Genomic DNA, 72,089 nt, shown 5'->3' on the forward strand with positions numbered 1-72,089 from the left:
GAGAGCTTTAACTGTATTCTTGTGTATGTGTGTGTGCAAAAAAGCATTATTACTACAATCAACAAGAGTTTTAGCTTCAAGCCATGGCTGTGTATGGCAACTTCTCTGAGACTAGATTTCAGTGCAACGGTCTACACACCGTCCATTGAGCAGGACTTCTAGAGTAAGGTACTGCCAAAGCTTAGTCATGAGATCAGAAACTCTTCCTGCTCTTGTACCGCTGAAAAGATTTTGGGGAATAGAATGTGTATTCATATACGATTTTTGCTTTCCCCTGAACCTCCTGACGCTGTGTATATTAATCTTAATGGGTGACTGCAGTAACGATGATGTTACAATAGAACAGATTTTGAAAAACTTACTTGTGCTGCTTAATATTGTACCAGAGAACAAAGTACTATTGGCCCCAAGGGTGCCAGCTGACCCCTTCAGTTTTCTTTGTTGTTTCCCATTGTTGCTACTATTTTACATAAATGGAAATGCAGCTGCATCAGCAAATCAGTATTATGAAATCTTTAGAAATAATGAGACTTAGATATTTAATAATATTTTAAATTTAAATAATTCAGACTTTCAAAACTATTTTTTAAATGCGTACAAAAATCTAACTATAGTGGTACAAAGTATAACCAAGGTAATCAAAACAAATTCTACTATTTGATCTGCTATACCGCCTGGCATATACACTTTGAACATAATGGTATGAGGTGCTACACATGAGAGGCTTAGAATGTTTGAGTGCTGCTGTTTCCTGGCTAATTCTTGGACCTGATGTGCGTTCATGAAATAGAAAGTTATCGTAATGCATTACCTACCTTGTGCAGCAGAAGCTCCAGACTGTGGAATAAGCTTTAGCCTGTGTTGGCATTATGATGTACAGGCTCTTCATTAGGGGCTGTAGTGACAGGACAAAGGGTAATGGGTTCAAACTTAAACAAGGGAAGTTTAGGTTAGATATAAGGAAGAAGTTCTTTACACTGTGAGGGTGGTGAGGCCCTGGCACAGGTTGCCCAAGGAAGTTGTGAATGCTCCATCTCTGACAGTGTTCGAAGCCAGGTTGGATGGAGCCTTGGGTGACATGGTTTAGTGTGTGATGTCCCTGCCCATGGCAGAGGGGTTGGAACTAGATGATCTTAAGGTCCTTTCCAACTCTAACTATTCTGTGATTATATGATTCTATGATTCTGTGTTACAAGATGTTACTACACAATAACGCGGTCTGACTAGAAAAGAAGCAATGTTTGACCTGATATTCATGTCACTAGGGTGTATGGATTATGCCAGTAAGAGCTGTGGGCCCTGCCCTTTTTTTAGGAATTAGCCCAATTGTTGATTTCTACAAGAAGCTCAGAGAAAGTTTAGCACAGTTTTGCAGATGACTGGAGCCAAAGGCATAGTTCACAGTTCTGACCATTTATTCAAAATGCACTTCCAAACTCTTAGTTTCATCAAGGCAAGTGAAAAGTTAAGGCTGCCATTCAAATAGTTATGCCTTGTAGAACAGTCCATACAAAATTATCCACTGTTTTGACACCCGTGCAATGTTTAATGTCAGAGGGTTAAACCACAATTCCATTTTGGTATAATCATTTTAACAAAGCATTTTTCTTCATTGGTATGTGATGTTGCCATGATGGTCTCAGAAAGGGAAGTCAAGGGCTGCTATTAAAGTGGTTGTGCTTTAAGACAACATTTCAAGTTTCCCATGAAAATTTAATAGATTTTGATGTTTCAAAGTAACATCTGACTTAACAAGTGCTTGTGCCATTACTCACATGTATTTAACTGTGTGATGTTGTAATTTCTTCTGTTTCCACCCCCTGGAGAACATAACAGAACAGAAACATTCCAAAAAATGTCTTCTAAGCCTTCTGGGCTGAGGACAAAACAAAGATCAACATTAGTATTTGCTTCAGTTGTATGGAGATGTTCTATCTTGTTCTATGAATACACTTCAAGGCACGAAGTCATTCAAGAAACCTGTAGTTCAAACTTCCTTCTATCTCTTGCTAGCACAGTTGTAACGCAACAGACCAAGATCAGAAGCAAAGCAAATGGGAGACAGACCCTAAGTCACTCCATATGTGTGGGTTTGAGTCCAAAAGCAGGTAAACTCCTCAGATCTAAATAATGTTCCCCCACAAAAAAAACTTGACACCCCAGAAAATGCTCAGGGAACAAAGAAGCAGATAATAGGATTGTTCTGTAGTTCTGTCAGTAGCCTTTTCTCACAGGATATAAGAAATAAGCTTTTCTAGCAGATGGAGGGAAAGGAGGGGCACACTATATTCTCTTTTTAAGGAACCTTCTCCTAGAAAAGTAGTTTGACAGGTAGGTATAAGTTAACATAATTTACACATTTCTATAGCTTGGGTAGGTGTAGCCTATTAATACAGGATGATGTAACCCATGTGAGAAGAGGCTTAAAACTGAGGAAAGATGAAAGAAGATGCAGGATGAAAGCTACAGTATGTGATGTGCAATTTACACTATTATTCTATCACTTGTATCCCCCAGCTGTCATAGATCAAGAGTAAAACATTACCTGCGTCTACGTAGAAATATACATAAAGAGCCATAGGCAGCAACCAGGGGAGCAAAGAAATAAGACAAGTATTTGAAGGACACTTCAAAGAGTTTTACCATAGAGAAGAAAAATTGGTGATTTTTTTAATTTGATTTTTTTTTTTACTCCTATGGTGCCTTTGCACTATACGAAAAAACTATTTCACCCTCCCTCTGTCCAGTGAGGAACAAAACAAGCAAATTTGGGAGATCAGCTACTATATCTTGGGTTTTATTAATAAAATATTTCAGTATTTCATCCCAATTTCCAACAGAAGTCATTACTACATTCTATTTTATTTCCAACTCTCTCAGAATTACTAAACCATTCCGTTGGCCTGGCTGGCTTTTTTATTTTCGACCTTTAATACACTTCTAGTTAGAAGCCTGCCTTTCCAAATCTATATTTAGATCTGTATATTCATCAGATATAAAACAATGTAAGCAAAATAACATTTCCTCATTGCATTTAAATGGCATTAACCATATGAAGCTGCGTAACCTTGCAGTATCATATGTTACAGAAGTTCAGTAAAAATTCTGACCAAAACCCTGTGTCTGTAACTTCCTTCCCACTACTTCCTGCCTCCAGCAGGTGAATAAATTTCACATGAAAATACCTTTTTTCCTGGAAAAATTTTTGGAGCCTTCTACTGCACTATTCAGCACACTGCAATAGAATTTCTGCCATGGAATGAGCTAAAAAAAGCAACTATGTATGTGCTCCATCCCTGGCAGTGTTCAAGGCCAGGCTGGGCGGGGCTTGGAGCAACCTGCTCTAGTGGAAGGTGTCCCTGCCTGTGGCAGGGGGTTGGAACTAGGTGATCTTATGGTCCTTTCCAATCCTAACTGTTCTATGATTCAATGATCCTGGAGATCTGTAAAAATATTTAGAAGGCCCCGTCCAACCTGGCCTTGAATACTTCCAGGGATGGGGGTCACAACTTCTCTGAGCAAGCTGTGCCAGTGTCTCAACACCCTCACACTAGAGAATTTCTTCCTAATATCTAACCTAAATCTACCTTCTGTCAGTTTAAAACCAATCCCCCTTGCCCTGTCACTACAGGCCCTTGTGAAAAGTCCTCCTCCAGTATTCATGTAGGCCCCCTTTAGGCACTGGAAGCTGCTCTAAGGTCACCCCTTCAGGAGCCTTCTCTTCTCCACGCTGAACAAGCCCAACTCTCTCAGCCCGGCTCCAGAGCAGAGCTGCTCCAGCCCTTGGGGCATTTCTGTGGCCTCCTCTGGACTTGCTCCAGCAGCTCCATGTCCCTCTTGTGTTGTTGCCCCAGAGCTGGATCAGGACTGCAGGGGGGGTCTCCCCAGAGCGCAGCAGAGGGGGAGAATCCCCTCCCTCGACCTGCTGCTCACGCTCTGGGGTTGCAGCCCAGCACACAGGGGGGGTTTTGGGCTCAAGCGCATGCTGCCAGCTCACGTTAGGCTTCTCATCACCGAACACCCCCAAGTCCTTCTCCTCAGGGCTGCTCCATCCAGTCTCCCCCAGGCCTGTGTTTGTGCATGGGATTGCCCCAACCCAGGTGCAGGGCCTTGCACTTGGCCTTGTTGAACTCCATGATGTTCGTATGGTCCCACCTCTCCAGACCGTCCAGGTCCCTCTGGATCTCATCCCTTCCCTCCAGCATGTCAACCACACCACACAGCTTGGTGTCGTCAGCAAACTTGTTGAGGTTACTCCATCCCACTGCCCATGCTGCTGCACAGATGTTAAACAGCACCAGTCCCACTACTGACCCCTAAGGAACACCACTCGTCAGTGGTTTCCACTTCGACATCAAGCTGTTGACTGTAATTCTCTAAGTGTGACCATCCAGCCAATTCCTTATCCACCGAGTGGTCCATCTGTTAAATCCCTCCAGTCTAGAGACAAGGACATCATGTGGGCCAGTGTTCAAAAGCTTTGCACAAGTCCAGATAGATGATGTCAGTTGCTCTTCCCCTATCCACCAATGCTGTAACACCATCGCTGATCTCGTCACTGAAGAGCTTAGGCAATCACAAAAACAGCTAGAGACAAAATTAGGGCCAACATCTTGTGATCACCCATGCCTCTATAGGAATCACTAAGCTAAGGCATTTGAAAATGTTAATTTGTTTGGAGCAACACATTTTTAATTCTTTTGTTAGGTTGTTCTGATTTTCTTTTCCCCCACATGCTACAATATTTAAAAGACATTAAAACTTTTATAACAGTTGGTATTTCATATCAAGGCAAAAATAATATACTTTCAGCTGTCTTACTCTGTGTGAAGCTTTTAAAGAACCTGTATTATCTGCAAAACAGTAATTGACAACCTAAGACAGAATTACTATGTGTGATTTTTTTTTTTCCAAAGGATAAACAGATCTCTTTGTTTTGTTATTCTTTTTTCTTTCAGTATACTTTGTCCTTCTCACTTGAGTAGCCTCCAAAGCTCTGACTTCACATTCCCTATGTACATACTAAGAAACCCACAGCTGAAATAAATAACATAATTCAGATTGGAAGGGATCTCTGGAAGTTATCCCATCCAGTACCACTCACAACAAGGTCAACTTCAAAGTTAGATCAGATTGGTCAGGGCCTTGCTTGATTATCTCTCCGGATGGATTCTACAGTGTATCTGGGCAACCTGTGCCATGAAAAATCTTTTTCATTATATCTAGTTAGAGTTGTCCTTGCTGCATCTTGTGGCTGTTGGCCTTAGTCCTTTTGCTGTGCACCTCTAGAATACTCTGGCTCTGCCTCCTCTATAACCTCCCATTAGGCAATTGAAGTCAGAAATTAGATCCACCTCACTGTGGCTTCTTTAAGACACGCAGTCTCCTGCTACGTTGTCCTTTAGCTTCCTAATCATGCTCATGGTTCTCAGCCAGACTGGCTCCAGTATGTCAGTGTCTGTCTTGTACAGGGCATCAGAAAAGACACAGTATTCCAGATGTGAAAGTTTTTTGCCTCTGTTTCTTATTATTCAGCTATATTTGGAGTAAGCCAGGTATTTCACTTCCAGTTTGCTCTCAGTATCTGGAAGCCACAAGGAATTCTTGCCAGTTGTGCAGCTAGATAGTATTTTAGGGAAAGGCCTTAAACAAGATGAGCTTCATTTGCATTTGGAGTAAGAGTAGCAGTAGTTTTCCACAACTATCTCAACAATAAAATAATCTTCTCCCATCTGGGATGCATACATATCTCATGCCTCCTGGGGTGCATGTAAAAATAATCCTAGTCCAAATCTAACAAAAGTAGTATATTTAAAGCAGTATATAAAGTTTAAAAAAAATATAGTAAGTTAATGAAGGAAATAACTCTCTCTGTAAAGGTGAGGTATGTTAGCAATTTATCCTCTCCTTTGTCTCTGTTTCTATCATATGTTAAAGGGCCTGTCAGCAAGGTAGCTCATCTATATCCTCAGCAGGCATTCTGTAAAGCGTGTGTTACACATAGGAAGGTGCTTGTGAGGTTTGACAACTGTAACTGGTTCAGAGCTGAGAGGATATTCCTAGTTTGTATTTTGTTTATAAATTGTTCTTTGAGTACAGATTGATTTTAAAGAAACAAGGAAACGACCAAATGAAAAGTAGTAATGATTTCAAGTCTGGTGAATTGAAAGTAAAGGTTGAAAATTCCTTTACCAGTCTGTTCACATATTTGTTCTCTGACACAGCTCTCAAAGGAAAGCGCCTAATAAATAACATTCAATCATAGATTCAGGGCTGCTATACAGAAAAGCATAAGAACTAGAAACAGAAACAGAAATGTTGGTCACAGGGAGACAAAGGCATCCCTGTTCAAATTCTGCCGGAACCTATAATCTTGAATTAGATCTACAGAATACAATCTTGAACAGATATTTCAGTAATAATTCAGCGTAAGACTTTATAAAAGGATATTTATTCAATAAACATCAAGTGCAAGTGATAACAACAAGGTTCAAACTGCCTCAAAAGTTCTCTGAAATAAATAAAACTAAGTTGAGTCCCTGTTCAGATGTATACTCCCATATCTAGCTTTGGGAAATGAAAATCTAACCTTTCTCATTAGCCTTCTAAGTAGCTTTTCACACTTGCAGATTCTCAGGAGCCTTTGTAACATGGAATTGTCTGTCCCTTTAGAAGCTAACCTGCAAAACAATTACATGAGCATAGCCTGGATCAATTAATTTGGTGTTTTGTAGTGCCTTCAGCTTCAAACACTAATTGTTCAATGTTCCGTTCCCCGGAATATATTCACAAGCAATTCCCATGAGCCTGAAAGTCTTTGCTAATTACCCCAGTGATATCCATTCCTGCTCTCCTATCATCTAGTTGTGTGATTCACCTCTATTACTCCTACATGGCCAGTCTTTGCTGAAGATTGCCACCCTCTTGACCTACACCAGCCCTTCCCCTCTCCTTCCTCAAGAGACTGAGTCCAAATCACCATAGTCTTCATTATAGAAAATAGTAAGTCTGATGGAGGAAAAAAACCACTTCCCTGCAACGGAATTGTAGGCTGCCAAAGTCCTCCTGACAGAACGTATATATCCTGTCCCACAGGACACAGGTTTAAAGGCAAGGTGACCCACTTACTCCAAGGGTGTATTTTGCCCAGTTTCTGGGGCTTTCATAGGTGCAATCACAGCATCAAACATTTATATAATCAAAACACAACCCTTCAACCCAAATAATGTGTTATGTTGTGGAACAATAACAGGAGAGTTATCATCTGCCCTAAAGGTGAAATAAAGCAAGTGTAAAGCTCATACTCTGGCTGATTTGTACATCTGATCTGGAGGTGATTCTTGATCCAGGTGAACCTATAACACTGCGAAAAGTTATGAATGATCACCTGATAAAGTGTAGCTTAACTTTCAGGAAAGATGTATTGATAATTTTGTGATGCCCTTGCAAGAGGCAAGCATGACTGTTTGCGTAACTATAGCAAGCTCTTAAGGCACAGTGCCTTCTAGAAAAGCACTGCTGATGTTAGGCTGGTATATTTAAAACCAAGATTGACTGCAGGCTATTTATAAGTACTTCTGCTTGTGCACACTAAAACTGAAACAGTTTAAACTCAGAAAATGCACTGTCTTCATGTCATTTGTTTCTCCTTCAACAGAAAACCGACCACCCCCCACCCCCCCCATACAATTCCCACTAGCTGGGCAGAGTGTAAAGAAAAGCAAAAGAATGACATGAAAATCTAGCTAAAAGAAAATAATATTTTTTCAAAATTGCTTTCTATCTTGGAGAGATTTTAAGATGAGCAAATTTGCTTTCTGATTAACAGATTCCTTATATTATGCCTGGATCTCTTGCCTGGTCCTCATAAATATGCAAGTGGAAAAAGTGAAACTCAAGAATACAAAAACCTATTGATATATTAGATAGTTGAAAATGGTGTGGCAATACTTTCTTTCTATCCTGACTTGAAGCTTTATTTATTGCTGATGCACTTAAGTGACAGTGGTCTTAAAAATCCCTACTTCATGGGAAGAAATAAAAGTACAAAACTTGTTTTTCTCACAGTGAACAATAAAGTCATGTTCAAAAGAGTGATGGCAAATGCACAAGATTTCCAGACCAGAACATTAGAGAGATCTTTGAGGATAGAAAATATATATGAAGAGTGATACTTAAAAGTTTTTCTGACAGCTGGAGTTTTTTTGAGTCAAGATTCAACATTCTTGAGTTGTTGCTGTGACATTTAATCTCCCTGGGTGTTCTCTGCCTTTTCTGCTTTCTTGGCCCGTACTTTGCTGGAAACCCAGATGGCCTGAGATAGATAGGCTACAAAATATCCTGTTGTACATAAGAGTTTAATAATACGATAATATTTACTTCTCTTATTGTGTCTGTGAACAAAATCTTCGATGTTTATTAGAAGTTGTCACAAAACAGTACTCAGATAATATAAATATAATTGTATCAATAAAATTACCTTAAATTCCTGATAAAGTATCAGCACATGAACATACAAATTCAGCTCCAGTTTGCCCTCTGGTGTAAGAGGCTGAGGGGCATGATTTGGAGGCAGGCAGGAGAGGTTCATAGAAACAATAGAATGTTTGGAAATCTCAGCTGAGTTGGAGCGGTAATTACAGATCAGCCTCTCACTAAACTTTTTCTACTGCACTTTTTGATTGTCATACTTTATTTTTTATAGTGACAGAACAGTTTTGTGAATTACACCATCAGTCTGACTGGTTGTTATGGATGGTTGTTAACTGCAGCCCAAGATTGCTTACTAAATTATTAATATCATTAATAGAACTTTAAAGTTCTTACTGGATTTTGAACATTATTTTTATCATTTGCAATGTTCTAAAATGAAAGCAGGAGGTGTTTTACAGACAGCCTGTCAACAGAAACCGAGAGATTCAAATAATATGAAGTTCCCATCTTAAACATGCTCCTAAACTAGGTCTTAACCCCAGTATTACTGGCAACATGTTTACAAAATCAAATGTAATTTTTATTCTTTATGGATGTTTTGCAAATTCTGATCTCCAGTTTTTGGTCTTTTCCATTATTCGCTCACTGCAATCACACTGTATTTGTGTTCAGTGCAGTTTAACAAAGTTACTTCTGTTAGAGTTTTTGTTGGTAAAAAATGAAATATATGACGCAAACTAAAAGTTTTTGAATAAACATCTACCTGAAAGACTGTGGGTGATGAATTAATCCAAAGGATTTGCTAGTAAGGCATTTCATAATGTTGGAATGAGATTTCTGTTTCTCAAAGTTTTTATCTTTACAGATCCCGTTCAGCACCAAGATCAACAGCTTAAAAAGAATCCCAATCACATCACAGTTTTATAAAGGTAGAGCCCATAGTCCCAAGAAGGGCAAAGCCCACCTATGCTACTTGATGTACATATACTGCATAAAGAGCCCATGGGACAAGGAAAGGAGAAGGTTACATATATTTCCCCCAGCTGTATGAGCAACTGGTGAAAAAGCTAGATCCTCAATGTAAAAGATGCCCTCATTTCAGAGCTGGGTGAATACTTCAGTCTGAATTTTACTTTACTACCGAAAAGACCATGTAGGTCAGCCAGTGCTTGCCTGCCTCAAACTTGTTTTCATTTGTTTCAAAATATTTCACAATTGGAATTAAGAGTTATTCTCTTACACATATTATCCTCCACCCTACAAATAAACTGAAAAATATTTATGTCTCAGGTTTCCCTCAGCTCCAGTCTACTTCATTAGTCACAAAACTGGTCTTGATGTCTTGTTCAATAAGCACTTGCATTTCTGATTTTATTTATGACAGGTATACTGGCATGCCTGATTTGGCTTATTTTTCAGACAAATTTTCCCATCGAATGTGATTTTAAAGCAAAATCAATCAATCAACCCTGTATGCATGTAATGGTTCACAGCTTTTGTAGTTCTGTTTGAAAACGTATCAGACTGAATTCCTCCATGTAGTATTCACTCTTTGTTCACATTGCTCCTTTCAAACATGTCACGCGAATGAGAATGGTTTATTATTCCTGTTGGCCTTGAAGAAATCTGGTTTATGCTTACACTGGCCATGGTATATTAAGGCCATGAAAAAAATGACAAAATATACCCATTTTCCTGTATTTGAATCTGCAGACAGTAACCATTTTCTAAGCATCAGACCTTTGAGCTTTGCTTTTCATATCCCAAACCTCTAGTCAATGTATGCGAAAGAAAAAGTAATGCTTAGTTAATAATGAAGGCTTAAGCAATGATTCAATAGAAGACTGAATGACTTGCAAATGCAATATAATGGGTAATCAGGTGGGGAGGTTATCAAAGTAACCGATTTGTACATCTGCTCCTGGCCAGAGAAACTTCACAGCATTCTTATGCCTGAATTTCATTTACACTGCCAAATCCACCTCAGTGTAATTATCCTAATTTTAATTCAATATGATGGAAGTATAGTAGATAAAAGCTGTCACTTCATTTTATTTCCTTCTATTTCAGTCATGGCTACATATTTTAAACCAAAACATGGGACCTCCATTTAGTGCAAAAGGGAACTAAATTTTGAAATTCAAACAAAATGAAGTGGGATTCCAGTTGGCTGCACTAAATCCAAACTTCTGGGGTTTTATTTAAAATTTATTTTCACAAAACCAACTGCCAATATTTCCTCTTTTTTTTTTCCTGTTGCTACCAGTTTAATGTCACTACACCACCTATATGCCTAAAAACCAAAAAGGCTCTCAGGTCTTTTAAAAAAAATCTAATAGACTATCTTCAAAACATAAAAATCACAGAAAAAATTACAGGTGTCTTGTCTGGTTTATGCTTAACTTAAAATTAAAAATGTTGTTGTAATTATGCTTTTCTATTTTAACTCTGAAAGAAAAATAAGTAGGCTTTTAAAAAGTAAAATGGGTGAGTTATTAGTCTGTGAATTGCCTGCTGTGCCCAGGCAGTAATGTTTTCTAATGTGTATGTCTATATCAATATAATGACAGCACCATGCTTCAGATCAACTGGATACTAATTACAGATTTACCTGATAGACTGGAATGACTCCCAAGGAGCTGCTGCACTCTATTTAGCAAATAAGTGATTCTCCTAAAAGCTGCATAAGGACTTGTAATGCTAAATAATCTCATCTGGATACCATTTTGTAACACAGTTTCTTTAAAAATCAGAAAGTTTTGAAAAGCTTCAGCTAATACCTTGTGAGGATGTGGTAGGCCAGTGCAGATGCTTGGAGCTTCAGATACAGGGTTTTCCTTGAACTCACAAAGTCCATTTGCACAGAGAGATTACAGCCCCTGAAGCAGCTCCTCAAACGTCAGCTCTAACGTCTCCTTTAACACTGTGAAAAGCAAAAATTCTCCACTTCACGCACTGTGAAAACTAGGAGACACCCATTGAAATTATGAAGCAGAATATTCAACAAAAAAAATGAATTCATTCTTCAACCACACATGATTAAATCGTGGATCTCATGACTGCAAGTAATTGTGGAAGAAAAAGGAATAAGTAGGTTCAAAAAAGATGAGCAAAAAAAGATAAGCATAGGGAATACAGCTAGCAGACCTTTTAACATGGACGGGATATAACCGTATCAACTTAAATCAGTCAAGAGTGATCTAAAGCTCTTGTTTTCTGAAAGTAAGAGAATGGGTTGATGGAATCATTGCTTTAAAGACCCTAAGTACTTTCTAGTGATTTTTCCCATCACTGAAGCAGTTGAGGCTGGTATAGAACCCATAGTGCGTATGCTAATTCCCACTTACAGCATCAGCAATCCCACTGCATCACTGTGGGAAGGTGTTACTCAGTGTGAGCAGAGTATCAAGTTGTGAGCTGTAATCATTGTTTACACAAACTTGGAAAGCCTCAGAAAAAGACTAAAAAAGATCTCCAAAGAGGTGATTAATTTGTTCATGACCTGTTACTAAAAATGTAATCAGTGAAGTATAAAAAAGGTTTTATACTCAATATAATTGCCTGCCTATAATGTAATAGTAATAATGAAAAACACCTACAGTAAAGGCTTGTTAACTCAGTGTGGGATATATGATCCCTTTCTCAGTTTAAAGCAGAGAATTTTTTCTGAGCCAGCATCAAGAAGAATTAGACACTTGCTTACCCTTGTTGCATTTTTTGTTTCAAAAGCACAGTAGCACAATCAATTGGTCCCATCTCATTTGGAAACTCAACACTTATTTACAGTTCCTATTATGTATCATCACTCTCCTTGTCTATTGCTTAAAACAGATATGTTTTGCTGTTCTTTGATTGTTCTTGTCTTTCAGGTATTCACTTCTAGGTAATAAAATGCTCATCACAAATTATGCTAAATAATTTGGTGATTTCTGAAATACGTACCATTGGCGAAGAAATGAAAACTACACCAAAACAAATTAAAACACAATACAATATATACTACAGTTTATAAATGTTGTATTCAGATTACATTGTAGACAAATTCTTGTCATTTACCCAGGCTCTTTAATATCTTGTTCTACAGGAAAATTTGACATTTGTCTTTAAATAATTTACATTGCATCCAATGCGGCAGCAAAAGCCATTGCGCTCTTCTGGATCTGAATTAAATCACTGGATACTGGTAGGAAAAAAAGGAGAATAGCTTAAGAATTCTAAACTTGTGGCAGAATTTTCCTAAGTATATGGTAGTTCTTACTTTTTACACTGTAGGGGTTTTTCCCGACATGGTACTCAGGAAAAAAGATAAAATTGTACAATTGGTTAATATTCTATAACTCATCGTTACAGATCAGTTCTGATTTCAGAATACTAAGTAGTATCTTACACCCTCCCATTGAGATTGATTCGACAGACCTAATCTGAAAATAAGGTAGCATTCAGCATCAGTAATTATAAGCCTGTTGACTTATTTTCTGCAGATACTTCTGGGGTTTGTGCAGTGATTTGGGGCTTTTGTTTTAAAAACGACTAGTAAAATGTACTAACAAACAAATGACAGTGAAATGGGTCCAGACAGCAGATCATAGATGAGACATTCTTGGAAAAACAAGTAAAGGCCAGAAATAGCCACTGCTGCCAGGAAGAGTTCCCTGACCCCAGGGAGTAGAGACTAAGTCTAAAACATTCAGTGGGAATTAAGCTTTGTCACATCATAATCAGTTACACTGTGGCAAGAATGACAGTTCTGCAGAGTAATTTGCCTCTAAGTATATATTTTGTAATTATCTTTTGGTTTGTTATTTATTTTTTATAGGGCAGAGCTCTGTGTTTTGCCAGGCTTTAATGGTTCAGATCTTCCTAATTTCCTCACAAATAATCACACCAAAAATAGCTCAAGAAGTGATTAATAGGAAGCTCCAGTTTCTTATTATTGCTGACTTTACCTAATTATTGCATGTTGCTTAACACTCAGATATACAGGCATGCATATAAAAGCCTTACACCTTCCCTTACAAAAACTAAAATTACAGTAACTTCTGCAATCAGAGTAGATGTAATAGGATTACCTGTTCAATCTATTCACTGAGTGCCTCCACACATGCTTCCTAAAATCAACAGTTATCCTTCATAGAGAACTATAAATGCATAGCTATTATGAACAAGAAAAAAACTTAAAACACTATGTGCTTTTGAAGTTTATTTTCAGTAAACAAAGCGTTCTCTTTTTCTGAAAAAGGAAGAACAGATTTTAATGGTACAAAAGCCTAAAAAATGGGATTTTCTAAGGAATCCAAGGAGATCAGGCACCTACTCCCCTAAGCTCCTTTGCAAATTGTAGCATTTATCTTCAGAAGTGCTTACAGCCAGCTGGAGAGAGGCTGGCTGAAAGGATCCCATCCGGATTTTGCAACCCTGAAGTCATGTAAATTGTACTGCCCTCTTGATTTGCTGGAGCTTTTAAGCAACACAGGCAACATTTCTGTTGGAAAAATCACTAGTGTACCCCAGCATGCCCTAAAAGGCTGGGGGTGAGGAAAGCACATTCTGAGTTTAAAAAAAAAAGGAGGATGGAAATGTAAGAGAGCAAGATACCCCAGGGGAGGCAGGTTACCTGCAAGGTGCCTGGGGGTTGGCCAGCCGTGAGCTGAAGAGCCAAAGCAGGACTGAGGAGCAGAGAGGTGCTTTGTTGGTCTCCTCTGCTGGGAGCCCCTGCGCAGAGGAACAAAGAAATGATGAGAAGCGAAAAGGGTTGTGCGCTGGCTCCTGAGAAGATTCACTATGAGGCTTATCCATGTACTTCTGTGACCTGAAGCCAGATACCATCAAGGACAGACTTGCCTCAAACCATCCCAGCCTGGGCATTCCTGCTAGGGAGGGCACTTGGAGCCTCTGGGAAGTGTGCGAGTGGCAGCTGCTAAAGGCTGGCGGGACAGGAAGGAACTGCAGCAGGACTGAGGCAGCTAGAGAGAATACAGCCTTAATCTGTACCTTTCAATGTTAATGCTGTGTTAATAGAAGATAGAGCCAAGGTTGGGACTTTCACAGTTGTTTTGTACTGCTGGCGAAAAACTGTTCCAAGGATCAGATGGTTCACATCCATTGGAAGATAGGAAACAGAAATGAAGGAGGCAGCCCAGAACAGCTGCAAGGGAAAAAAAGCAAGGTGAAAATTACAAAACATAGTTTGTGAGGGACTCTTCTGTCCAAGTCTTATTCCTAGAGACAAGCTGATTGTGGTTATTTCCCAAGTGCATTCCTACTGCACTAGAATGCAGAAGCAAACATTTTGGTCTTTTCTTAGAAATTTGAACTAAATATATCAACTAGAACTTCTTGCTTAGATAGAATATCATCATTAGTGAATGGATAGAGTCAGGCTTTCAAAACTCTAGTTTGGAAGAGGCATAGTAAATCCTACAAATAGAGTTTTGTTACACAATGGAGAAGTGTGAAACCTCTAATTCAGATCAATTCTCGGGCTGACAATGCTATATGTTTGTAAAGGTTTATGAACACTGATTGGATTTGGTTCTATAGCTCAGAAGCCACCAGCTATTCTTCTCAAAGTCTGGGTATCTTTGTTCTGTGTCTGTATGGATGGAAAGACAAAGTTTCTAATACATGATTTGCATTCTAACACTAAAGAAAATAGCTAAATGGTATATAATACAGTACAGGAAATATATACACTTTCAAAACTGCAGAAGTGCATTGAGCATATGTCTCAAATGGTAAGAAAAGTAATTGATCTTATATTAAAAGGCTGATCCTTCTGCAAAACATGCTGTGTTCAACCCCCAAAGAAACAAGTCCAGTAAACAACTTTATACCATTGCATGCTAAAAATGGTGAAGTCAGGCACAGGGAGCTCCTTTCATGCATCATTTTTGATTGTCCTACTTTGCTCTGTCAGGAACAGCAGCGACAGCTTAAGCATTAAAGCTTTTTGACATTGCAACAAACCAAACAAAGCCTAGTTGCACATTTTTGAATTTATTTTATACCACATCTAAAATATAAACAAAATAGGGAGTTTTCGACATTCTCAAACAATAGAAGCCACTGGGCACTGTTTCCAGAGATGATGTTTTCCTCATATAAGGATTCTCGCAAGTGGAGTAGAAAAAACACACTTGATAGCCAGCTCCAGAAGCCAGGCTGGCCAACACAATCATTGCACATTCTGTCAGCACATTTCCTCCCTTCAGCTTTACTTCTCCAATCTTTTTCAATATTGTTAAAATGAGCAATCATTCGTGATTCACACTCCCAAAAAAGGCAGAAACCAACAATTCCCAATGGCTATAAATTATTAATGCAATTGTGCCAATCACACAGAGCTTAGTGCTTTAAAAATGGAATGAGATTATCTGCACAGTTATTTTCAATCAGATTCATCTCTTGTTAGTGGGCATTATGCATATGGCTTGCTTTCAGAAAGCTGTCTTCTTTAAAAAAGATTATTGCACAGTCATTTCTTGTGAAGCTCTACACTTAAGACACCAAATCAATTTTTTGTTTGAGGAAATAATTATATGTAATGGGTATTTTCTTTTATAGATAGACTGATTCTTTCCAGTGTAAAAGCCTGCTTTGTTCTCAGTTGTTATTACCATTCAACCCATCCCTGCTTTGAGTTGGTCCTGATATACACAAGTCTAGCAAATATATAGGCAAACCTGGTGGCTGAGGTATAGCATGTTTTTTTCTGCAATAGCTTCAACAGGCTGTAATGGAGCCGTTTGTGAAAGCTACTGTACAATGTGCCTGTTAAAATATAGTGGGGTCTCTGGCTGCCTCAAAACCTACAAGCTAGAAAATCTTCCTTTCTGGTCCACAAAACTCTAAAAAAATTACAGTCAACCAGCATTACAGATTCAAAGGATTTAAATATAACAGTCAATTTTGTGGAATCCGGAAGGTGGCCCAGAGAATAATTTTCTTTGTGTGTTCTCTCTGGCAAATGGTGTTAAATTTTTGTTAGACTCTGGACTCTGTACTGCCAGGTCCTGCACTGGAGGGCATATGGAAGAGACTACATAAACTGGAGGCAAAGAAGGATTTTGTATTGACTGTTGCATCCTATAAGAGGCTTGTAAAATTGTCTTTGTGCTCCCAACTCCACACGACAGACTCACAGTATCCCAACATTACACCATGGTGTCTAGGACCCATTAATACTCTGAATGCAAAGAAACTGCAACCAAATTCAGTGATGCCTCAAGTTGCATGACTAGAAGAGTTATTTTTGTATTCCCTTGAGCATGCCTGGCTAGCAAGGTGGAGTCTGACCTGCATTATTTTCAGATAGTTTGAGAGCTGAAATCACAAAGCTAAAGACACTGATGCAGAGCACATAAGCATGTTGCACATAATGGAACTTAAATATATTCTGAGTCAACAAAAATGTCAGTAGCATACTCTGGCACATGCTTAACTGCCTTACTTAATGTAGACCAAAAAGCAGCTCTCACTTTCCAAGACCCATGCTTTTTGCTTTGAGCATTACATTATTTTATCTCTTGCATTAATGGAAAAAGTGATCTTTCAAGCACTGAGCTGTCAAAATACTGCATCAGGATTTTGCTATATTATTTTACACATTTCAGCTCTGTATTTCAAGTACTGGCCATCATCATATTGAAGGCATCTCCTACAATACGAAGAACTGTGATTCTTGCGGTCATATGCCATGATGCCATTTAACAACATGTGTTCCCATCTGTGAATTTCTTTCTGGCATTTGGCTTGTATTTTTCCCATCTAAAAGTCTGGCAATAGTTTCTCACTATTAGTCTCATAAGAGTGTGGGTCAAACTCATTCCGCTGTGAATGTGCATTTGTACTTGCAGACACTGAGTGATTGATTGGTATCAGGCAGAAGTGACTTCTCCAGTTACATTTCTGGCATGTTATTCTGTGGTTAATCAGTTCTACTGAGTGTCAGTCAAACCTACCAGATGTGACTCTAATGGATAGCTGCTAGTTGCCTGATGTCTGTTTTGTCACTGATGTGGCTGGAGTGCTCCTAAAAGGTTAAAAAAAAAAAAAAAAAAAAAAAAGAGAGAGAGAGAATAAAAAAATAAAAAAGAACAGCATGTAGCTTAGCAGGTATGAGGAAGCTGTATTTAGAAAGTAGCCGTGTTTGTCTATCTCTGCTTTTAAATATACAGTCAGCTGATTTTTTCAATACGAATTAATCACAGGACTAGCTGCCCTTGTTTAATCAGGAAAGACTCATGCAAAACAGTACTTGGGATTTTTTGGTATGTCCTGTGGGGGGTAAAAGAGTGTTATTAGAAATCTAGTTATTTAAATGCTTAGCAGTTCTGGAACACATGTATTATGAATAATCTTCATCAAAAATACCACAGAAATTTGTATCATGACTATGGGTTTCAGGGTGAGGCAGAGTCCTGTTTAAGTAAACACTGTCATGAAGACAGAATGGAAGATTTTTCTTTCCCAAAAGGAGCTTAAATTCAGTCATAGTGAAGGACTGAAATTTTGTTCATTTATTTAAAGACCAGAAATCCACTCAGTTTTAGATCCAATATGAATCAAAGACTGCAACTTGAAATATCCCAAGATTCCTTTTCCACACCGGTTTGTATCTGACTGGCCCTGGAATTTCCAGATATTTGACAACCAGCAGACTGGAACTTATAGCTCATATTGATGATAGATGTGGTTAGATTACTCAAATTTCAGACATTTAAGTATAGGGGTATTTATTCAAATATAATCTTTAGAAATTGTGCATTCAATTCCACTGGTTCTAAACTTTATTTATGGATCTGAACAGACCTGATACAAATTTTTAACGAAAGGTCAATTATTTCATTGTTGTTTAAGATCGAATTATACTGATGTTTTACTTACCATACAAACTTCTATTGCGTATTTGCCAAGACTCTCAGTAGCAGTTAAATCCCCTGCCTGCATAGTTCACTTATTCTCTTCATTCATTAGCTTCAGTAATATTATTTGTTTCAGCAGTTTGGCTTCAGGAAGCCTGCCTGTCACTTGAAAATAAAATTAAAAATGTGTAACACTTGCAGCCAAACTCTGCTCATCCTGTTCAGCTTTACTGGAATCAATAAGAACACCTAAGCATGTCCAGCAAGTCCTGCTTGTTACAGAGTAGAACTGAGTAGTGGAACGAATCACCTTACATGGCCTGAGGCCTCTCAGAGAGCAAACCTTGCCACTATCTCCACATTTTAACGTTTTAAAGTATTAAAACATACTTGGAATAAATAAATCTCAAAGTTCAGGGTGAATTCGATAGGTGAGCTCATTTCAGGAATTGCTTCATATGGCCATTTTTGGTTTCGGACTTCTTTTGTAGACCTGTATTTTAATATGGTAGAATTGATTAATGCTAGTTTCTGAAACAGAAATTGAATGCAAAATTTAATTCTTTTAGAAATTTGAGGGTATATTCTTGGCCTAATATATATAAAAATCTATAGCTGCTGATGACTGACAAAATTTATCTTCAAATCTATTCCCAATTTGGAGATTAAAATGATGCACATGATGTCTAATGGAGAACACCAAGAAGGCAGGTTTTTTGAGTGACAACTTTGAAGACTTTTTTTTATTTTGTGTTTAAGCAAACTGTAACTTAAATCAAGCATGAATTATAAACCTTGCAATAAGAATGGAGATGGTAATTGTGCTTCATTTTGACCATGAACATGACCTTTTCTCTTCTGACACCTTAGAAAATATAGATATACATCCAGTGCAGAGCAGAAATTGACACTAATTCACTGACCTAAAACATTTATATGCTTTTGTTGCTTTTAATTTTCAGTGAAAAATTACATAGTATCTTAAACACATCCCCAAACAGCATCGTGGTGTCTTTACATTTTTTTAATAGGTCAAGAACAGATCAAGATCACCGTCATTAGTCCTAAAACTACTGAAATTCTGGCTTCATAAACTAGAAATTAATTTGGGTTTTTTTTGGCACTTTTCTGGTTGGTACAAGTGTTTTGCTTTCCCCATTGCTGAGATAAAATTTTAAAATAATATGTTAAAGAAGAATGCTGAGGAAGAAAGTCTACCCCTACCTTGATCATATCTTCATTCAGCTAAATTAATGATACTGAGAAATGCAGAGAAATTATGACTGATTCTAAGGACTCAGAATTCAGTAGATACAATTTTTACAGCTTCTTCATCTGTAAATGTATGCATGTGTCTGTGTATATGCACAGAACACACTCCACATTTTTTTATGTGTGACTTCTTTGCACCTCAGAGAAGTCATAATGAGCTGTAGCTTCAGTAATTCCTTGTAAGCAAATGGAGCACAAAAATTTGGCAAGGATGTTGGTAACACTGATAATGCAAAAAAGAAAAAAAAGGATCTAGATGTGATTTCAGAAAAAAGAGCAGTTTGGCAGTAAGAATATTTATAGTCCTGGAAGCATAGAAGAAATGTGAAACTAAACTTAGAAAGTCAAATAGACCAATTCAGGAGAGGTAAGGGAAATATTATGGTTACAACGGAGTCTCTCACAAAGGCAATGATCAGCTTTGTAATGTGCATAGCAATGCTTTCTTTTATGTGCTAGAAAAATGAAGCACTGAACAGGAGAATTGTATATTGCATAAACCTCTATAAAGGGGCTAAACAAAACATCACAGAGCTGGCTTCATCCCAATATGAATTTAGGGAAACAGTGCTCCCATTCTATTTATCAATTTACCCATCCCTGCCTATGCTGTAACAGCAGTTCTACAGAACTCAATTAACTTGCACTGCAAAGTTAATATTAAAGCAGCTAAGCAAGTGACAACTATTACTATTTTTAATATAGAGACCTACTCCTTGGAAAAAGTTTTACTGCACATGTAGGAATGGGTTAGGGCCCTAAGAAGAGCAGTGAAGAAAAACCAAACAAACTCAAACCCCATAGTTTTAATTGGGGTCTCAATCTAAAATCTGGAAGGAAAAACACAGTTGAAGAAATTAAGCGTAAGAAAGAGCAGTAAGCATTTTGTACTGTATGTAATACTTCTTGAATGCAAATAAAACACAAAGCAGGAAGAATAGCAAATTCTAGAAATAAAATATAAAGGGTTGCAAGTGTTTGTCTACCAACTAATTCCCTTCATATTAGTGGTAGGAAATGTTTTTATGTTTTCAGATGTGGTCATTACCAGTGAACAAGCTGGCACAAGATGACAAAAGCTTCTGTGGGGAAGTACACAGTGTCAGTCCCACTCCTCTGGGTAACGCTGTCACTGCATGAGAGCCACAGGCCACCTCCTTTACATGGATCTGCTCTGATCTCCAGTAGGCTCTGGTCCACGCAGGGACCATTACAACAGAACATCTAGTAAACATGTAAGACGATATTAACAACACATATCTACAGGAGAACAAGAAAGATACTCTCTCAGTAATATTGTCTCAGCCAGTGACAAGTTTGTATGCAGGCTCCCAGACAAACATGCTGTTAGACAGCTACATTCTAGAGTGCAGAATCACTGTGCTGGTTTAAGACTCAGACCTTAACGGCTTTCTGACAAACCTCTGGTTGTAGCTTCAGCAGACAGCAGCCATGCCCTTTCAAATTGCCACTTTTATTTTTAACATCTTCATCACAACCTACGAGTAGTATGCTGCTTGTATGCATTTTTTTCCTATGTATACATTCATATCACGCAAATAACAATCTGCTCTAAACCACTTGTCTGTTGCCTCTTTTTTTCCCTCCTGGACAGCTGATCAAGTATAGGAACATAACCTGGTTTTGTCAGACCTGCAATATTAATAATGAGATTTCAAAACATGTCCAAGGATAGCACTGAAGAAATTATTACTGAGGCTGACTTATTTCATAAACCTGTCAAGTGATTTGGTCACTGCATTTTTATCAGCATCTCCAGAAAGCTGGTGGACTTTTATGTCAGAGAAAATACAGATGCTTTTATAGCTCCATAACTGTTTTGTTTCTTAGGATGCTCTAAGTTTATCACAAGGACAGAAAGACAGGATAAAAGCCTCCCACAATGAAAGCAAGCTGTTAGGTTGTGTGGTAATGCTGCCAATGCAGTGTCACTTTGGCGGTGCCTTTTTAAGTGTTTCTTCGTTTGGTAGGTACCCAGTGTTTGCCAGTGTGCGCTCTGATAATCTCACCTGCTGCAGCTGGAAATTCACTTTCTTATAACCTCTCGAAGTACACGTAGAGGCACTGGGTGCTGGGGAACTGTGGGTGTTAAACTGCTGGCCTTGAATATCACACAAAAGAGCCTGCTGCCTGGGTTGCAGATCACAGAGTATGAATGTTAAAAAGATGCCTTGCGAGTATGAAAGTATGAGCAAGGAATTTCTTAATGTAACATTCAAAACTCTTCAGCCCCATCATGTTTATGGCTAAGACTTCTTTCACGTCTACCAGTCTAACGAGTGAATCAGACAGGTTTGTTGCTGAATAATCCCAGGTACTGGCAGGTACTGTTAGGAGCATACCACAAATATGTCTCTGGGTGTGTCTTGTAATAAAATGCAATGAAGTTATAACAAATAAAGTTTTTTATTATGCTCTTAATTACAGTTAATGTGAATGATAGCATTTACCTTAGAGGTGATGTGTTTTCCATTAATTATCTTGTGGAAGAACTAAAACGGCTTATAAGCCTCCTAGCACTAGTTTTAATAACATTTGCTTCTCTACAACACGTTCCTAGCAAACTGTTAGATACAATTGTAAATCTTGATGTAACTACATACTAGCCCCTTCAAATCATTCAGATCATCCTCTATATTCCTCTACATGCCATCTTCTTCATACATGAGCATGAGTAGCATTTCCGAATGTCACTTGGGTTACCATGAAGGCCTACTAGTAAAAAGATAATGCTTGCACTTTTAAAAAAAGAATAATCACATACAGTCAACAACATTTTACCCATACCTGAAATTCACTACATTTTGGTATGAAACCAAATCCCAATAAAAGATGAAAAATGAAACACAACACTGCAAGAATTTTCATATTCACTAACAAACAGCAAAAAGTATGATGCTGGGTTTTCCCCCATACCTAGGACCATTAGATTTTAGATTTGATTGTCAGATTATAGAAATAAAATAGAAATGAAGACTAATGCAGAAAAAATACGCATCAGCCACATCTTTTGGAGTGTCCAGGCACAGAAATGGGCATCCAGATGCACGTTGAAATCCTAATTAGTGATAATTAGTCAGTAATCTGAAACCTTAAAAAGTATCACATATGACAAAAGATTTCCACTTTGTGACTGGTCTCTAACTGCTTACTTAGATTGATTAAAACCAAAATCTTTCAGCTGCCTAGGTAACACATTTTCTGATGTTCATTGCTGAATTTTTAGATAATATTTCTCAAGAGGCCTTATGTAATTAAAGAGGTTTTAATCACTAGGATCCTGTAGTGAAGGAAGACTGTTAATGAGAGTGCGCTCAGGACTAGAGAGAACGTAAAGGAAGCTACAGATCTTCCTCAGGGGTGTTTCCTTTGGGACACACAGACTATCTAACCTAGCAATGGAGACAGCTCTGGATAAACTGCAGGAATAATATCACAGTCCACAAGTTCTCCTGGTTTAATAAATAAATGACCTACATCTTCCACTGTCTGTTCAGCTGTATGTTAGCACCCTGTGCCACTTGTGTCACCTTATGGCCATCACTGCCACAGCATCAGGCTGCTTCACAATCAGTCATGGATTTTTTTCTAATGCACACTCCATTTAGCAAGACATTATTCCTTATTTCCAGTTCGAGAATTGCAGTGACAAGAAGTCTGTGATTAAACTGGAGATTAAGCTTCTGCTTCCTAGGCTCAGCCCACAGTGCTGCTCCCCATCCATGCCTACCTGGTTTCCTCTTGTGCCGTAAGGAGAGGACACCATGTAGGAGTAGTCCATTGCTGAGATGAACTGGAGAGGGTCAGTTTCAGAATGTATTGCAGTAAGGTTTTTCCACAGTTCTGCCACCTCCTGAATCATGTCATTGCATTTCGTGAACCTTCTTTATCAGGAAGAATTTGCAATCACCTGAAGTACATGAACACAAAAATAAAACTTATTTTATCTGTTAGGAATAGTGGTAATGTCTTAATCCCACAACTAAATACCACAAATCAAAGCAGAAATTAATCATAAGTGGAGACCACACAAATGAAGTCCACCACATGCAACCACAACCACACATGCATAATCAGAACAAATGAAAACAACACAAAACTATATCCCGGATAAGTCCTAGACTGAGCTGGAGCATAGTATAACACCCCTACACTTTGGTACATATGTGTCACACTGCAATCAGGCCTGCACTTGAAAATCAGCATGTAATATGTTACCTATCTGGAAATGAATTGACACCATATTCACTGGAATTTAGTGGAAAAATACTGTGGCTGGTACTGAAATCTCAAGTCAGAGGCCTTGCCCTCTCCAAAGCTGGAAGGGATGCAGATGCGGTGCTAGAGACCAATTTATGTGCGATCCAAACTTCTTCCCAGTGAAGTTAATTGAAAAACTCCAGCCACTTTAAGTGGACTTCAGAGAAACTGACTTCTACTTTGTGGGTTTATCATATGTTTTCTTAGGTTTTGTAACTATTAGTTACATTCTAAATTATTTTAACCCCCTATGTTAGGCTGAACTCACTGTGTGTATTTGTCAGGACTGCAAAAGGCAAACTAGCCTGTTTTAATGTGTATATTATATGATTACTGGGTCGAAAGCTTCCACTAGCTTCTACGGGACAAAAACCTGTGAACTGTAAGATGTGAAATAAGACCAAGAAGTTCATTATGTCTTGCAGAAGAGAAGCAGTGGTATAGATAGCTACAGCTCTTTCCAGTTCTGGAAAGCACAAGTTTCACCACTATTTAAGTCCTCGGCCTTTGCACTTCAGATAGGTATGTTCTGCCACCCACACAAGTTTCTAACCAAAGCCTGAGTTCAGTATGTGTGCAGTATTTCTAAGTCCCAAAAGATACTGCAACATTTGGTACAGCCAAACATCCTGCTTAATTCATTATTCACTATTTAGAATCTTGTCAGAATTCCAGGCATGAAGTGAAAGAATAAAAAAAGGAAGATAAAGAAGTTAAGCAATCACACACCACCATCAACAACATAAATAAATCAGAAAGCCCATATGCTGGAATTCATGAATCCAAATTACATGACAAAAAACTTACATACAACAGAAATAGCACAAAAACCAGGAGAAAAGCATAAAAGGGGCATATTTCCAGTGAGTAATTGCCACAACTAGTAATGCCTGTAACTGCATGTTTTTTCCATGAACATGCAGCTTCATCAAGTGTGACAGTAAACATCCATTCCTGATGCTTCCTTTTGCATTCTCCTGGAAACACAACAGTGATCAGGGATACACAACAAGCTCTGCTGTCAGAGCTCCCCCCCAAAACCCTACAATTTGTGTAGCAAACCAAGGTCTTTTCCCCTCCCAAGACTTCACTGAACCAAAAGAAAATTCACTCTTTCCCACAAGTCCTTTTAGTCCAGGATCTCCACAGCAGGACTGGCAGAGAGCTGGGCTGAGCTGCATTCTGCCCTAGTCAAAAGCTCCTTTACAAGTCTCTTGCAATCTGCACAAAGAAGGAAGCAGCTTTGTAGCTTTGGCAACCCAGCTTTAGTCTTTCTATCACATCAGTGATCAAATGGAAAAGCACCACTCTTGCTTGTTCTTTTAACAGATTTGATTGACTTACAGCTACAAACCTGATTTTAGCTGCAAAAAGATATTTAGCAGGTATACAGAAGTCTAAGAAGCAGCCTGAGCTGGCAGGCAACAGACCAAAAGTGTCCACTTCAAGGCAATGGGAAGATAATGGAATCTTAAGTGACAGGTCTACCTAGGGGTTACAGCAAGAAGTTGCCCCTGTAGAAGTGGGCTGTAGCTACCAAACAAAAAGGCGATGCTGTCAGGTAGACTTCAAAAATGAAACTACAAAGCTTTCTCAACAAAGATGTGTACCATTGATTTGATCAAAGTACAGAGGATTCACAACTCTTCTCAAATTCAAGATACACCTTAGTGCAAATCATGAAAGTGCACTTTAACAGTTTATACAAACCTTCGAATCTTCTCTGAAAGGATATCAAACTTGATAGAGAAGTATCCTCCTCTGAAAGAATACAAACCCCATGATATTGGGGTTTGATATACTTATTTGAAATTTTGCAAGGAAACCCTAAATATTAGTTGCTCTATGCTGTCACCGAATGAGGTTTTAGCAAACCAGTCCTAGAGAAATAAGATTTCAATAATAAATTGGTTATACAATACAGAGGTTTTATATATTGAAAATATCATCTATTACAAAAGTTAGGTTACACTGTTATCTGAAGAGACCAGGTAAAATTATTGGCAGAGTATTAATAGTGCTACAAAGTTGGAAACTGTAGGTAGGAAAAACAGAAGAGAAAATAGGATGTTGTCAGAAACCTTCAGGCTAGAAACCTGCCTTTGAATTCTTAAATGTGTGATAAGAAGAGTTATATAACGTGGTTAAAACTCAATAAACAAAGCCTGTCTGCTCAGGAAGCCAGAATTAGACTATTTGTTTCCTAAAGGAGGAATGTTTAAAGTTATTTCTCTGTCAACGGTAAAATTATTAATAAACCTAATGAAAAATATAGAATCTGTGGGAGTAAAGAACATGCTTGGCTATAACTTCACTTTTGTTTAACTACAGAAGTATTGCTAGTGAAATGTTCCTCTATCTTAAAATATCATATCTGGTAAGATAGTTCTCTATCCTAATCACCCCAGAAAAAAAGGTTAAAGAAGAAAGGAAGGAAAAAAGAAGTGGGGCACTGGAAGCAAACACCTTCCTGGTAGTGTAACCACCTTCATTTGATGGAAATCTGTAGAAAAGAAACCCAGCTTTAGCCAGCTTAACAGTACCCAATTGGCTGTTAATGACTTGTTGTAAAACTACCTGTATTATGGGAAAAGTGTATGGCTTTTTTTAAAAATGATCAGAGGTCGTAACATAGGTCTACAGCATTCTCCTTTTTCTTTAAGTGAGTGAAAATAAGGGTCCTGGCTAGCTAATACAAGCAGCATTCAATCTTCAAAATACTTCCCTAACTGCAGAAAGTGACCACTTCTGTTGTTCAAACACTGTCTGAGTGTTCAAACAGCATCGTGTGTGTTGGATGAAAGGTACTATTTTATTTCTACCTCTTTCTTCTGGTCTGCACATAATCTGAACAAGTCCAACTGCATATTCAGATTTCTCACTCTGGAAATGAGTTTTGTAGAAATCACAGCCATCCTGACAATGGACAGGTCTGGTTAAGAGGCATGATAAGTCTGGTAACTCCTAGGTTATTGTTTCTCAGAAAGAAGAGAAGCTGCTGCTGAGGGAAGAGGGAGTGAACAAAAGATGAACATGAATCAGCAGTGCACCCTTGGGGCAATGGATGCTAACTGCACAGTTAGCAGGAGCATAGGCAGCAGGTCAATGGGAACTGAGTATTCCCTTTTAGGTAGGACCTTTAAGGGCTCAGCTACTGCCCTCAGTTTTTTGTTCCCCAGCACAAAAATACTGGAGCCAGTTAGTTAGGAGGCTGGAGCACATAAGGTTCCTGGAGATGATGAAGTCAAAGCCAGGGTCTTCTTGAAGACTAGCGAAAGGTCAATACTGACAAGACACATCAAAGATAAGTACAACCAGATATACCAAAAAAGGATGTTCATAGTAAGGCACATCAAACATTGGCACAGACCTTGGAGATATTAAAACTTGTCAACACTACACCCAAAGCAACTTGATCAAGCTTCAAAGTTAGCTCTGCTTTAAGCAGATAACCTTCAGAGGTCCCTGACAATTTAAATTGTTCTGTATTTTTAGTTTGGATATAAATATGGTATTTCAACAACACACAATATATCTGAGTATATTCCCTCAACTACTTACAACATAGAAGGAACATGGTAGCAAGAATGTACTCTCATCATTGTCCAATTTTCATCTGTGACTTTGTTGTACAATGATGAAATATAGCTCCACTGCACCATGTAGTATTATTTTTATAACAGTTCCTTCATACTAGGTATGATGAAGGTACAAAAAACCCCCAACATTCTAAACCCACCATTTTGCAGTGATCCAGGAGAATTGTTTAAAGGAGTATGCAAATAACAGTTTCAACCAGTCAAGCTCTGGTTTACTCAGCTTTACTGCTCCTTGACGTCCTTTCTTTTGTACAGCTGCTTTGAGAACAGCATGTCCTAAGATTATGGCAAGAAGAAGAAGGAAACAACATGATTCCTCTTCCAAAAAAGTGAGGTGAGGAGCTCCGTGTGCCTGCAAACAGCCATCTGTGAATAATCCAGCTCCTGAAAAATCAATGGAAACTGGATGGGGGCTTCCAAAACTCCATTCCACTAGATATGTTTTTACTTTGCATTTGTTTTGCTGTCATATTGCACACTGCAGAGAATAGGATTCAGAACATCAGGAACCTTAAGTCTGAGTCATTGCAATGGACAGAGTTACTTTTCTTGGAGAAAATATACTGAATGCAATTTAACTCTTAAAATATACTCACAGCTTGGAAATGCAGAGATGTGCCAGTTTAAATGAATGTGTGAGCACAAAATCTTCACGTGTTCTTGTATTGAAAATCCTGCTGAGAAAGCAGTATCACCCAGTGTGCCATCACCTCCTCAGAACAGGAGCAAGGACTTGTGTGAATATCACTACTCACTCTAAGAAAGCAAATAAGCACATGAAATAATTAAGCAAGAAAAAGAGTAGGAGGTTGATGAGTAAGCACATTCTTTGCTAAGCAAAAGCAGCACAGACTAAGTCCTTCTGAATGTCTGGAAGTCTATTTGAACTTAGCAGTCCTGATCTATATGACCTTGTGTGACTACCTAGGAGTCAACGTGGAGAATATTAAGCATAGCTTGAGAATACTTGGAAAATATAACATAATTTCTCTGAACCTTGGATTTTTAAAAATCAAGAATGCTCCTAACAGAACCTGATATTTTATTTTTATTTTCTAGGAGGAGTTGCTTGGTTTTCATGAATAATATAATTTAAAGCAAAATCACACAAGCAGCTTCATAAATACTGTATACAAGCCAGAAGTAGGTAGACATGTATTTCATTCTGATCACATGCCAACAGGACTCAGCTTTTGAGCTACTTTGCAGTTAACAACAAATCAGTGATCAGATCTATATGTCCATACACGTTATATGGGCAGGGCTTGGAGCAACCTGGTCTAGTAGAAGGCGCCCCTGCCCATGGCAGGGGATTGGAACTGGAGGAGCTTTAAGCTGCCAACCCAAACCAGTCTGTGATTCCATTAGTTAGGGCGGTAGCTGGAGAAATACAGAGAAGTTTGGCAAGGAAAATATTTATGAGGTTACTGTCCTTTCATGACTTCTTTTTGTCTGGTTTTAACAAGGAATTACAGCAGAGGGTGGGTCAGGCCTGCACTGGAGGTTGCAGAAGACCAGGGTTAATGATGGGGTTACTCTTTCTGATGAATTGATAACCTGTGGTTTGGGGGCAGCCATTGAGCCTTAAGAAATAATTCCACTAAATTAAATCCAGCTTTGTGTAAGAGATATGTGCCACTTCAGTTCTAACTTACACATACTCTTTAAACAGAAAAAAAAAAAATTAATCATTACTTAAAATTCCTTACAGAATAGCAATTTACTTGTAAGTCAAAAGCAGGATTAAAGTTTGTTTCTGATACTAAATGGTATTTACAGAAATGCAGGAGGGATATGTGTGCATCTATCCTGAACGCAGAGACAGACTGGTTTATTTACAATGATCTGTTTCAGAATTTATTTAAATATTTTACCACTATCCATACTCTGACAACTGGAAAATAAATAAGATGATGATGCATTACTTTCCTGTCAGTAAATTAGAGAGTATTATTAACTCAAGTATTCATAAAGATCTGCTAAAAGGTGGTTTATGTCTGAAGATTACTTTTGTGTGTTTCAAAAGTGTGATGATGATTTTATGACTTGGGCTTTTAGGAGTGTCTTAATAAAATTAAAAATAAAAAGCTTTACCCGATGGTTTTATGTTCCATTTGGGACTGCTTCTAACACTGAATTTTTTACTTCAAAATACATTACCTCCTGGAACTGGTTAAGTTATTTGAGAAGTTCAAAATGGATCTTAGTGGAGTTCTTCACAGAATGCAAATACTGCTGCGTCACCTACCCGTGTTTTCTTACACCAGACAAAACCCTGTGCAGAGCTTGACAGTTAACAGTAAGAGAGCTGAAAATCTGTATTTGTATTTGGCCTCAAATTATTTTTGAATCAATAAGAAGCTGCAGAGCCTTAGCTTGAAAAGTCTGTTGGAGAGAGATTCAAACTCATGAGAGGAACAATCTTCTACCCAACAGCTCTGCAGGTTCCCCTGATCATGGACACACCAGTTATGCTGGAACACAAGAAGGAATTCTCAGTCCCTCTCATCAACATTGCTCTTTTGAATTAATGGTGAAACATTCACTGAAACAGAAAATGGTGTCCAGATTGTGTTTTCTTCTTCATTTCTAAACACCCAGTAGGCCAGGGCAGAACATGCTTTTCCACTGGCAGCTCCTCTCACTGTGCTGCACAACATGACCCCATTCACAACTGCTGTTATTCAGTCCTACTTTAACTGTGTAGATGATGGTTTCACTTGAACAAAACCAACCACAACCAACCACAGGCTCTCCAAGGGAAAGCCTCCTCCTGCCCTAAAGCCATTCCTTTGTTCAGAGCCTCTTCTCTCTTCCCACCCCTTCATTTAATCTGATCTGCTCTTGGCCTCACATCACCTGTGCAACATAACTAAAACAGAAATTAGCAATAAACAGTCCACTGTGATACCAGGTCAAAGTTAGAAAGAGCTGCTTAATTTGGGGACTCTCTGTACCCTTCAAGCAGTTACGCAGCTGCTGCACCCTCTCCTGTCTTCACACATCTCCCCTCACTACCCAATTACAGACGTTTCCCATGCATAGTCACTGCAGAGACCTAATTGCTCAGACTTCAGTCAGGAAATATTGGATCAAAAGAAGAGAGTAAGAAATAAACTGACATTTTCCACACAATAAATAGCTTATCATTAGCATTGCATAAAGCGTTATGACAAACTTAATTTTGGAACTATTGACAAGAGCCTGGAAGCTAATCTTTAATCGTGAACTTTTTAAAAGTGCCTTTGAAAGGAAAGTCTCTGCTTTTGTTCTGGCACATCTGTTTTCAGGTTTAGATTTATTGGCACAGAAATGAACAAGATCACAAAGCTGATCTTCAGTCATCACTCTGGGGCTTTTTGTACTTGTTTGGGCTGTTCAGACTTTCAAGTTACCTTGATTCATAGCAATGGAAAACCATTACTCAAACCCCTCCACTAACAGGCCCAAGTTCAGAGGACGCTTTTCATTGGATACCAAGTTAGGCAAGGCTATAAGATGAATCTGCCTTTTTTAATGCAAACATGGTACATTATAAAATACAGAACTGAATTCTAGTTGAAAGTAAGCTAGAATTCCAGAGCAGAAAAACTTTGAGTTGGTGGGTGAAACAGCTTAAAATGAAAGGATCTGTTAACAGATCTACTCCCCTCCAGTTCACCCTCACTGGATGAAACCTTTGCTTCGATCATCCTTCCTAATCCAACACAGTTCCACGCCTTCTTAATTTCCAGTAAGCTCTTTTAGCTCCTTCTTGATTACATACATGGAAAGTGCTATCTGCCATCACCTCTAAGGCTTGCCTGTGACCTGCACTCAGCTTTTCTAAGAGGTGTTCGCAGTCATCTTCTACACTTCTCACCTCTTTCTAGCTCTCTCCCACGCTTTCTGCTCCAGGGTACTGCAGAAAGCTCTCAAGAGCTGAGAACAAACAGCTGCTCTGCAGGAGGGTCCACATTCCCATTTCACTGGCCAGGTCTCCTGGAGCCAGGCGGGACAAGACAGCCTTCCTCTGACCCCTCCAGACACTCTACTATACTCAACAGCTGTGAACACCTAAGCCAGATATACCTTTTACCTATCACATATATGTAAAGTCAAGCATGCTAGGAAGGAAAAAACATTGATAGTGCTTATACACCTTCTTGAATATGGCCATCCCTAATCCAGTCTGAAGTCAACAGGACCTTCTTTACCTTTTCCAGGGAGCTATCTGGAGGAGATGCTAGTGGCCAAAGCTGCCAGTCTCTTGTAGAGAGAACAATGACTGCTGCCACTGTATTTAAGCCCTCAACTATAATTATTTGAATATTTACTTTTATCTGAAGATGTGATCAAGCATTTGCCATAATGGGATCACTTTCCAGCCTAAGATTAAGTCTTCCTTTCTAACAAGGTTTATCTGCCTCCTGACTTTAAAACAACCCCTAAGATCTGCATGCCATAGCAATGTAACTTGAATTAACTAATAATTCTCATAAGTCTTTAGGGTAAGGAAACACTGTCTACCTCATTATCCAGTAGGAAAGAGGTCCATGAAAAAGCTGACCTGATCAATGACAGCAAATGATTGTCAGAATCAGGCTCAAAACTCAGGAACACTTACCTATAAGAGCATTAAGCAAACTGGTTTGTTGAACAATGCCTAATGCAAAATAGGAGGAAAGCTTAATTTGGAGCTTGCCAGCTCAGCATATAAGCTCAAAACAAATCTGAACACTAGAAAAATACCCTTATAGCCACCTGAGATCAAGAAATGGATTAAAGATAATGCAGCAATCAAGAACCCAGTTTTTGAGCACTTTTGAAATTAATTGATAAGGTCAAATCAGAATTTCTCAGATACTTCAGAAATGAACATCCATATATAACATTTTCATAGAATCTTAGAATGGTTTGGGTTGGAAAGGACCTTAAGGTCATCCTTAAGATCACCTTAAGATGAGCAGGGACACCTTCCACTAGACCAGGTTGCCCAAGGCTCTGTCCAACCTGGCCTGGAATACTTAATATATTTTAAATGAACACTTCAACACATTTCAAAAGTCAGAAGGGGAACACATAGTGAAAGGTTAGTATCTCAAATGTATTCTTTTCTGGTTTTAAAAAATAGACTGTAACTAGCAAGCATTCATTCACAGATTATAAACCTCTGATCAATTGCTTCTGAAACTAAGCTCAGTGCAACCACTTGATATAAACTTCAGTATTTACAAGGGCTTACGAGATCAAAATCAATTGTTCATGTTCTCTCTCATGTTCTGAATTGTGGAAAAAAAAAGAGCTTTTGACTGCTAAAATTTTCACACTTGCAGTCTAATAATCAAGAAGAGCAACTGCTGGTGTTTTGAAGATATCAATATACTCTTGCTCGTACAATATACTTTCCTCCTCTCTACAATTTTTTTGCGGGACATTTCAGTCAAGATAACTGTAGTTTTAAATAACCTAACATCCAGGGAATGAAACTAAACATAAGTAGCAAGTGTACTCCATATTGTTTTGCTTAATCTACAGATTATGCTTAACTACTGTGAAAGTCTAATTTCAACCCATTTACTCTGTGAAGTGAAAGAATCCCCTACCTTATTCCTTCCCTGATAATCACATTCTCAAGGAATGAACAGACACTCATAATTACTGCAAAATAATTCAATGGCAACAAAATCTAAGCATTTAGCAAATGCAGAAATCTTTGTTCTCCTCATATACTTCATAACACTTTTTATTATGTGCTTCAAACCAGGACATCAAACTCTCATTCTTTTCTGTTCATTAAAGGTCTGTCTGTCCATAAGATACTGTTGATATGAATTAGTTGAAGCTAGAGAGCTTGCTAGAAGCTTAGCTAGGCTTCTTACATTATGACACATGTAGAAGACACAGGCAATGGCAAAGGACCAGGAATAGCAAGATGTATTTTGATTTCAGTCACCACTAGTAAAGAAAGAGAATGCTATTAATAAAAATCTTACGAATATAGTGGCACACTACTAAATCTCAAATGCCATTAATATCCATAACTGTATTTAGGACTAAGTAATTTATTCTTAGAGTTCTGTAATAATCTATCTTTTTCACTCCTACCAAACAGTAGAAATCTCCATTCAGCAGAAAATTGCTTATCATCTGGCCAAATTACTGAAGGTGAAGTGTTCCTTGGACAGAAGTTGGCTCCTTCATCACCTCCCTCTTTCCAGAGGAAACAGGAAAGAGTTACTGAAAACATTTTCTAATAAGTGGCACCACTTCACTCGTGTGGAGCTGATCAACTTTATTAATTCCACTACACTATGGTCAGCCTCCTCCTTGCATTTCAATGCTGAACACCTTGCAGCAAAGGCTAACTATTTAAGGGAAAGAAAGTGTATCACTGACAAGCTTACCCTTGCTGACTTGCTTCAGTTCCCACTCCTTCATGTTTTTTTCCTTTGACTTGAATTCCCTCTCCAACCAACCAAATGGTTCTAATGCACATGAAGCAAATGATTTTAAAAGGCTTATAACAGAACATAAACACAGTTTTCAAACCCCAAGGCTCATATCTGAGTTTTTTAAAGCTGATAGGTCTTTCCAAATGTTCCCGATGCTTCCTAAAAAGGCACATAAATTCTGCCACGTATGGAGAGGTTGCCATGACAGACACAGTGGTGCATCTAAAATTCTCCAAAATGTTGCTATGGCCTTTAAGCACAGGAAAGCATCTGTGGATGTAGGAAGACAATATTGCAACACTAAATAAGTACATGAGAGCCTCTTGTTCTGAATGCTAGACCTTCTTATATTCTTAATCAAGTCACTTCTCTTACTACCAAGTTGACTTAAATGTTTCTTTTACACAGGGATGCTATTAGATGCTATTTAGAGTTGACTAAAGCAAAGCAACTATGATGAAGTTTGATAAAAAACCGTAACAAAAGTACTTGGCAAAAACTGCTTAATCATAGGAAATCAAATCAAATAACAAATCAGCAAATCAAGCATCTTCGGTGCTTGCTAGTTGAAAGTTTCATTATAAGCATCAGGTGAAGAGACAGAGCTTAATGGTCTTATTCTCTACAAGAATATAACCTCTGTTTCTTAATTTCCAAGTTGCTAGGGTTCACTGGAAGACAAGAAATATGTTTATCAAAATACTGATGTTTCAACAGTTTTTCTTCCACACATAGGGAGAAAAAACCACAAAACCAAAACCCTTTAATGTTTTCAGGGAGAGCATAGGAGACTTTGCCTTCTCAAACATCTCATGAAACTCTCCATCCCTTCATGTGTCTTGTTTGAGTTTTCACTTACTGCAAATGTTTAGTATTATTACCCTAAAGCCAACCCTCTATGCTGTGGTGCAGTGTGAAAAATAGACATTCCTTCTGCCACACGTGATTTGAAATGTGTTTCTTGTCATACCTCATGTTTCCTCCTCCTAGTTTAGAAGAAATTATATTTGTCATGATTTGGAGAGACTGCTCCTTTCTATCACCCCTTAAAAAAATATCCAGAGCTCTGTGCAACAGCAATTAAAGAAAAGATGGGTTCTGGCACTGGCCTTATTTTTTATAATTGCAAGAGAAAATACGAAACTCATATGGGTCTTGTTAGTTCTAAATGCACTCCTACTGACTCCAATTTGCTTTGTTCTATTAATTTATCATCTTATATTTGGAATGATTTTATAGTCTGCTAGGAAAAGGTCTCAGAAGCATGAAGCAGATAATAGAATGAAGATGCAGCTAAGTGTGATATTTCAGAGCAATTTGAGTACTGTTTGTGAATAAACTATTATTCTAAACGTGACCCTGCAGTTTTTATGCCTACAGTATATACCACATTGTTTAGGATTAACAAATCTGACAGTCTCGGTGGCAAAACTCAGTGAACCCCATACACATGAGCTTGCAGCCCTTTTACAAGCTTAGCTGGAGAAGACCCCGTAATTTGTTCATCTCTAACTGACGTGTCTTTGCATTCATCAGCTTTCTCAAGTCTGTCCAAGTCAACCCTTGAACAGCACATGCAACAAAATAACAAAATACCAGGACTGTACAAAATGAAGGCATTTCCTAATGCTATAATTTAGATTTAATCTGTAACTTGTTTGCTCATTAGAATAAGAATATTGTTGCAATAAATTGCAACTGTGACTTATGTTACATCAGGATGCTTTGCTATTTAGACTGAAAGCCACACTAAATTTTGAGCCCTTTAGTCTGCTTGACTGCTTTCAGGATTCTCAGGGTTTGTGGCTTTCTTTTCATACCAAAAATTAATAAGAATATTGTTGCAATAAATTGCAACTGTGACTTATGTTACATCAGGATGCTTTGCTATTTAGACTGAAAGCCACACTAAATTTTGAGCCCTTTAGTCTGCTTGACTGCTTTCAGGATTCTCAGGGTTTGTGGCTTTCTTTTCATACCAAAAATTAATAATGTGTTGCTTCATGCTTTACTTAGTTTATCTACTGAAAATTCCTACCAGCTACTCCTAAACAAAACCCATGTGAGAGATATTGTGATATATGGACACTTCTGCTTTCCAAGATGACAAACATGTGCGATAGCACTATGAAAAATGTGCATCTACGGGTAGTCAGCAAGAGGCACTCCAGCTGAATGTTTAATATCCTGCAGGAACTTCTGCAGCACCCACAAAAGCACCAAGAACTACAAACGCAATTACGCCTTTCTGATCAGAGCAGTAAAAGACAGCAACAAACCCATAAAGTCGGCTGAACTGGTTTTCCTGGTTTGGGGTTTTTACTCCTTTAGTATCACCAGTGGTCAACAAAGGCATTGGATGGCACAACTCCCTCTGAAGAATATCACATCTCCACAATACCTGGAGGCTCTGTGATGCCCCAGATACTGCACGGGAATGACACACATGGTTTTTAGTTAGATTCCAGGCATTATTAGAAAATCTGTGTTATTTACAGTATCTTTGCTACATTTCGACTGGAACTGTCATGCTCTCTTAATTCCCTTTTTTATTTAACTACAAGTTCTTTTTTCTCTTTCTTAGCACTACTAACCCACGTAACGACACCTGATGTTCAAAGAGGTTGTATGTCTGTGCATAGAGCTCGAGGGTGCTCCTAGGTATAGTGAGTTACCTTCCTTTCTGCAGAAAATACTACCAATCTGCAGATGCAAATATTTGTCTGTGTTATGATACACAGAGAGTCATCAACTGGTTTACTTAATAATGATCTTTATATTGTTTTGAAAAATACTGGGTATGCTTTTAAGACTTCATAGGATTAAGAGAGTAAAAACCCAACATGCTACCCTAGAAACACAATGGGGAAGGGCCAGGAGTGCAGCCACACGAAAACAATATCACAAGAGCAGAAAAACAGTTCTATTTGGTAATTATTATGGTGAAAATCACTTGCACAAAGGTCACACCTGACCAAAAAAACCTCAAAACAACCAGACCTGGGAGACAGAAGAAATTAAAAATCTTTTTAGCATAAATAAAATATTTCAGATTTGTTTGAAGTGTTTAAAACCAAAAATCAATGCAGACATTCATTCTTTGGAAGAATGTCAATTAAAGTTATATCTAAAGAAAGCCAAAGGATATTATTGATCAATACCAGCATCCAGCTTCAGTCCAAAAATACAAAATTGAACAGAACAAGAGATGCAGCAATGGGGCGAGGTGGCTGGCAGTGGGAAGAGCAGCACCTCAGCTTCCCCCAGGCAGTGGGACACTCATACAGGTACTGTGCTGTATCACTGTGATCATAAACAGATTTGTTTGGGTGACTGTGCTTTACCTTGGCTGAGGTAAATACTTCTGGACTTGGTACATTCCTGAGGATCTTCCCTGTAAGTCTTGTGGAATCACCATGGTAATACTCTCTGTTGCAGTAATTATGCATATATATCCTCTCTGGGTATCTAAGGTAGTTATAATCTGCAGAAATTAAAGTAATAATAAACCAGTCAGTGTAATACAGCTGTGGACAGCTGTAAATAAAGTGCTTATATGGGGATAGAGACATTGCAGAGCTTTAGAAAAACGTGTTATGAAAGAGAAGAAAATAAGCCTGTTTCAATTTGTGAGGATATGCAATTAAATCCCTGTAGAAATCTTGTTCATCAGTAATTACAGAAGGAGATAAGAGTCTTCTCAATTAAGATCAGGCAGAAGATGCTTTCATTTAATATGTCATGAGAAGTATCACATCAAAAATAATTAAAGAGAGACGTAAAAACTTTGAGATGTTTTAAATATATTACCTCCTTTGAAATTTAGAAAAGCTTCAAAGAAATGTCAGGTTCTGGCATGCTATGGAGAGAGGACTTGTGTTTTAAAACAACAAGGCCTTTCCCCTAGTTTTGTCTATATTTAATGGAGCCACTCAAAAAATAACAACTGAAAAACTAATTTAAATTCAGACATGATCCTTTGGATAACACTTTTAGCTCAATAGCTGGAATTATTAGGAATGAGCCTGTGGCAAACCCCAGATTGGGAACATGACACAAAAGAGTTTCTGTCAAGCTTTTTCAATTATTAGTCTTCTCTCTCTGGTTATTTCTGTTTCCTTTACACTGGCATGTATAAGTCATAGAGCAATATAGCAGCATCCTCTCTGAGGAACACCTGAGCAGCCTGTGCTAAAGCTTGGATTCATTTTCACAGGTTGCAGATTGTCTATGGGAGGCCAGAATGCATTTTGAAGTTTTGCATTATTGTTACATTTTTAGAATCATCTCTCATCATTCCTCATGCCTTTGGTAACCAGCCTTCAGGGCTCGTTCTTACTAATTAACTAATCACACACTCATTAATCTGTTTTAGGCAAAGATAACAAAGTAGAAGGCAAAGGCAGACATGGATTTCTTTCTACTACTTCAAAAAGATTTTCTTCAAGCTCTGGTTACACATACCCATTCTGAGCCATGGCCCCCTGGTCTTCTACATGGATTTTCCCAGAATCTGTGTGAATTCATTTTTATTTGAGACACTTATTGTACTTACTCAGTGGGCTATTACGTGTGATATGGATTGGCTAAGCACTGTCGTCAACTCATTTGAAATCAATGCATTTATTGTTCACACCTGGTACACCATTTTGAGCAGAGATAGAGTATAATGAAACAAGAAGAAAGACCCATTGGAAGGCAAATAATAGCACAGAAAAAAAAAGGAGAAATAAAATAGTCATGGACTGGAGACAAATGAATAGAAAAGACAGAAACATGGAGATTAAAGATAAACATTGATCAAAGATAGAAAAGGAACTGCAGACAAACGAGAACCTGTGATCAAAACCTGATGGAAAGGAGCATGGTGAGATGTAAAAAGGAGGAAGAACTAAAAAATCCTAAGCTCAATGCTTCAGGATAGCCTACGTGCTTTTGATTCTCTACTAGGCTCTAACACAGCCATATTTAGAAAAGAAGTATATGAATTTCACTACATCCCCTAGGGATAAAAGACTTTTGCCTGGATATCGAATCATTAACTCTCTCTTGTCCACGTTGCTGTGATGTTCATCTTCCTAATGCTATTTTCAACCTGCTTTGCTGGTTGCAAGAAAGGATTCCCTCATATTTCTGTCAGATTTCTAAAAAAAACATCTGTGTTAACCCTTACAAGCTAAACTCTATCACCAGTCTCATTTCTGCAGAACTGCTATGAGTAACTCACTACTTGTGGAATTACTGCCAGATGATATCTGTTTATGTCCTGACCAGCTGAGGTGTGAGTACCTCCTCTCCAGAAAGAAAGGCCTTAGACCTGCTATGACACCCATTCAGCAACAATTAATCAGAACATGGAAAATGGTTTTGGTTTTGGTTTTTTGATATTTTTTTTTTTCCCAAAGAAATGAGCTGAAACCACACAGAAGAGGGAAATGGACTTTCAACCCATATGTTTGAGTCCATATGCTATCAGATGTAAGCACTATTTATGGTCCATTATTCCTGCAGCAGATCTAGGCTAGAAATCAGGGCCTACCACAGGTTCATGCCCGCAGGGTGATGGCACTCTCAGAATCCCCAGGCTAGTATAAATAATTACTTTTGAGTTTCATTGAGTTTGTGAGAGCAGAACCCTGTGCAGTTATTGCTGACAGCTCCCAGATCTGCTCTTTTGTGACATTCCCAGTCATTACTCCCACGTGGAGGTGCTGTAGCAGACTGTTTCTGAGGCATCACAGTTTTCTTACACTGCCTTAATATTGCTGCACAACAGAAAAGCTACAGCTGGAAGTGACTGAGCAAGTCTATTTTGCTATAAGTGGCAACTGTTCTCTTTGTTTCAATAACTACTTTTCAAACAAAAATAAAATTATCCTGTTATGATTTTCAGATGATTTGCCAGCTAACCTTTACTGGCCAGCTAATCCTAAAATTAGAATACCTTTGGGGTATTTCTCATCGAATGGGCCAGTTAAAGCAGCCACATGGCTTTCCAAATATTTTAGCAAATCTGAAGCACTGCCACAAGAATAATTTTAGTTCATAGAACCGCAGACTGGTTGATGTTGGCAGGGACCTCTGGAAGCTTATCTGGTCCAACCCTTCTGCTGAAGGAGGGCCACCTACAGCCAGTTGCCCAGGACCATGTCCAGATGGCTTTTTAATATCTCCAATGAGGAAAACTCTCTGGGCAGCCTGTGCCAGTGCTTGGTCACCCTTCCAATAAAAAGGTGCTTCCTGAGATTCAGAGGGAACATCCTGTGTTTCAGTTTGTGTCCATTGCCTGTGAGCCTGCTACTGAACACCCCTGAAAAGAGCCTGACTGTCAGCTTTGCACCCTCGCTTCAGATATTTATATACATTGATAAGATCCTCCTGAGCCTTCTCTTCTCCAGGCTGAAGAGCCCCAGATCTCTCGCAGGAGAGATGCTCCAGTCCCTTCATCACCTTCATGGCCCTTCACTGGATCCTCTCCAGTATATCCATGTCACTCATAGCAGGGAGCACAGAAGTGGACACAGCGCTCCAGGTGTGGCCTCACTAGTGCTGAGCAGGGGGGAAGGATCCCCTCCCACGACCTGCTGGCAACGCTTTCTCTAATCCAGCCCAGGATACCATTCACCTTTTTTACCACAAGGGCACATTGCTGGCCCATGTAGGTGTCCAAACCCACCCGATGCCTAAAAAGGAGGGGCACTGGCTTGGTTTGTACAGGTTCAGACAGAAACAATTGCCTATATTTGAAGAGCTGGCTACAAGCATTTCTCTTGTGAGGACATCTTGTGGCTACCATTTCTCATTATTGGCAATAAGCCACGTCACAGAATTTGGCTGCAGAGAAGTAATTGGAACATCAGGAGTCTTAAATTGCATCTTATGCCAAATGTACGTCCACTTTTCACATTTAGTCTTGGTTCATAGAGATGGGATCAGAATCAGGAGCTATATTTGTAAATGAAAATGATAGGAGATTATTTCTCCTACCGCAACATTCAAAATATTATGTGTTTTGCTGAAGATATTTTAAACCTTCATTATTGCAATCAATGGCTTCTCTGTTAAGCATGACATTAGCATCTACTGGATAAAGAACTGTTAATAATGCACCACTGATGAGCCCTGTAAATTGCTGAATGTTTTGGAGATGGTACTGTAGCATCTGTTCTGGGGACATGATTCTCTAGGCAGGAGATGGTGCATATCTTTACAAGGTATCCCAATAGCTACTATCTATCACCCTGTGAAGATGACAGTAGTTTTGAAATGTACTCAAAAGGCTGCTGCCATAAGATATTGCTAAGAAAATAAAGTTTGTAAACACCACACTTTACAACATTTCCCAAGGTTAGATGCTCTTCATTAGAATATTACAATGCAAAGTTGCCGAGGCAATTATTGAATTAGATGGACCTAGAGGACAAAAAGTTAAAACTTCAGACCTTCAGCAGCTGGGATAGAACAACAAGGCAAAATCCACATAGTCACTTCCAGTGGGACTGACTCTACCCTGCCATCATCTCAACAGCAGCGAGGTGAAAGCAAGGGCCCTTCCGTTCAGTTCAGTAAACCTCTAGTCTCTACACTTTGCATGTCAAAGAAGCTCCCAGTGTTTAATATACCTCAAAAGAACCAAAAATTCATCTTCCCCTTTATCCCAGATACCTTGTGAGGAATCTTCTAGTGCTGGCAGACATGAGGGAGTGATTATCTAAGACAAATTTGTTTGTATCATTTCTTGATCACAAATGATAGCAGAACAGAAAATATTTGCCTTCATAAATCAAAACTTTCATAGCTATCTCCCAGCAATGGGTTACAGTACATTAGGATCTACATGCCACTGATGAAAGATGTACTATACAGTTAATGATTTAATCAGTACACTGTGTTAATTATAAATGAAACCAAAATCAAGATGAAAATGAAACATAGAAATAGTACATATGGGACCGATCCTGCTTGCTGTATTCACTGTGGCATTCCCATTTAAATCCAATGGGACTAGCTGCATGAATGAGGCAAGCAGGATTTGATCCAACGTATATTATCTCTCATAAAAAATATTTAGATGCTGCTGCCTGGAGCATATTTTATAATGTTCTCATTATAGAGCAGATTAACTCTATATTAAAGGAACAATGTTAGAACTCTCTAATGGAATCCAGAATAGTTGCAAGAATCACTTTCTGGAAATGTTCTCATTTGGGCTGCCTCATTAATCTCTTTAACCATGGAACTCACATTTTAGTTGCAAATAGTACCCAGGCTCCCAAGGACCTGGAAGAACAAATGGTCCTCCACTGCAAATAGTCTGCAAAGACCCTAATTCCATGGTCCCAGCTATGGAGAGAATGCCTTAGGGGAAGCTGATAGAAAGGAAGGACAGACCCTGAGCAAGATGCTGGCCAAGCACTCGGCCGGGGCAGCCTCCCCAGCACTGCTGACATGGGCAAGTTGTGACATGGGCAAGTTGTCCAGGCTTTCCAGGCTTCAATTCTCCAAAGTGCTGTCCATAGCACTTTCTCCTGCAGGATTGTATTAGAAGACTAACCAGAACAAGCGAGTGAAGTTCACAATCATACCTTGTCCTGGGTTCAGCACAGCAGTCATTTTTTCTCCTTAGTAGCTGGTGCAGTGCTGTGTTTTTGACTTTCAGCCTGGGAACAACGCTGATAACACCGATGTTTTCAGTTGTTGCTAAGTAATGTTTACTCCGACCAAGGACCTCCTCAGTCTCATGCTCTGCCAGGGAGAAGGGGAAGCCAGGAGGAAGCGGAGACAGGACACCTGACCCAAACTAGCCAAAGGGGTATTCCATACCACAGCACGTCATGCCCAGTCTAGAAACTGGGGGGAGTTACCCGGAAGGCCCAGATCACTGCTCAGGTCGGGCTGGGTATTGGTTGGCGGGTGGTGAGCAATTGTATCCTCTCCCCTTGTTATTTCCCTTATCATTATTATCATTGGTGGTAGCAGTAGTGGTTTTGTATTATACCTTAGTTGCGGGACTGCTCTTATCTCAACCCGTGGGAGTTACATTCTTCCGATTCTCCTCCCCATCCCTCCGGGAGCGGAGGGAGAAAGAAGAGGGGGAGTGAGCGAGCGGCTGCGTGGTTCCAAGTTACCAGCTGTGCTTAAACCACAACATACCTCTAACCCTGACTCAGTGATAGATTCATACAACCTTTTCATCCACATGTTTCTACTTAAACCCAACTCCCTTTTCCTCCAGACTTCCTGTTGTGCAGAACTGTACACACAGGGAAGGCCACACACGCCAGCTTTTTCCAGCTGATACAGTAAGGAGTGCTCCAGTAATATAATTTAAATAAGCCTTCAGGTTTTCTTCATGGTGCCAGTGTTTGTTTCATTTTCCACACAGCTTCAGGACCAGAAGAGAAGCATTTCATGTCACTTTTCTCTCCTGCCTCAGCCTGTATCTAGTGCTGGCTTGATACATACCTTGCAACTGGCTCCCAGCTTTAACATCAACAACTGTGATCCGGAGTATGTTTTGCTAAATACATCTGGCACTGTTTGAAGCAGTAATATAGACAATGGCAAACTTACTCAGTTAAAACAAATCTCAGTGCTGATAAGCATTTAATTGTGTCTCAGGGATCTTTCCCTGCCCATATGTGCAGAGCATGCAAGGAAGCATCTCTTGCTGGTGGTCCCACCATAAGCCTCTTAAATCCACAAGACCAGTTCACTTTCAAAAAATAATTTAAAACCAGACACACAATAAATAGTAATTTAAATAATTGTAATAAAGAGATAAGGTTGAACAAGAACCCCAAAATCTTCACCTCAAACTCCAGCTATTATGTAACAACTCCCATCAAGATTCAAATTAATAAATAATATCCTGCACACACACACCTTTTCCTTCTCTTTCTTCTTTAATTCTTGTCTTAAACTAGATCCAGATCCAGGGTGAACACAGCCTGTGAGCCTGTATTCTAGATTCAAGTGTTTCTAAGATAATTTGGATATTTTTAATTCTGCAGAATCTTATCTGAACTGAACATTTTCCATCCCTAACAAGTGGCATATATCTATACATATGTATAAACTAGGTATATGTGTGTGTGTATATTGCCACAAGGATGTATTAAATGCAATTAAACCCTTGATAATAAATGGTTCATCAGTCCGCAGGTGATGTACTAGAAGTGATTGCTCCTGTAGGTAGTAATCATCTGGTGCAATTGCTAGAATTAGAAATTCCCTCTGGGCTGATTGGATTTTATCCACGAGAAGCAGTGAAGTAAAAAAGGGTTTGGGGGTGAGGTTTTTTATAGTCTAAAACCTAATATTAGAAATTTGCCAATTGGAATGAGTGCCTTTCCCTTGAAGACATACCCTCCTGATGACTGAACCATTTTGCTAAGGCAAAGATGAAATTAAAAGGCTCTTTCCCACCTCCAAAAAAATATATGCAACTCTCATACATACTAAAACTGTTTTCCCATCGGCAGACAAGCATTCCATAAATCTATATAGGGACTGAAATAACATGGTCATATTTAAATTAAAGCACGGGAGCTAGTTATTGTTATCATTTGGACACTGTCAGTACAATTTATAGATTATATTTGAAATTACTACAGCTGAGACCACTAGACCCCTTGATAGCAAACTGAAAAACTTTTATGTATATTGAATTTAGACTACTGGTAAAAATGGAAGTGTGTTTGTGTTTTAATAAAAACCCTACCTGTTAAATATACCGTCCTTTTTTTCTATTTTTTCTTTGATTTTGTCACAGAATTATTTTTCTTTAATCAAATATCAAAGCTGTACATACAGTTGTGGCAAATACTACTCATCAAAAAGAAATCCAATCATCCACAAAATCAAAAAGCTCTCAAATAGTGACACTTAGTTCCCTGTCACATGGTTTCTTTTCAAGTTTTTTGAAAACAACCCCACCTATATCCTGCTAACCTCTAAAATTTTGTTATTAATATTGTTACCTTCCATACTATATTTAATGGAAAAAGAATATAAGCATTTAAAACTAATTTCAAATTGGAATTTAATAGCAGCACTCAGATTATTTTCTTATTTTTCTCATTAAAATTCTGTTGAGCACAAAGTGTGCATCAGCCATTTCAGCTTCACTTGGGCAACAGGATTACATCCCACAATAAAGGAAAATGAAGCAGAAGACTGGTTGTTTGCTTTGCCTTTCACAACAGTGCACCAAAATCCTAACATGGTCACTTAATGCCATTACTTTCAACAGTTAAACCAAGCCCAAAAGCAGGCCAAGAGCTTACAGCAGCTACTCCAACTGGGAAACACCTTGAGGCAACAGCATCCAGTCCCTGGAGGTAGAAGGATTTTGGAAAGGGAGATAAAGTTAACAGTTTCAGAGTGGAAAAAATGGTTTATGAGGAAATCCAACAGTATTATGGTGAAGTATAGATACAGCTAAATAACTTTTAATTATCCAGAATTAAGCAGTTCCAGTGGTGTTCTGCTGCACTGATTCATTTGTACAGGAATCAAGTACCTCGCTATGCTAACAGAGTCAAGAAGCAAAACACAGTAACCACAGCCATTCTGCATCTTTCTCATTCAAAATAAACTGATTTTTTCCAAAAAAAATAGGTTCTTCCTTTTTCCCACCCAAGCCTTTTCCATATATTCACGCCTGTGCACTCTCCCTGCCAGGAACCACCACTACCTATCATGCCAGCTAATAAACTGGGAATGATTGTGCAGCTGGTGTCACACCAGTTGAGACTGACACAGGGCTCCAAATCACCCCTATTCCCAAAGTGGTTAAGCACATGCTTTATGGTTGGCTGTTTAAGGAGCAGGTGGACGAGGCAGCAGGTCACTAAATCCCACTGTATACCCCTGCTGCACTTCCAAGCACTCGCATTTGCTTCCAATTTGGACAGCAAAGACTGTTGTATAACCCTTGCTCTCCTGCAGGATTTCCTCGTGTATGCTACCACCTGTATGTAAAAATAATGGCTAATTACACATTACAACTTAAAACGAGACAATAATTATTTATACAAATTAAAAAATAGTTCCCCAATTCCCCCTCAGTGTATGCGAGTCTTCATATCATACTTTGCACTCTTCTACTACTGCACTTCCTTCTCTTTCCTTTTTTCTTTTCTTAGAGTCTAAATGAAACTTTGAGGTGTTTGGGATGTGGTTTCTTCAGAATATACTCAATATACATCTAGATGCTTCAGCAGAACAAACAGCAACAATAAGAAGCTGACGTATAAAAGGCAAATTATAAAATGAGACCTTTGACAACACAACAGAGGCATCAATGAATGGCTGAAGGGTCATCCCTGATAATTTGATTATTCTGACACTGAAAATGTTCTTGCAGTGCAAAGTAGCAATTACAGCGTACTCAAATTAAACAAGAGCTTATTTATAGCAATAACCAATAATCTAAGACCCAGCTTAACTGAAATTCCAAACCATTGACCTGCTTTGTGGAAGCAGTGGGAAAGGTGATAGCTGTTTTGACACGAGCAGAAAACTTACTGTATAAGACAACTATGCAGCTGCCTTAAACCCCTTTCCTTTGGAGGTATGACATGCTTCTGCTTCCAGTGTAGAATTGCAGGGATCCAAGAAAGAATATGGGATAGTGGCTACTAGAAACAGAAACCCCACTATTTCAGCAGGAACTGGGGGGGGGGGGGGAGAGGAAGTTATCTTTGGGAAAGGGTTCTCCAAAGCCTACATTATAAAGTTGGCAACCTGAAGTGTGTATCACGAATGGTTCTCCTGGGTTTCTTTGGAAATAACCAGACATTGCACATAAAATTTTCAACACCACAGGGACACTACAATTCTTTGAAAAATAGTGTGAAGGTTCCATATCCCTTGGGTGCATTTGAAACGTGTAAGGCATGAGAATAAAGATCGAGGGGAAAATAAGACACAAACCAGAAAGCAGGCAGAGCTTGTCACTGTATCCCTTCTTTAAGCACAAACTGAAGACAAGTTACAGCTAGTTTTAGTGAATCTTGACTAGATTTCTAATTTTTCCACCTAAGATTAGATATCATTTAAGAATCCAGAAGATAAAACAGACAGGGATATAAAAGGAAAAAAAAAAAAACGAAGAGGGAACCCATCCTACCCAACTTGGGATAGGGAGAATTTTCTTCTTTCAGCCTTTAGCAAAAACAGGGAACAGATTTTGTCTTTGGGAATCTTGATATTTGCTCCATAACTTGAAGCATGGATCTGAGGAGATTCATGCAGGTTTGTTTATTCTGAAGTTCTGCTGAGCACAAGAATGCTGCAATTATTTCCCAGATTACACAAGGTCCTGCTGGTTTAGTGATTTAGGCCTTTTTTCCACTAAGTACAATTATTTCACATAGAATCATAAAACCCAGGCATTGGAGGGCTGTTATTAGGTCCCCCTAAGCATCTTCCTCAAGCTAAACAAGCCCAGTTCCCTTAGCATTGCCTCACAGGGAACTCCAGCTCCCTTAACTCCTTGGGCTTCACTGAGCTTGCCCACCTTTATCCACATCTTCCTTGTATGGGGGACCCAAAACGGGACGCAGGTGGAAGGGGGGCTGTGTTCATAAATTAGATTAATACTATTAACTCCACAGGTCTTCAAACTCATTGGGCTTAAGTTTATGGAACAAGCTGTCACAGTGGCCAACTCCCAATGGATCAGATGACAGACATCATGTGTTTAAAACCAGAGAATTCTGTAAGTCTAATTCATCACATGCAACCTTACTGGCCAGGACTACAGACAGATTTGTAGTACACAGCACCTGCCCAGGGAGAGAGATATGAAGCAGTGGATCATGACAGGATCAGGAGGTGGGAAGAGCAACAGATATTTCTCCCAGCTTTGCTATCCACTGCTTATTTAAATATGCCAATGTGCAAATGATTAATCCAATTCATTAGCATACATTAGTCTTTTTCACTGACAAGCTTCTTTAGTGCTCATTTTACATGCAGCATTCCTATACCATCAAGGAGATGAGCTGGAAGCTCTTCTATTCTTTTGCTTTAATGGAAGCTAGGAGTCCAGCAATCATTTTGTATCTTGCATTGATCTTGTCACACCACACTATTCACAGCAGCATTTCTATCTGAAATACTCACGTACTTTTCTGAGTTTGATTGTTATTGGGTAACCTTAAGAGCATTCCCCTGGATTTCATTTGGGAGTGACAATATATAATACTTTATGTTCTTTTTTTATTTTCTTTGCTTTTAATTGTCACAAACTGTAAAGTAGTTCAGAGTGTTTTCAGGACTCCAAAGGGCACCTGGATTTCTGGATCTAGCATTTGCAAACTTCTGCATAATTGATTTCAACTACAGCTGAAAAAAAAAGCCATTTTGATCCCAGACCAACCTTTCCATTTGGAAATCGACTGTGGAAGAACCATCAACACTCAGTTACAGCATGTTCTATTTTAAGATCTCAAAGCACCTCACAAAACCCCCATGTATCATTCCTGTAAGGGGAACTGCACAGCCTATTCTGTACCTAAATGTAAGAGGAGGAGCCCCGGCTGCATAGGAGAGATGGTAACTTCTTGTCATCTTTAGGCAGGCGCCAGTCTGCTCTGCTGACTGCCAAGCACCTCTCGACTCTGCTACCTTCTCTGATCAGTTAAGATCATTCTTCCGCCCTGTGTAAGTATATAGCTAATGTTCACACCGATGCATGATGCACGGCTATGGATTTAATATTTCCTAAGTTTTGAGGCATTTAGATTAGGCTGGTTTAGACCATCTGTATTAAATATATACCTATTTCTGCAGAAATTCCCTTTAACAACATGCTCAGTTGTGTCCTGTAGGATGTTAACTAACTAACATGGCAAGGTACAAGGTGCTAAAATATTTCTAAGTATTTTGAATTCAGGCTATTTACTTTCTTCAGCGATAAGCAGCATAAACCGTATGCACAGCAAGACCTGGAAACTGTTGTTTGAAGTGGTATCATTTGTAAAATCACTTCAGCAGCATAGCAGAATCAGGACATAGGAGAAGGAGAGATCCTATATGAAAGAAAAAATACTCTCACTCTCTCCAAAACTCAAGCATGAGTGAAATAAAAAAAAAAAAAAAGACAAATATTTAAATTAACTTTTTGAAATTTATAATGTATCTGGAAGAGCAGACTTAAAAGCTAGCACTAACTGATGAAGGGGGTAAGCTGACATTACCTTTTTGGATTTATAATAGCTTTTGAAAATTCAAGCTTGGAGGGATCAGAAAAGAAAAACAACAAAGTGCATCAAGGAGATGGGTCAATTAAAAACCCACAAGAGCTTTACAGAATTAGTGAAGGCAGTAACACACTGTTCCCTTTTTGGAAATTACAATTCTTTAAATCAGATTAGGGTCAGTCCTAATTGTTTCAAGTACAAAGATGTGTGGTATTTATTTGCTGGGTGCCTTCTTTCCTAACTGATTAGCTTTATGAAGATTAGGTGCCAGTCATTTCTGAAATGGCTAATGTGAGGTAATTAGCTCACAGCATGCTGCAGTTTGCACTGCCCAGGAGAAGAGTTTGCTCATCTCAGCCAAGAGAAGGATTATAGAAGACATTACAGTCAAAGGAGCAGAAAGGTGGCAGAGTTCTTTCCAAAAAGTTCTTGGAAAATTTGATTCAGCTTTCTTCAAAACATACTCCATAAATAGCCTATGAAGGAGATTGGTACGACACGAACTATGCTAGAAAATCCTTTAAAAAAAACAAAACAGTACAAAGTGCTTCCAGAAGGGTTTCCTTAACAATAGTGTGGCATCTCTCACCATTCCCATTCTTCACGGTATTATGTTTAATCTTTTTACAATGTTCATAGAGAAAGAACAATGACTGCATCTGATAAGAAAACTGCACTTTTAAGGAGACCTTACAGTATGACTTATGGAAGTTTCTTCTGGAAGCAGTCTCAAGAAAAAACAGCCTAGATCCAGAAACATGCTAACTAGGGCATTCGACAGAGATTCTAACCGTAAAGCCATAAGAAAGACAAGAGGAAGAAATGATGATTTTTCACAGAGCTACATTATATCCTGGTTCCAAGTTTCAGAAGATAAACATGAGCTGAGAGGAAGAAGCAGGACTATTGATTTGAGGCTAAAGAAAGGGCTGATTGCAAATATCAGCTCCTTTGATAGATCCAACCACTAGTTATGATAATAGGAGCAATGAAAATCTTCACAGTAGATGCCTATTGGAGAAGTTAAAGAAGTGGAGAAGCTATCATAAAAATCAGCTAAGCATCCTCAACCCAATACTGACATTTGTTATGTTAAATATGCTGTTAATAATATATTTTCCATTTTTTCCTCTATGTGTGTTCCATTATTTAAAGCAAAGACTTTGATAAATCTCCCAAGTGAAGTGAAGGTTTGTTACCCTCAGAAGTGGGATTCTGTCATGGTTTAACCCCAGCCAGCAACTAAGCCCCACACAGCCACTTGTTCACTGTCCCCAGCAGGACTGGAGAGAGAATTAGAAGAGAATTAGAAGAGTGAGAGTGAGAAAACTCATGGGTTGAGGTAAAGGCAGTTTAACAGGGAAAGCAAAATCCATGCATGCAAGCAAAGCAAACCAAGGAATTCAGTCACCACTTCCCATGGCCAGGCAGGTGTTCAGCCAGCTCCAGGACAGGCGAGCTCCATCACAAGTAACGGTTACTTGGGAAGACAAAGTACTCTATTACTCCAAATGTGTGTGTCCTCCCTCCTTCCTTCTTCTTCCTCCAACTTTATATGCTGAGCATGATGCCACAGGCATGGGATATCCCTTGGCTCAGCTGGGGTCAGTTGTCCTGGCTGTGTCCCCTCCCAGATCCTTGTGCACCCCTGGATTTATTACCAACACTCTTCACAGCACAGATCCAAAACACAGTCCCATAAAAGCTACTACGGAAAAAATGAACTCTATCCCAGTCAAATCCAGCACACATTCTCATGGTGTTGCGCATACCATGAAAACCCAAGGTACTCAAAAGCTTCCAGGGTGCTTGTTCGTTGGGAATGATTTATATGCATCAAAGCAATGTTTTCCCTTAACTAAGTTCATACTGTCATTCAGCAAGACAGTGACTGACATGTGAACGCAAGCAAGTGCACAAAAGGCTCTGCCAAGCATTTTGAACTGATGTGCCTTCCAACTAGTTAGTGATCTAATGCAGAAAGTCAGTCTCTGAGTTTAAAGGATTTATGAATTATTGAATTGCCATAGTTAAGTAACTATCATCTTTGCCCAATCCATATCCAGTTTGCTTTTTCCCTAGAGCTACCTGTAGCCACTGTTCAGCAAATATTTACAAGAATAGCTTACAAATTGGTCCATTTAAATAGAGGAAATTAAATACATTCACCACTGTTGAAAGGCATGAAATTTCAGCTATGGTTCTCTTGTTCCAGCGGGTCCTGGTCATCATATTCAACTAGAGTGGAAGCCTTGTAATATGTTTGTAGAGAAAACTTTTTCCATAAATTTAATCTCAATCCCTATTTTATTATGCACCAAGCTTTTGGTTCTTCTTACATAAAACCCACCACACAATACGTGTCAACATACAGTGACTCAGTTAATGGGTAGGTGGGAATATATGACAGGTAAAATTTGTTAACGGAAAACTTAATGAGACTATCAAACAAAATACCTATTAGCATTAGGAACGACTGAAATATTTTTTAAATGATTGCTAAAAAAACAAGCAACACATTTAAATGTGAGATGACGAGTGAAGAAGAGTGTATTAAAAGTTACTTCACCATAGAAACATCGGATGTCATTGATACGCAAGAACAGCGTGGTTGCCTTAAGCTATACCCAGTTACAAGTCTTCGGGCTGCTATAAATAAGGTTTCTTAAAGTTCTCAGATTGGAAGATAAAATAAAGAGTTTTTAATCTCAGGAGAAACCACGGTTAAACATTATAATTACTGAGACCAACTATTTTAATATTGTGTTAATTTTAATGACCTTATTCATCAAAAGACTTATGAAAAGGATGACTAAACCCCAAATAGGGAGAGAGTAAAATGTATTCTGCTTAAACAACAAAGGATTTCAGGGATTCATGGCTCATGTTTAAAACTCAACATACAAAGTAATCTGACTCATAACTGTCTTCTCTGCAATATTAGAAATCTAGGGAGATAATAAAAATTGTTAAGCATTGTTAGGGAGAGCAAAGGATTTAACTGATCTACAGCGTACTCCTTTTAAGGAATTTCAAAGCTAGATCAGTGGCACTACACAGGGTAATTTGATTGGTTTCCTTTACTACCTCTCTCCTCTTTTTTGAGTTGTAACATGGTTACATACAATCACTTCAAATATTCACATGCCAAATTCTTGTCAAGAATCTCATTACCTCATGCCTCAAACACTGCAATATCTCATTCTCTGGCCTACTCATACCCATCCACATTACTGCTGCAAAACCAATTCATCTACCAGTAACTAGACCACAAGTGCCCATAATGGATAGGAAATGAAAAAAACAGCATTTCTTCCTAGCATAAATATATCCTCCCCCTTGGAAGATAAGTTTGAGGATATCATCCCATATCTGCCATTTGCAGTCTACCTGTTTGACAAAGGTGACCTAATGCTTTATCGTCCTTAAGAATGCAAGGAGCCATTCTGTACATCTGACCACAGACAGATCTACAACAGGTTGAACACCAACTTCAGAGCTTCCTGACAAAGAAGAAGATGGCACAGACTGTCATTGACAGCTGAATGGACACAGATCCATCAGCAGATGAAGGTGGGATTTTCACAAGCAGAAAAGATGCGTGACTACTGGTCAAGAGAAGTGAGTGCATGTTAAGAGAGGCATAAATTAAAGTTACTTTTCTCTTCTGCAACTATCATTTTAAGAGAAAGGAGAGAAAGAAAAAGAATAAAATACTCTCACAAGGGTAAGAAAAAAATACGGAAGAGATGGACTAAGCACTTGAAGCATCAGTGCTGACCTATAACACAGTGGAAAGAAAACAAAACTATGGACTGCAGGAAAAAAAGCCATAAATCTGTCTCAGTATTTTCCATTAATTTTTTTGTTCTTCAGTTTTTAAGGTCACTCACAGCTTCTTATCAGTATAATTCTGTACTGACAGATCAAGCAACTATGATGCTCACCTCCAAATCTCACTGATTATATTTTCAAACAAATTACTTTTGTTTCTCTAAAGTTGTCTTCACACTTAGAAAAACCCCTTCATGAACACCCGCAGTCATGATACTCTGTCAAACTTCTCATGGTCCTTAAAAATAACTTGGAAATAGTTATGCTTCTTGCAGCCAGAAAAACTCATGCCCATAAAAATGAGCGTTACTGATGATATCTCCACTGTGAAGGCAGAGGTGAACAGCCTCTACCTATGCTGCATAAGGGATGACAAGCACCAATCAGCCAGCTCTAGTCAGACGATGGCTATGTTACCAAGGGGCTGAGCATTTCAGCAGGACTCCATAGTCTGGGCTTACACAGACAAACATGGCCTCTGCTTCAAAGCTGGCAAGCAGACAGCTGGTCCTGTCTGGAAAAGACCACAGGCATTCAACTCTAGTTCTTCTCACATTTAGCCAGATCAAGCAGAAATAGTTACATTTAAAAAGAGAGGTAAGAACAAAAACTAAATTCCCCTCAGTTAAATTACTTAACTGAAACAGAAATATGCAAAATCAGTATTTTAGAATACTGATATACAAAATACTAGCTCCTCTCATTCAAATGCTGAGCAAAAGATTCTGTTCTGATCTATTCTAACATTTTTGATTTCTCTCTTTTATAGCGCAGGTGTTACAGCTCTCCACATCATCAACAAGGAATGTTCATGCTGGCATTAATAGTATTTATAGCTGTAGTCAAGAAAAGAGTACAATTTGGAGATAAGATCTTTTTCCTTTTTATCCTGGAGATGCTATGAGCCACCATTAAATTAAATACAAATACTACTATAGCTGTTTAAAAAACAAACAAACAAACAACAGAAATATTTGTTCACATTCTTACAGCGCAGCAGGATAGGGTTTATTAGCTTCTCACATTGATCTTCTCTGTGTTGTCTATAATTTAATTCCCTGTTTAAGCTCTACAAGCTCCATCTACATTGCCACTACAGATACATCACTCCACTAGCCAGATCCACAGGAGAGCTTCTTGGCACCTTTCTGTGATGAGTCTAACACAAATGTGCTTCAGTTAAATGTTTGGTAACTGTGGATAAACACACCTTTAGAGTTATGAGATAACAAAACACAAAAATCCCTGCAGAGCAAGGAGTGCAAAGGCAGCCTGGCAAAGGGACTTTCTGCCCCCAAAATCTGGGGCAAGTTTTATGACAATTAATGGAAATGTGGAATGACAGCTCTCTCTTTTCCTATAATTTTTGCACTGGATCATGAAATTAAAGTCATCAAGTAGGAAAGATCCCATCTGGATTTCCAGAGATACTGCGTATTCTGGCTAATTGTGTCAGCCTGGAGTAGCTGATTAGCATAATTAATCTAAACTTCTGATTACCCAAAGGAAGGAGGTGTTCCTGGGTGCACAGGTGAGATATAATGATTGAGACTTCAAGAAGCTAATACCCAGTAGCTGGTAAGTAAGAGTATTTCAGAGACCTGTTTGCCTGTCTCTTGCTTTCTTAGAAAAGGACCGAGGGGAATGAGGAAAACACACTGCATTAAGCCCAGTTCTTTGATGAGGTTACAGTGTTATAAGGTGAAGTTTGGCTTGTTAATGACACAAGAGCTGAGTTAGTAATCTGTACTTCAGTGCTGTAGTATTATTATCAACTGTTTGTAGTACAACACCCAGCAGTCTCAAATCAAAGGTGAGTCCTTGTGATGCCCTGAAAACACAAGGAAGTCTTCGCAGAAGCTTAAAGATTAAAATGCCAGGAGATGAGGAAAGGTTAAAACACTGAGCTTTTGCCACTGTAGTAGTCAGAAAACTGCAGCTGGACTCCAAGAGTCTCACAGCCTAGAAAAAATGTGACCCAAGGAGTCAGTCTTTTCTGTAGGTATACATCACCAGAGCCCCAGCACTGCATTCTTAAGTTTCTAATGAAACTTAAGTTTCCCTAATTTCACTGACTGGTTTATACTGTTGTTCCACATCTGGCCCTGGACCTAATCCTATCTTAAGTAAAAGCATCCAAAGGCACAGACTATAAGTATCTGGAAAAGAAACCTAACAACTCCTAAATAGGAAGATCTATGATGATGTGCCAGTTGTGTTGTGCCAAGTCACTGAAAGAATATTTTAAAAGCTCTAGATAAGGAGTTAATGCATACATTTAGAATGTTTATTGACCATCTAAGTCGCGTTTGGTTGCCCTCAGTTATAAATCAGGAAAGCGTCAATAACTGCAACAGTAGAGAACCCAACTTAATCATTTTACTATTTTCTATCCTTTCAGGAAGAGGACAGTTCCATAAGTCACAATGACAATGTACGACATTTTTTAATGATTAAACAAAAAACATTTCTTTAAAAAAACCCATTATAAATTAATTTTCATTGAGTGAAAGTTGTAATACTGGAAACCTTCCACTTGTTCTCATCACAGCCATCGTCACATCCTGGAGACAAGCTGCAAAGACATTTGATCAAAAACCCAAATACAAGTATTTTGTCAAGACATGCACAGCAGCACAGCCTTTCAAGTGAAAAACCCCACTGACTGCAGTGATGTGCCACTACCTGCCAGAGAGCAGACGGAGTATGAGACACTTCCTCAAACTGAAACCCAGCTGCTCTGAGCGGGGGGAAGGTACCAGCAGCACAAACATGAACATGTCACTCTGCAATAAAAACTGCCAACACATTGGAGATCTTCATTAAAATGTGGAACTGTTCTCCTCAAACTAAGTTTCCTAAAACCTTTGCCACTTCCGGGGGAATGAGCAAAACAGCTTGATCTAAAATTTGGCAGAATCATAAAGAAACTTCAAAATATAATAAACTTTACAGTCTGGTGTCCAGGGGCTCAACAGGCACAGCTGTTTCGTTAATACTAGATTCATTGCCAGCCCTCGCTGTATCTGTTGTCACTCAGGATGCTATTGACTTGTCTCTAAAGGTTGACTCTATGGCTAAATAAATAATTGCCTTGTAATAGCACTTTGTGATACTCTTGACCAGGAAAGAAGCTGTGTTTTCAGGTGCATAGCCAGTTCCCTGCTCCCAAGGAAGACAACACATTTTGTTCCCCTGGAGTTTCACTTGAGGAGAGGTCCTGCAATTGCTGCACCCCACAAAAATGGTTCTATGGCAACCTACAGAGTAAGGGATGTAACTGAAAAACAAGTGAAATCAAGTGGCATGAAATTTCCCAAAGCTCCCCCTCCCCTTTGCCTTGGGAAGACAGGGCATCCTGTTGCACACACCTTGGAAAAGTATTTAGAGACAGCTGTCTTGTCCTTAAGCTTGCATGCTTTCAGACACCTCCTTAATTTCTTGCATATAGTTTAGTTATTCTGTGCTGGAAAGGATCTGCTTGGCTTTCTGAGGATAATGCTGAATGAGAGATGTGTGCAGGCAGGAGGAGAGGCTCGCCTTGTCATGTGTTGCTAGGGGCTGGTTTAGTTTTGAAAGTTTGTACCATTTTTCACATTAAATGGAGCTGCTTTATATTAGATGCTCGGAAGAGCTTAAATCAGAAGCAGATATTTCTCTAGGCTAATGTACTAACCTTCAAAGTATTAGCTTTCTGAAATCAAGCACTTGCTACTTTCCTATGGCTGAGATGAGTATGCCTGTAGGTTGATCCAGAGCTAGATGTCCAATAAATTAACTGCTGTCAGTCAAACATGAGCCACATGCAGCCCTGGGCTTCCAAAAGAAATAAACCCTGCTACAATTCCCAAGAAAACCCAAGAGGCCAGGTACTGAGTCACAAAACTAGTCCTAATAACTGCAAGGAGGGCACCCTTTCCAGGCTTCCCATTCCACAGACCAAGCCTTGGTTTGTGGGTTTCTTGGCCCCAGTTTGTCCCACCACGAGTTTAGGTGTAGGGAAGAGACAATCGGCACTATTTTCTAAACATATAATTGCTTTCCTCAGTGTTTACTTATATGCATATGTATATGCTTATTTATAAAGCATATACATTAATGCTTTAGCTGGTCCACAGAAAGATACTGGATGGAAAATGGGATCTGACAAGATTAGGCAGCATGGTAGTAATAGCAGTTTTGTGCTGTTCATATGAATTTTATTTCAATTTTTCAGGGAACAGTTCCCTTTCTCTTTGCTGTGCTGATGAGACACTGGAATATTATAAGAAATATCACATTCCATGCGATAAAAGCAATTCCATTTTCAAAAGCTAGAACACTTGGGCTAATTAGAGTAGCTCAGAAACTCTGATCAGAGGTACATTAATGCTTTGTTTGAGATCCTGCTCTTAGTTAACTTCTTTTAGAAAGCATTGGTGAGGGAACTTAGTAATTTCACACGGAAAGGGAGGGGAAGAAGATGAAAAGAAACTTTTTAATCAACTTGCTGTAAATTTAAGAATAGTTTGTTAAATGTTTGTTTGGCTTTATAAGAATATATTATGAGTTTGTCTTCTTAACACCTTGGGGGTTTTATAACACAATGTGCTAAAGCATTGCATGGTATATGGAGCAGGAGAATCACAACATATTGGGGGTTTTATGCTCCGTTCTACATTTGTTATTATTTTCTCATTGCAGTGGTGAGGGTAGGGACCATAGCTCTGTTGTGAGCATGACAAATAGTACTAGGAATCACCTGTCGCAGTCAATACTCACACTCCAGCTAAATTTCACATATGAGTAACTCTACTAAGTTTAGAGGGACAATTTTGTACCTAAGGAAGCCTTCTAGCTGTATAAGCTTTTAGGCATCTTCAGCTCTACATTTCAATGTGCTTGCCCACTTACCCAAGCCTTTTCTACTATTTGTACTGTCCAGTTACAAAAGCCAGGGCTTACAGGTGAAATTATTTGGGAAAGGCTGAGGAATTTCATGGCAGAGAAAGAAGTAAACGAATTCAACCTCACTCTAAAACTGCCTTGGATCATATTTATATAGTGGCATCAGGGCTGACAGGACACAGTTGTTAGTTAGTGACAAAGGGAGACCCCTCGAAGAGATCTTGCCACTCAGAACAGATGTGACAGTCCCATTGACAAATTTCAGGCCCCTGAACAATCACAGCAGGAACAAAATTACATTCATTATAATTGAAATTTTTTTTTTTTTAATATACATAAGTCATTTGCAATTGTTCAGAAAAAGGAGTTTTTCCATCTGGAATTTTAGGATCCAATACTTGTTGGCTGTATATAATGGCAGAAGCAGTTACACAGATCTGATGCTAAGGTAACAGGCACCAGCACAATAGATACTTAGATACAGAAAACAACTGATATGTAAAGAAAAAAGTACATTTGAAACATCTACGTAAGACTTGCAATTTAACAGTCACAGGCAGCTCACAAGCAGCAATTATCTCAGGCAGTTGCAAACAGGCTGGAGTATGAGACAGGAAGAAGGACTAGCAGAGACCCCACTCCCACCTCCCAACAGATGGTTAAGATCTGTTAGTAATTTTGATCCACTTTCATCACTGTGTCTAGCAGACTTCAGTTATTCGCATGCCATAAAATCTGCAATGTGTTTTTCCTCACACTTCCGATTTCTTCGCTTTGATGTCAGAACCATGAAGTATGGTTTTCTCTGGGTTTTTTCTTTCCTTCTAGCACTGGGACTCCTGTATTTTCTTACCCTGGCATAGGGAAGGACCAGCTAGCTTTTTCCATCAGAGCCATGAGCTTAATTTCACTGTGACACAGAGTATATTTCTGTATAGCTAAGCAGAGAGGCGACGCAGCAGGGATGCAACAATTCAGAAGAATTCACTGTGTTATAAGTAAATCAGTCACCAACACACCCAGCTATTATTGCCTCCGGATTTAATAAAGCAGCTTGCTATTATTTTCATTGTCATACCTTTAGCAGCAAGTAGTTTACCTTGCCTAAACTAGGTACAGATACGTTTTCTGAGGTTAAGAACTACAGAGTGACAGAATTACAGGTTGGCTGAGGTTGTCGGGACCTCTGGGAGCTCATCTGGTCCAAACCTCCTGCTGAAGCAGGGCCACCTACAGTCAGTTGCCCTGGACTGTGTCCAGATGGCTTTTGAATATCTCCAAGAAGGAAAGCTCCACAACCTCCCTGGGAAACTTGTGCCAGTTCTCACAGTAAACAAGTGCTTCCTGATGTTGATCTTTAAAGGTCCCTTCCAACTGAAACCATTCTATGACTCAATGATATTCAGAGGGAACATCCTGTGTTTCAGTTTGTGCACACTGCCTGTGGGCCTGCCACTGGGCACCACTAAGAAAACCCTGGCTCTGATAGCTTTACACCCTCCCTTCAGGTATTTAGATAGATTGGTAAGACCCCCTGAGCTTTCTCTTTCCCAGGGTGAACAGCCCCAGCTCTCTCCGCCTTTCCTCATTAGGAGGATGCTCCAGTCCCTTCACCACCTTTGTATCCCTTTGCTGGACTCTTTCCATAATTCCATGTCCCTCTTTACTGTGAAGCCCAGAACTAGACACAGTGCTCCAGGTGTGGCCTGGGTCATGTAGACCATCTAGATGGCCATCTAGATGCAAATGCAAATAGTATAATAAAACCATTGGAATGTTAAAACTGGCTAATTGTTGTATCACATGGCAGGCATTCCTAAAGAATCATTGCAGTCCTGAGTGTCTACTAGTTCCTTCACAGCATATTTGGGTTAATATTTCAGCTTCCCAGACTTATAGTTGTCCAGTAGCAGCACTGCACCATCTATTTCACACAAACACTACTATTTTTTTCTATTTTCTCAGACTTGCTTTCTTGCAACTTTCTGTCTGATAACTCCTCACTGAGGACCACACTAACAGTTAGCCTGTGTTCACAGATCTTGTAGACTTTGAGCAGCAGTGATTCAATTAAAATTCACAGTGTTCAGTATAGCTTCTAACACTGGATATTTCAAGTCCTGGGCTCTTGCTGTTTAGCTGTAGTTAAACACACTTGACAGGCTGTAGCACAGCCACACTTCCTGGCAGTGCCCAGCAACATGAGAGTGATGCAAAAGTAATTTTCTCCTGTTCTGTCAGCCACACTGATCATCTCCTTCCAGTTGTGCTGCAGTGCCACAGGCTGCTTTTCAAAGCCTGCTCTGATACAACAGCAAGAAGACACCTTGTACAGAGCTTGCTAGAGCCTCACAGCTCCTCTTTCCTCTGACAGCAGGAAAGCTGCATAATGGAGCAAGTGGGGTGATCTGCATCAACTAAGATGATGCAAACCCAGGTCAGGCCCAGGATATAGGAATGTGTCCTAGTTTCAGCTGGAATAAAGTTAATTTTCCTCCTAGTAGCTGGTACAGTGTAGCATTTTGGATTTAGTAAGAGAATAATGTTTATGTACCAATACCACAGAATGTTTATACACCAGAATGGCTTTTTCTCCAGTTGCAATTAAAACATAAGCGTGAAGTAGTGCTAAATCTTTTAGGTCGCCCATAAAGTTATTGCACATACCTATAATATCCACATACTACAAAGGAAAGCACATGTGCACATGAAGAGGTATTTCTACTTAATTCAGTCCAGTAGTGTCTTTCATGAAGTCATTAATTTCCACTGTAAAGCCGCAGCTCCTCAAATCACAGGTACATTTTTGAACTTTTATATCACACAGCAGCTAATAGTTTCCTTCTGATCAGCAAGACACCTTTGCACAGTGGTCGGGATTTGGCTCTTGATTATAATTGCAGAGTCTCCAACTTCAACAGATCTTCCTGACCTCACATGCTGTATTCTTATAGTTTCATCCTATCTCTATCATTACAGCCCTAAATATCATCCATTTTTTCCTGTTTAATATTCTACTTCTCCAAATTGATGTTATCTTCAAGCCTGAGTTATAAGCAAATTAATTAGCACATTTGTACTTGTTATGCCAAGATCACACGTAAAGTTTCCTTGCAATTCTGAATGCATCAGTTTGGCACTTTCCCCTTCACTGCAAACCACAGACACATTGTTTAATAACTTCCACTGACCTTAGAATTTTTGCATAAAGGTGTGGACAGATCATTAGTTCTGCACCCAAATGAATAATTTTCTATTAATGTTCTATTAATATTTTTTATATTTCTATTATATTTCTGAAATCTACAGTGATTAAAGTCTTTCTCAGTTACCTTCTCAATAGTAATACCTTAAGATCACCTGATTTATCACTGGTACGAACAGCACATCATATTTCACTTCCCATTAACATTGTTATTTATTTAGTCTTACTTTTAAAAAATGTTCTGAAGACTTACATTTTATGGAGAGGAGACTCAAGAGCTCACAGTGCCTGGCTCACTCTCTTCCACTACTGATTTTTTCCCAGCTTCAGCTTTTGTAACAGAAAATTTGCCTCCTTTATATTTCAGCTTAACATAAGCAGATTTTAACTAGCGGTTTCCTGGTCTATTGTATTTTCTACAATAAGCAATTCTACAATATCCTTATTAACAACCAAGAGCACAGCTAAAGTAGAAGTTTTCTCACAGATTCAGCAACTGCTTTGTGAAGAAATGTGTCACTTATTGCACTGCAGAATATCTGGACACTACTATTGATTGATAGCAAAATTTTTCTTCAATCTACATTTAGGAAATCAGAGTTTTGCATAAAGGACACATGTCCCAGCAGTATAAGTCAATTTTTGATTTGTCACCCCATCATGTTATAATGTAGTAAAAATACAAAAGGTTTAATGCTATTAAAACATGTCTCTGAAAAGAAAATGGTCAGAAATACAGAAGGAAATTCCCTAGACTACTTTTCTAGGAACTATGATTTTTTGATCATGGCTTATTCTCCCCATGAGTGAACAAAATATAAGTCTCTTTCACTAGCTCTGTTAGGCTGTGTAATAGGAGGAGCATTTGATATTAGCTCTATAAATCCTGCTATCATGAGCACAGATTCTGGTTAGGGACACAGGTGGTCTGGTTTCTATTCAGAGCCTTCAGGGTGCATGTATTTGTTTCTAATGACCCAAGGGTGGCAGAGAGACTGAAGAAATACCCAATTTTTATTCTATGCAAGTTATAAACTGTGCCAGGCAACCAATATATAAAAGTACTGGACATCATTTCTCAACACACTGAACTTATTTCCCCCTCTTTCATGCCTGATTTCCCTTCAATTGCTTGACTAGCACAGGACAGTTGTGATGGTGGCATCCAGCTGCAGGAGGCTTATGTAAAGCCTAAAGAGCTTTGTGCCATCACTAAATATGGGCTTGCCACTCATATGATTGCAGGGAATAAATCTGATAAATGCATATGACGCTAAAGAATGAACGCTGTTTTCATATAAATTGCCCTTTTTTTTTTTCCTTGAAGAATTTAAATGGTTTTAGATAGATGAACAAAAGAAGAATGTACAAATAATGACAGGAATAGGTAATGAGGTTGAAAATCATGGAAGTGGGGGTATCCTATAACACAGCTGTGTAATTCATGTTATTTCGTGGCATTCAGTTGTATGCTATTAGGTAGGTTCTTAGCTATTCAGAACAGTTTACTTCTCTTTGGGAAGCCATCCTATTTCTACTGAGGAAATAAAATCGTTCCAAGATTGAAGTTACTACAGATACTGTAAACCTCCTGTCAGCATACTGCTAACACACCCCTCTTTCCCAGAGATTTTACAAATTAATTTTAAATGACAGAGGAACTGTACAAATTATGTTTTATTTAACATCATCTGTCCATCTATTCTTTCCACATGACACAGGCTTGGAGGACTAAGAAGACTAGAAACAATTCAACCTATATAAATAATTAGTACTCTCTGGCCATTTTTGCTCTTCCTTGCAACTACATTCCTTTGAAAACTCACCAAGTTACGTCCTGTTTCCAGGAATATTGGAGAATCTCTTATTCAGAGAGGAAGCTAATTCTGATATCTCCAAATTTTAAGATTCATGGTAAAAATAACACAAAATTTCAAAAGCAAACAAGCAGCAAGACCAATCCCTCAGATGTAACACTAACACATCGGTTCTCAAATGCAGCAGCACAACAAGCAAACACAATCTGCAAACAAACTTCCTAAAATGCATAAACATGAACAAAAAACTCATTATGTGATGACTGGGATTACTTTTTAAGTTAAGGGCAAAACTGTAGTGACTAATGACTGAATTAATGTTTATTCTTACCTTTGAACTATGGTTTTCCTGATGTGAGAAAACTAAGGGCTTTTTATTTTTCAAGCACAGAAACTCTATTTTAGACAACTGAATTTTTAAGCAGCTAAATCTCATGAAGTACTAGTCTAAGTACCTCTCTATGATCCAAAAGGAAAAGACCAATAGGGCTTCTAACCGAGACCTTTAAGTTCAACACCTATTCCCCATTTCATGGGGGAATACAACGAAAAAGGATAAGCAAGAATTTTCCTTTACAGAATTTTTTTTTTTTCAAAAGATTTTTTCACTTTTTGGAAACTGCAAATTATTCAATATTTCTCTGCAACTGCACTAAGATGTGTCTTTCCAGGATGGTTTCATTCCCATTTAGATAATTACTTTTGTTTAACTATCTGGAAAGATTATCCCTTGAATCCATTCAGTGATAAACTGAACTTTCGCAGTTGGGGCTCACTGGTTTATGTGAATACTGGTATTAAAAGCTTACAGTTTCAATCATAAATATTGATGACAATATTGAAGACAGCTGTCAAGATTTGCAAAAGTTGTAGGGACTGATGATTTCTGTGATTGCTAAAAATGTATCCTAAATCTTTATAATTCACTCTTCTCCAGGCTTACTCGTAGGTATTTGGGCAAATAAAATCTAATTTCTAGAAGGCTTTAACAGAGCTGACCAGACTCTTTCCTTCAAGTTCTGCAAAAGAAACTACAGAAAGATTTATAGGGAAAAGACTGGACAGGAATTAGGGCACTGTTTTAGAATGAGCTCATCCTGGGACGTCAGCAATGGCCTTTGAAGCGTGATCAGACTTCCCCAAGCTTTGCTGGAAGTACACAGCTGCTGGCTGCAGAAAGCCTGTGAATCCACCCATGATTGCTGTTATTTTTGAAAGCTCTAAACACATCTTTTGAAAAACAAGTCCTAAATACTTGAATTTAAGGATAGAGAATTATGATTGAAGTTAAGCTTTAGTAATTTGATGTACATTGTTCCTAAATGAACACACCGACCCACTTCAGATTTGCGCATTTGGATTTTTGTAGGGTTTTTATTTCCTCTTAGTTAATCTCAAGGCCCAGGGAGAACTTCTGGCCACACACAAGAAAGTGGCATGGGTTTCTCCACTAAAGAGATTCTGAGCAATAATACAATAGTCATTGTAAAACTTCAGCAGAAGGACTTAACAGCACAACTTGTCTCACTCTCCTATGTCCTTTGCACCTTGTTCTACAATAGAAATGGCATAAGGAAAATAAGGTCCTGAAGAGGACAAGGAGCTACAGAAGACAGACAATGAATCAAAGCAATCAAAAGAATTTATGACATTACAGCACAAGCACAAAGGCCTCATTTTGAACCAGTTTCCTATACTGTAAAGCAACTGCATTCACAAAAGAGGAATGTTTTTCATTAAAGGATGATAAATCTCTTCCTCTCTCCTTTCAAAATTTGAAGTTCTGATCAAAGTACAAAGTACACAACCTGTACATTAGATGAGAAAGCAAATTCATCTTGTCCGAGGGGAATTAAGTTGACGCTATACAAGCTGACTCCATCTTTAAATCCCCGACCCAACTGTACATACAAGCCTCCCTCTGCAGAGATCAAGAGCCACAAGTATATATGACAAATGGTAATCACAGTTCAATGTGCTACCAGAAGATGTTAAGACACTACGATAATGAAGATTTAAGAGACATGAATAGATTTTTTTCCTGCAAATTACTGACCTGCAATCAAGTAGCACTTGAGAGGCTAGAATAAAGGTTGTACTAGGAATCAGACCAAGTCTTTAGAATAAAACCAGACCTTGTAAAAGGATAGGCAAACAGCATGTGAATGTCGCAACTTCTATCCACCTCATTTAACGTAATTTTCTGGCTTTATATTTGCCCTGCTTTCAGCAACACAATCCAACATGCCCCCTTTCAGTTGCTATACAACAAAAACACAAAAATAAAAGCCAAAAAAGGTACATCTACAGAAAGATTGGAATGTTTAACTGCTGTAGGGCAGGTATATATCTTTTTTACAATAACACCGCTAAATATAGTCTACTCTGCCTTCTGAACTGTAATGAAAAAAAGGCATTTGTAGTTTCAGATACCCATAAACATATTGGGTTTAAAGCATGTCTCCTGCAATAACACTGCCAAAATATACTGCAAAGCTCTCAAAAGTTTAACTTTTAGTATCAGAGAACTTCTTACATATGTCCTTTGGCATTGAGAACCAGAAACCCGTTTATACTCTGCAACAGATCACCTTCAGGATTTGTTACACTATACTCTGAGCTGCTGGCATTAAAATCAATTTCTGCATTGAAAAATACACTTAGTGTCAACTACCTGGGAATAAACAAGAGAGATCTCCTAGGATAAGAATGGAAGTATAATTTTATTAATGTTGGGGGATCAAATTTCTTACACAGTACACTTCAGGAACTGTATTATGTTTTTTTCTGCACAAATGAAAACATGTCACTGGAATGACCAGGAATGTGGGAATTGATCAGAAAGATCCTTTTTTAAAATCATCAGAAAGTCTAATTAACAACCATAGAGTATGTACAGTACTTCAGCCATATATTGGGGAAGGGAAAGTGAAGAAGGAAAGAAGGGGCCTAGACCAGGGAAATATCCGTATCTCTTTATGGTGAGGATGGACTCTTCAGGAGAAAAGAATAAGCTCCCTTCCTAAACAAATTCACTCTTTTCTCCAAAGCCTTGAGATCTTCCAAACATAAACATAAAATAACTGCTGCTCTGGAGTGGGGTTTAGTCAACACAACATCTCTTGAAGTTTCCCCTGGAGGGAAACAGAGTATGCAGGTGGGGATGGAGTCACTCCATCCTCCAGTGTATGCTGTGCTGAGATAGTCAGGAATGAGGAGCGAGGTGCATTTCAGAGTACAGCCAGGACATGCTGCCTGGAACTGGGACTGCACCCTTCACCATATCTTTTCCTAATGGCCTCCTCGGCAAACGTATAATGTGATACTCCTAACCATTAAAATATTAGAGTTGTTATGCAGGCAATGGTGTATCTACAGTGGTTTGTATTGAGAGACCCTTTTATGTCACAAACTCAATGGTTTTTTTTATTTTTTTATCATCTTTTAATAAATATTGTTTAGTTCTGAGAAGCTCAGTTTCTGGTCCACAATATAGGAAGAAGGTTTAGAACCACCAGATTCAGTGTAAGTATCCTCAGTGATTTCTATGTTGTTCATTATAAAGGTTACAGACATTTTTACTTTTAAATCTATAGTCTGCTCTTTCTATGAAAGCTTCTCAGCTGACACTTGACCCAGCTATACAAAGAATCTGTGAAGTATTGACCGAATCTGAGAGCTTTTATAGTGAGTTTCCAGGCACAACAGAACTTGGAGAACATTCCAGAGTTCTCAACTCAGCAAACACTTCAGAATTCATACATTCTCTTGAATCCTTTACCTTGAAGATTCTCTTGAATCAACCCTTTTTGAAAAGCTGCAGGTTTGTTTTTAAATTGAGCTTCACTCACTTTTTCATCTCATTTTCCAGAAATAAAAATTATTACCGTTCTCTCTTTCATACATATCCAGCGCATTAGCAATAGCATTTTCCCCAAAACAAACATAAAGCTAAATTTGAAGGGGCAAACCTGAAAAAAAAGTAATCTTCAATTACATACAAAATTCCACGAAATGTGCAGATCTATCTTCTTTATGAGTTTACACTTTTGCCTCTTCAGACGGTGTTAAAACCCCACCACTTCTCTTGTAACACAGAGTAACTGCACCATGTCATTACTACTGGAACTGTAATACATGCGTTGTCAATTCTTCAACAAACATCTAGTGACTAACCATAAACGTTCTATCAAGCTGAAGGAATGTTACATATCCCACCATTTAGCAGCAGTAACAATCCATCTGTTGTGCATTATTACTTCTATGAATCATAAACTTAATTTTAAATGAAGTGATTAAATAGCAGCATAATTCACTTAGATGTTAAAGGGATAATATTTTGTTTATGGTTCCACCTGTTTACCTGGAATTACATTAGCTGAGGCTTAGGGCATAACTGTCAGCTAATGACTGGAAATGAACACCAAGTTTTGTGTTTGGAAGTCAGAAGAGTAACAATGCTTTGGAGAGATCAATCTTGAGGAAACCACAGCAAGTTGATATCATCATTCTACACAATATCTATGCACACATTTGAGGGATAAAGTAGAAAAAGATAATGACTGTTAATTCCATGGTGTTTCTACTAGCGAAGCACATTAGTCTTTCTCTTATAACTTCATATTGGGTACAGGTATCATAGGTCTGAGTGGTGGGATGGTAACACCACCTGACCAAAAACATTGAAACTATTGACCAATGCATAGGAGTTTTCCAGATTCTTTGAAATTCTCCTTTTCACTTTTTCTTACTTTATTGATTACATCACAGGGAGTTTTTCTATTGACCTAACTCAAGCAGAGAAAAAAAGAAAAAAAAAGCTTTTTCAAATAAAAGCAGAAAACAATGCTTATGGAGCACTCAAGACATTTAATCGTTTTCCATATACTGAACTACTGTATCATTGGCAGGGATATGTCATGAAATAGGATGAACTACAAACACTCATTACCTTTCAGTTCCACTAGACTGATACCCTTCACATTTGTTCCGCCATGGCCCTGCTCTCACAGACTTGCACTTGTATGTGAAAGAATTGTGTGGAGTGGACTGTCCCTTTCTAACTGTAAATCCAACCACCCAGATTGATTTATATTTGAGCCTGAAGCACTGCTGCTATTACTAATAAGCATACTGCTAGGACTGCAACAGCTACCTACGTGTCTGAATTGGTATCACCTGCAGCATTACTGGATCTTGTGACAGCTCATCCACTGCACATCAAAAGCTTTGGGGCTTGATGGAATTTCTGATGAAAAAGTCCTGTAGAACGCAGTAGGAATGTAACATCTAGGTCATGTGTTTAAAATGTCAATCAGCTTAATAACATAACAAGCCTTTTTAGTATTGCAAAACATGTGAGCAGTAGTTGTACGTGACTCCTTTATACCAGGCTCTAAGCCTACAAAAATCAATCTTTGCCCCAGGCAGCTATTACCTGACTTCATGGAGTCACCCTGTGGAAGCAGGAAGAAGCACAGAGAAGTGAAAGGACCTATGCTGGGTGCCCAGGAGATCAATAGAAGAGACAGAACATGTAAATGCTGAGCTCTTCTTTACTTCTGGGTGCTGCAGTGGGACGAGAATATTTAATTTAATTCATGTTCTAGATCAAAGTATTACATAATAAACAATAATTAACTTAAATCTCTCTAAAACTATCAGCAAGTGAAGTCAGTGTTTGCATTTCTTATGGTAGCTGACCTAGTGTGTGATGTTTCTTCCTAACTTTAAATATCAATAAAAATATTATGTGCAGTCAAAGCCTTGTTCAAACTCTAAGAAGTCAACAGGAATCTTCTCATCGACCTCAGCAGGCTCCAGGATACTTAAGCAAGTTGTAGCTGCACATGAAGGCAGCATCAATTTACCAGCACTTTGTTCCAAAACAGGACTTCTTAAAAATAAAAATACCAAGAAGAAACTAAAGAATAAGGACACATAACATCGAGCTGCTGGTGTGATCATTTAATTGCAGACTGTAAATGGTGTCTACTCACAGTGCAGAAAACCTGTTCTTTCAGAAGCACAAGGAGGTTGGGAAAAAAGAAAGAAGAATAAGGCACAGATTAATAATGTCCTCCTCCTGCTCAGCTGCAGAGAGTTGGAAGGGTGCCTGTTCCTTAGCATTTGGTATCATTTTGTGCCTGTTACATATTCTGCTGCTTAATAAATTTACCCTGACAAGGAAAATATAATCTTGCCTGAGATGGCATAGTTATTATCTTCCCTAGATGATGAATCTGATTTCTTCTTTATGGGAGTGGCAAGAACCGAAAGAAAATCTTAGCTAACAGGTGGCTGGTGCTAGGGGTTCAACCATTTTGAAGTAACCACTACAGGTTTTTATTATAAAGAATTCACAATGTTGTCTTCTGACTTCTTGTCTTTATCACTCCTTGGTTTTGCAAATTTTATTTGCTACTAGAAAACAATAGTTCTCATTATATTTGCTGTAGGCATTGTCAGAATGTTCCCTTCCGAATGTTTCATCAGCCTCATGCATATTGCTGTCAGTCGTGCCATGGGCAGATCACTAAGACAAGACATCCTGAAATGTTCCCCCCCATAGCTACCCAACTGCCCCAATACTGATATGCAGCTGCCTGCAGCAGTGTGCCTGCAGCAGTTGATAATTTCATAGTCTACTTGCTGTCCAGTTTTCGCTATGCTGTAATAAAATGCTACTGGCAGGTGGAGATACAAGGGCTGAATGAGGTTCTGCTTCGAGGTTCTGCTTCGAGGTTCTGCTTCAAGGTTCTGCCCATTGAATTGCTTGGCTTTTAATAACTATACTGGGATTGCAGACGTAACCAGTATGGTAGAGCTTTAATGAAATGCAGAGCAAAACACTACAAATGTGCATAGATCCAGGCTCTGACACATCCTGTAGAATGAACTATTGAGTACACAGGATGTGTATGGTAACTATGGATTACAACTGACCTGCCATCTGGCACTAAAGGAAACAGTGTCACACTTCCAGCACAGAGCAGGCATCAGGGAGCCTGTGATCACTTTGCAGACAATACTTTGCTTGAATTAAATATATTGTACAGCCTCATTAACTGCATGCTTTAACTCTACATGACTGTAATAGTCTGCTATAAAAATAAGGTTTACGAAGCTGAAGCACATACCAGCACAAGAGAGATAGGAAACCCAAAACTGAAGGACTCGTTAATTCTTGAAAGTTTTCCATCATGAGAAGGTAGAAGATTGTCAGTGTTAAGCTGTCCAACAGATAAGCATTTAGAGAGAAATGTATCTAGCACCCTGAACTTCAAAACTTACCAAAAGTGCAACACCTGTCAGTAGAACCGATGCTATTATCTCAAGAAATCTCAAAAAAAGCCCCAGTTCTACAGAGCTGAGTCAAGGCTGGGTACACTTTTTATAATCTTGTCAAATTAGCTCTTCTATCACCTCATCTGAACATTGCTGTATTATGTTCCTCAAAAAAAAAAGGACATACTCGATCCAGCTCTGAATTCCTTGTTCAGGCAAATCTCCCTGTATGTTTCCAGACTGATACAGTGCATTATCTCTAATGACAAAAAACCCCCCCAAAAAAGTACTAATCCATGAAGGGAATATCTGTGCCAAAAACATTTTGGGTACGTTAATAGGAAAAATGGTAACTAGGTATTTGAAGAATAATGTAAACTCCCATCTGGAAGTCACAGCAGGAAACCTTCTCTCTTGCATGGAACTCTTCTAAAAATCAAGAGCAATAAAAAGGAGACAGAATATCAAAATTATCTTTAGATCTTGAGCTTTAGCTGAACTGTATAAATAAATACTATCAAGTTACTTATTTGCTAACATTTCTAATAGATGTATTTTCAACTCCTCAAATCCCATGGATATAATGTAGGTGATTAGAACCAAATACGGTGTAAGTCATTTCTTATCCAGAATGTCAGTTCACACGTAAGCACTGATGTTCTTAGCCACACACACCAATCCAGCCATTGCCATTGAAGACGTGCAGAACCTTTAGTACCTGGTTTTGGCAGAAGTACAGCAATTTTAGTAAAGATTCCTGAGAAGATGCCTAGCTTTCCCCTAGATGCTACCAGCTGCAGAGCCCATTCTGATTTCTTATTATGCATAATATACAGGTAAATTTCTGCCAAGGCAGTAAACAGAGAACCAGATTCTTCACTGAAAAAAACTCAATAAAATTATGCCACAGAATCTGCCTCTCAGTCTCACCACAATCTGCCAAGTACATAATTCAGACACACACCTCATTTTTTTTCACGCAAGTTAAAACTTTTGTCTCTAACTAGCTTTTTATTTCACTGCAGATTAAGACAGAATAGCTACTTCCAGATTTGAAAGTGAATGCCTTTCTCCTTTTAAAAAATCCAAAATTTATTCTTGAGATGATATGGAAAAAACCAAGGAAAACTTCCTACAAGCTAGTTTCCTACTTACCATTTGTGTTATAAAGATAAGTAAGGAAAACATAGACATATCTCTTTTTCATAATTCTATCCAAAATAACTATGTGCACAAAGCTAACAAAGAGAAAGCAGCTGGGAGGCTGATGCTCTTTCAGGGTAGCAAACCTGTAGTCTGAAGTTCTCACAGCTGCTTTACATTTGCTTTTCCTCTGCAAACAACAATTTGGAGATGAACTGGTAAAAAGCTAATAGGCACTATAAATAATATCCTCTTAAGATACTCTCATAGAAACATAAGTAGTAGTAGTTTACTTAAAATCTTTTTACTATAACATGAATTTTCAAGGTAATAAAGAAAAATTCATACAAACATGACAGATCATGACCTGCAGCAGCATTAATCAACACAAGAGATAAACAGGCACATCACCAGAAAATAATAGATGCTGTAGTATAAGTTGAATTTATGTACCTCAGCATGAATACACATATACAGAAATATTAACTGTTGCCTTGCTAATACTATCTCTATAGTAAAAGAAATGGAGAATTTACACTATCATAGACTCATAGAATCATTTAGGTTGGAAAAGACCTTTAAAATCACCAAGTCCCACTGTTAACCCAGTACTGCCAAGCCCACCACTAAACTACGTAACTAAGCGCCAAATCCACATGTCTTTTAAATACCTCCAGGGTTGGTGACTCCACCACTGCCCTGGGCAGCCTGTTCCAGTGCTTGACAATCCTTTCGGTGAAGAAATGTTTCCTAATATCCAGTCTAAACCTCCCCTGGTGTTACTCAAGTCCATCACCTCTTGTCCTATCACTTGTTACTTGG

At 38.6% G+C, this 72,089-nt stretch overlaps 2 long non-coding RNA genes across 2 annotated transcripts; both read right to left on the reverse strand.

Moving 5' to 3' along the window:
- Positions 1-1,477: 1,477 nt before the first annotated feature.
- LOC115607070 lies at positions 1,478-14,560 on the reverse strand. The gene is made up of 4 exons (XR_003991077.1): positions 14,425-14,560; positions 14,048-14,145; positions 11,214-11,356; positions 1,478-1,876 (listed from the first exon to the last, which is right to left on the reverse strand). It is a non-coding gene; the product is annotated as an uncharacterized LOC115607070 (long non-coding RNA).
- Positions 14,561-23,324: 8,764 nt separating this feature from the next.
- On the reverse strand, positions 23,325-42,509 carry LOC115607071. The gene is made up of 4 exons (XR_003991078.1): positions 42,468-42,509; positions 37,227-37,366; positions 28,045-28,204; positions 23,325-23,499 (listed from the first exon to the last, which is right to left on the reverse strand). It is a non-coding gene; the product is annotated as an uncharacterized LOC115607071 (long non-coding RNA).
- Positions 42,510-72,089: the final 29,580 nt, after the last annotated feature.

This window comes from Strigops habroptila, chromosome 4 (assembly GCF_004027225.2).
Source record: "Strigops habroptila isolate Jane chromosome 4, bStrHab1.2.pri, whole genome shotgun sequence".
Lineage (NCBI taxonomy): Eukaryota > Metazoa > Chordata > Aves > Psittaciformes > Psittacidae > Strigops > Strigops habroptila.